The sequence below is a fragment of the Solanum stenotomum genome, chromosome 10 (genome assembly GCF_019186545.1).
Source record: "Solanum stenotomum isolate F172 chromosome 10, ASM1918654v1, whole genome shotgun sequence".
NCBI classification, from domain to species: Eukaryota; Viridiplantae; Streptophyta; class Magnoliopsida; order Solanales; family Solanaceae; genus Solanum; species Solanum stenotomum.
The window spans coordinates 32,738,939-32,811,027 of NC_064291.1; the positions used below are offsets into that span (position 1 = coordinate 32,738,939).

General features: G+C 33.9%; 3 protein-coding genes across 3 annotated transcripts; 2 read left to right on the plus strand and 1 right to left on the minus strand.

Moving 5' to 3' along the window:
• The first annotated feature begins 19,005 nt into the window (after positions 1–19,005).
• Positions 19,006–19,566, plus strand: LOC125842914 (uncharacterized). Its single transcript, XM_049522194.1, is given in 1 exon segment — positions 19,006–19,566. A coding segment is annotated over 1 exon segment (561 nt).
• A 15,544-nt stretch (positions 19,567–35,110) lies between these two features.
• Positions 35,111–38,945, plus strand: LOC125841191 (adenine nucleotide transporter BT1, chloroplastic/mitochondrial). Its single transcript, XM_049520265.1, has 3 exons — positions 35,111–36,031; positions 37,946–38,107; positions 38,207–38,945. Exons 1-3 carry the CDS (start codon positions 35,471–35,473, stop codon positions 38,678–38,680), a joined length of 1,197 nt encoding a protein of 398 aa, XP_049376222.1. The 5' UTR covers positions 35,111–35,470; the 3' UTR covers positions 38,681–38,945.
• Positions 38,946–41,245: 2,300 nt separating this feature from the next.
• Positions 41,246–49,486, minus strand: LOC125841185 (cellulose synthase A catalytic subunit 1 [UDP-forming]). Its single transcript, XM_049520255.1, has 14 exons — positions 49,260–49,486; positions 47,713–47,908; positions 47,429–47,607; positions 46,532–46,649; positions 46,245–46,434; positions 45,607–45,873; positions 45,117–45,462; positions 44,584–44,721; positions 44,372–44,497; positions 43,947–44,159; positions 43,576–43,843; positions 42,980–43,176; positions 42,513–42,863; positions 41,246–42,100 (listed from the first exon to the last, which is right to left on the minus strand). The coding sequence occupies exons 1-14, from the start codon at positions 49,338–49,340 to the stop codon at positions 41,513–41,515; spliced, it is 3,258 nt and encodes a 1,085-aa protein (XP_049376212.1). The 5' UTR covers positions 49,341–49,486; the 3' UTR covers positions 41,246–41,512.
• Between the last annotated feature and the right edge of the window lie 22,603 nt (positions 49,487–72,089).

The following is a 72,089-nucleotide window of genomic DNA, read 5'->3' on the forward strand; positions in this document are numbered from 1 at the left end:
GAATTATACACCCCTATCTACAATGATAGAAACGGAAACTCTATAAAGTTAGATTATCTTTTGAATGTATAATCTAGCATAATCTTCTGCTGAATTTGTAGTCTTTACTGGTAAGAAATGGGCTGATATAGTCATTCGATCTACAATCATTCAAATCGAATCTTGCTGCCTGCAAGATCGTGACAAGCCAGTAATGAAAACCATATAAATCATCCCCCACTTTCATTATGGAAGATCTATGTTCTGAGCCACACCACCGGGCCTTTGGTGCTCTACCTTACTTTGTTGGCAATTTGGGCACTTATCAACGAAGTCTGCAATGTACCTCTTCATGCTACTCCACCACTAGACTTCTCTAAATTCATGTTACATTTTTATGGAACCAGGATGGATCAAATATCTGGAACTATGAGCTTTTGCCATGATCCTCTCTTGGAGCTCATCCACCTTTGGTACACATAATTTACCTTGATATCGCAATACACAATCTCCCCCTTGTTTAAAATCCATCACCTTTTGCTTATAAACATTTGCCTTTAGTTCAAGTAAAAGAGGGTTTTTATCTTGTTTCTCCTTCACTTCTGACACTAGTAACAATTTAGCCCCATTCATCACCACAACTCCACCTTCATTGGAATTTAGCAACCGGACTCCAAAACAAGCAAGTATGTGCACTTCCTTAGCCAATTCTTTCTTTCCTTCTTCAACATGAGCAGTACTTCTCATGGACAAGCTGCTCAAAGCATCAGCAACAACATTAGTCTTACCTGGGTGATAGAGGATACTCATGTCATAATCCTTGAGTAACTCCAACCACCTCCTTTGCCTGAGATTAAGCTCCCTCTGGCTAAAACCATACTGGAGACTCTTATGGTCGGTGAACACATCCACATGAACACCATAGAGGTAGTGACGACATATTTTTAGAGCAAAAACCACCGCTTCCAACTTGAGATAATGAGTCGGGTAGTTCTTCTCGTGATAATTAAGTTGTCTGGAGGCATAAGTTATAACCTTACCATTCTGTATTAATGCGCAACCAAGTCTAATTGTGGATGCATCACAATAAACAACAAAGCCTTTTGTACCCTCTGGTAGGGTCAACACTAAAGCAGTAGTTAATCGAGTTTTCAATTCCCGAAAGTTTTTCTCACAAGCTTCAGACCATTTAAACTTAGTGGATTTCTGAGTCAACTTAGTCAACAGGGACGAATTCGATGAAAACCCCTCAACGAATCTTCTGTAGTAACCAGCCAACCCCAAGAAATTCCTTATATCAGTTGGAGAGATAGGTCTGGGCCAATTCTGCACTGCTTCAATATTTTGAGTGTCAACGCGAATCCCTTCGCCAGATACAATATGGCCTAAGAATGCCACAAATTCAAGACAAAAATCACACTTAGAAAATTTGGCATATAAGTCTCGATCCTTGAGAGTTTGGAGGACTATTCTGAGTTGACTAGCATGATCCTCCTCTTTCCTCGATTAAATTAGTATGTCATCAATAAATACAATAACAAACATGTCAAGATACGGCTTAAATATTCTGTTCATAAAATTCATGAACGCTGCTAAAAAATTGGTCAAGCCAAAAGACATCACAAGGAACTCATAATGACCATAATGGGTCCTGAATGTTGTCTTCGGGATGTCACTTTATCTCACTGCCAACTTATGATAGCTAGATATGAGGTCTATCTTAGAGAAGCAAGTGGCACCCTAAAGTTGGTCGAAAAGGTCATCAATTCTCGGAAAGGGATACTTATTCTTTATAGTGACCTTGTTCAACTGGTGGTAATTGATACACATCCTAAGCGAACCATCTTTCTTCCTCACAAATAAGACCGGAGCGCCCCAAGGTCAGACACTAGGTCAGATGAAACCCTTATCAAGAAGATCTCTCAACTGCTCTTTTAACTCAGCTAGAGCCATTTTATATGGCAGAATAGAGATAGGTTGAGTATTAGGAAGAATGTCTATTCCGAAGTCTATTTCTTTCTCAAGAGGGACTCTGAGAAGATCATCCAGAAAGACCTCTGGAAATTACTGACTCACAAATAGAACTGACTGAATAGGCGGTGTCTCAACACTAGAGTCATTAACTTAGACTAAGTGATAGATGCACCCCTTAAAGACTAACTTTATGGCCTTAAGGTATGAAATGAAACGACCCTTAGGCATTGTTGAACTACTCCTCCACTCTAAAATTAGCTCATTAGGGAACTAAAACTTCACTACTCGAGTCCTACAATCAACTGAGGCATAACAAACATGAAGTCAGTCCATACCTAGAATAGCATCAAAGTCCACCATGTCTAGCTAGACTAAGTCAGCCATGGTGTCCTTATGATTGATGGAGATGATATAATAACGATTAACTCTTTATGCTAGAATAAACTCACCAACAGGTGTGGAAACACTGATGGGCTCAAGAAGTTGTTCGGGGCAAATATTGAACCTCATGGCTAGAAAAGGAGTCACAAAAGATAGACTCACACCTGGATCAAGCAATTCATAAACATAAATTAAAGACTTTAAGCATACCTGTAAAAACATCTGGTGAGTTCTCCTGCTCGTGGAGACTAGTTATAGCAAACAAATGATTTGCTCTTTCGCCTGTTCCTGAAGTAGCTCCCCTCGGAGCAACTCTGTCAACCGGAGTCGCTGAAGAAGATTGGGCTCTATTTCCCCCATTACCCTACATGTTCTTAGGGTACTCTCTCATAAAGTGACCCGTCTGACCACACTTGAAGTAGACATTGGAGCCATCACGACACATTCCTTGGTAGTTTCTACACTTAGCACATTTGGGGTGCAAGTATCCCCTTGTGACACACTACCCTAAGACTGAGTAGGTCGAGCTCTAAAATTTTGGGAGTTCTGGTTATTGAAATCATTTATGTTCTTTGGTGTAGGTACACTAGCTGATGATGGAGCTGGCCCAGTTGACCTTTGATGAAAGGATGACCAATTTACATTTTCGGTCTTCTGCTGGTCGAACTCATGATTTGTTGTCTTATCCCTCTTCCTGCGAAACTCTTCCCTATCTTTGTTATCTTCCTCAACCTGTTGTGCATGGATCATAAGCCTAGCTATGTTCATGTCCCCTATCAGTATAGCTAACCAAAACCCATCACTATGAACAACGTGATGATACAACGTCTCGCCTACGCTCCCAGAACTGTCATATCTTGTTGGGATATAGGACACCTCAACTAAGTGGATCTACTAAAGCTCTTCACAAAAGTAATAAGGAGTTGCCTAAAAAGTACGACCCTTTAGCCATGTTGGCTACATGGTTTATGAGGAATGTGAGTTGTCCGAACTCATCCCCATATCGGTGTTCAATACTACTCCCAATAAATATATATACTCATGCTCAAGTAGAAATACTCTTTCCTTGTTTTCAGGTAATTACTAAAAAGATCCTTTTTAAGAGGTAGTGTCTCAGTTAACTCTAGAAACTCTTTTAACTCTTTATGAAAATCAAAGTTCTCTTTCTCAGTGTAAAATGATACATTTGGGAATCAACTAATTCCCTTATACTTTACTCAAAATCACTCTTTAAAATCTACTTGAAACTCGTCTTTACTTTCTCAAAAATCAATTTAAGATAGAAGAGTTTGGTTAAAAGATTCTCACTAATAACTCAAAAATATGGTTCATGCTGAAAAATAGACATGAACAATCAACACAAAATTCTCAATGCAAAATGTAGCAACTCAAAAATCAGGAATAGAATTCAGAACTCAACAACAAAACTCATCTCAAGAATTATTAAAACTCAGAATATAACCCTAGATTATTCTTTACTGATAGAAAGTAGATGTAAGGCCTGAGGACAAACTCAGTCTATCACTATGATAGCCTTACATACCTGAGAAGAACAACGTTCTTAGCAAAGTCGATGAAATTTGAAGAGCGCTAGAAAACCCTAGATTTTCTCCTCTTGAATATTTTCTCTAAGCCATTGAAGTGTTAAAGAACGTAAAAGAATGTTTTATCACTATTTAGACCCTTCATTGGGTGAAAAGGATCATGTTTTAGGCTTAGAAGGGGTGTGAAAAGACTAAACTACCCTTCTTAAAAACTGACGAAGAACCTTCTATGGGTACATCTACCGTTCGTGGTTTGTTCTACAAAACATAGATCTTATCCGTGGAATTTATATTGAATTTTAAGGCTAAAAATTTCATTCTATGGTCCAATCTACGACCCGTATAAGTTTGTACAGGCGGTAGATCCAATTCGTAGACTTTATACATTTTTTGTGCTCAAAAGTCCATTCTACGGTTCCAAACTACGGCCCGTAGAAGTTCCTATGGCCCGTAGAATGGATCTTTCAAAATTGGATCCCAAAATTCAGACTCTCTGAAGTTTTTAACGATTTGACAATACGGGTCGTATTTGAATCTACGGCCCGTAGAATGGATTTGTAGTTCACAGACTCAGAAAACTTTGATATGGTAGTCTCTGGTAAAATGACTAACCTTTTACTCCAAACGTGAAATGTGGGAAACTCGGTGGCCTTGGAAAGAGGGCTCAAAGTCCTTCAAGTTGATAGGTCATGCCCACCAAATTCTTTATGTGTTGGGAGATATGATTGTTTGAAGTTGACCTAAGTAGAATCTTATGTTAGAACTTAATCAGTAAAAAAGATTTCAACTCAACTTTGTGCTAGGAGGTTCTTGTGACCTTAAGTCATGTCCAAATCCATTCGAATACAAAATAATTGACCTTTACACATATGAGAAATTTAAGAATCACCAGATACGATCTTACGTGCAGTAAAGAATGGTTCAGGCCTTGACTTAGAAACTTTTGGGGTGTTACAATATCTCCCCCTTGGAATCATTCATCCTAGAATGATGGCTGAACTAAGCATGAAAAGGGTAGGTAAATGTTTAATAGCCCAATTTAGTGCAAAATACACATAAAACTCATAAATTCAAAACAGAGAAAGAGGGACTGAATTGAATGAGTACTCTAGGAAGAGTTAATACCTTGGATTGGAACTAAATCAGAGGAAAATAGATGAGGGTATATCTTCTTCATATCTTTCTTGACCTCCCATGTATCCTCCTCAAAAAATTGATTTTTCCACAAGACTTTGACTAATGCAACCTCTTTGGTTCTCAGCTTGCGAACTGACGATCAAGAATTTGGACGAGAATCTCATCATATGATAGGTTGTCCTTGATACCAATATTTTCGGTAGGCACAATAAGTGAAGGATCGCCCAAACGGTTCTTTAGCACAAAAATATGAAATATTGGATGGATTGTTGCTAACTCCGGAGGTAGCTCCAACTCATAAGCTACATTACCAATTCTCTTGGATATCCTGTAAGGACCAATGTATCGGAGATTGAGCTTTCCTTTCTTACCAAATCTCATAACACCCTTCATAGGTGAAAACTTTCGATATACCCAACCATCAACTTCAAACTCCAGATTTCTTCTTTTAACATCTGTATAGGATTTCTGACGGCTCTACGCTATTCTCAACCTCTCTTAAATTATTTTCACCTTCTCCATAGATTAATGAACTAAGTTTGGTCCTATCAACTCGGCTTCACCAACCTCAAACCAGTCAATAGAAGATCTACACCTTCGCCCATAAAGGGCCTTATAATGAGCTATCTAAATACTGGAGCGATAGTTGTTATTGTATGCAAACTCTATAAGAGGCAAGTGACATCCCAATTACCTTTGAAATCAAACACACATGCTCTTAACATATCTTGTAAGTTCCAAACAGTGTGATCTGCTTGATCATATGTCTAAGGATGAAAAGCAAAAGTAAGGTTACCTTCGAACCCAAACCTTTCTTGAATGACTTCCAAAACTGAGCAGTGAATTGTGCACCCCTATCTGAAATGATGGAAAACTGGACTCCATGAAGTATGACTATCTCATCTATGTATAAACTCACATAATCTTTTGCTCAATTGATAGTCTTTACCAACAGGAAATAGGTTGATTTAGACATCTGATCTACAATCACCCAAATCAAATCATGTTGCCTGCGAGATCGCGGCAATACAGTAATGAAGTACATATTAATCATCTCCCACTTCCATTTCGAAAGAGCTATATTATGAGCCACACCACATGGCCTTTGGTGTTCTACATTGACTTGTTAGCAATTTGGGCACTTAGCAACAAAATCTACAATACATTTCTCCATACTATTCCACCAAAAGACTTCTCTCAAGTCATGGTACATCTTTGTGGAACCAGATGGATCAAATATCTGGAACTATGAACTTATTCCATGATCCTCCCTTGGATCTCATCCACCTTTGGAACACACAATCTACTTTGATATCTCGACACACCATCTCCCCCTTGTTCAAAAGTCATCACTTTCTGCTTATTAACATTTGCCTTTAGTTCAAATAAGATGGAGTCTTTATCTTGTTTCTCCTTCACTTCTGATACTAATGATGATTCAACCCCGTTTATCACAACAAATCAACCTTCATTGGAATCTAACAAACAGAATCCCAAATGTGCAAGTCTGTAAATTTCCTCAGCCAATTATTTCTTACCTTCCTTAAAATAAGAAGTACTTCTAAGGAAAACATGTTCAAAGCATCAGCAACAACATTAGCCTTACATGAGTGGTAGAGGAAACTCATTTCATAATCTTTGAGCAACTCTAACCACCTCTTTTGCCGATATTAAGCTCCTTCTGACTGAAAATATATTGCAGACTCTTGTGGTCGGTGAACACATCCACATAAATATCATAGAGGTAGTGGCATCATATCTTGAAAGCAAAAACTATTGTTGCCAACTCGAGATCATCAGTAAGGTAGTTCATCTCGTGAATCTTAAGATGCCTGGAGGCATTATCTATAACCTTACCTTTCTACATCATCACACAACCAAGCCCCATTCTAGATGTTTCACAATAGATGACAAAAGGTACCCTCTAGTAGGGTCAACACTAGAAAAGTAGTTAATCGAGTTTTCAATTATTGAAAGCTTTGCTCACAAGTTTTAGATCATTGAAACTTAGTTGTATTTTGAGTCAACTTATTCAATGGAGATGAAATAGATGATATCCCCTCGACGAACCTTCTGCAGTACCCTGCCAGCACCAAGAAACACCTTATATCAGTTGGGAATGTGGGTTTAGGCCAATTCTGCACTGTCTCAATCTTCTGAGTGTCGACTCGAATTCCTTCACCATACACAATGTGTCCTAAGAATGCCACGGATTCAAGCCAGAACTAACACTTAGAAAACTTGTCATATAACTCTCGATCTTTGAGAGTTTTGAGGACTATGCTGAGATGACTAGCATGGTCCTCCTCATTCCTTGAATAAATCAATATGTCATCAATGAACACGATAATAAACATGTCCAAATATGGCTTAAATACCTTGTTCATAAGATCCATGAACACTACATGAGCGTTAGTCAAACATAATGACATAACAAGGAACTCATAATGACCGTAACGGGTCATGAAAGTTATCTTTGGATGTCACTTTCTCTCACTCTCAACTGATGATAATCATATATGAGGTCCATCTTAGAGAAATAAGTGGCACCCTGAAGCTGGTTGAAAAAGTTGTCAATTCTCAGAAGGGGATACTTATTCTTTATGATTAACATAGTCAACTAGCGATAATCGATACACATCCTAAGGGAATCATCTTTCTTTTTACAAATAAGACCGGAGCGCCCCAAGGAGAGGCACTTGGTCGGATGAAACCCTTATCAAGAAGATCTCTCAACTACTCGCTTAACTCTCTTAACTCAGTTTGAGCCATTCTATATGGATGAATAGAAATAGGTTGAGTATCAGTAAGAATATCTATTCCAAAGTCTATTTCTCTCTTAGGAGGGACTTCGGGAAAATTATCTGGAAAGACCTCAGGAAACTCACTCACAACTGGAACTAATTGAATAGGTGGTGTCTCAACACTAGAGTCATTCACTCGGACTAAGTGATATATTCACCCCTTAGAAACTAACTTTCTGGCCTTAATGTATGAAATGAAACGACCCTTACGCACTGTTGAACTACTCTTCCACTCTAAAACTGACTCATTAGAAAATTGAAACTTGACTAATCGAGTTCTACAATCAATTAAGGATTAACAAGCATGAAACCAGTTCATACCTAGAATGACATCAAAATCCACCATGTTTAGCTCAACTAAGTCAGTCATGATGTCTTTGTGATAGACAAAGATGGTACAATCACGATAGAATTTTTCTGCTAGAATAGACTCACCAATAGGTTATGAAACACTGAAGGGTTCAAGAAGTTCTTCAGGGGAAATGCCGAACCTCATAGCTACATAAGGAGTCACAAAAGACAAACTCACAGATGGATCAAGTAAGGCATAAACATCAATAAAAAAGACTTTAAGCATACTAGTGACAACATCTTGTGAGTTCTCCTGATCTTTGAGACTAGCCATAGCATACAGACGGTTTACTCCTCTACCTATCCTTGAAGTAGCTCCTCTCGGAGCAGCTCTATCTACTGGAGCCGCTAAAGAAGATTGGGCTCAGTTTTCCCATTACCTTGCATTGCATGTACTTAAGGCATTCTCTCATAAAATGACTTGTCTAACCATACTTGAAGCAGCCATTGGAGCCATCACGACATGCTCCTGGGTGATTCTTAGCACATGTGGGGGTCCAAGTTGCCTCTTGTGCCACACTACCCTGAGATTGAGTGGGTTGAGCTTTGAAATTCTAATTCTGGTGGTCATTCTTGTTCCTTGGTGGAGGTGCACTAGCTGATGATGAGCATGTCCAAATGATCTCTGCTGAAATAGTGATCGATTCCCATTACCGTTTGTTAGCTAGCCAGTTTCATAACTTGTTGTCTTGTCCCTCTTGTTGCGAAACTCTTCTCTGTCCTTTAACTTATTTTCATCAACCTGTTGTACATGAATCTTGAGCCTGGATATATCCATGTCCCCTATCAACATAGTTGTCTTACCTTTCTTACTCGTTAAGTGGGATAGCCTGAGCACGAACAAACTCATCATGCTCCTCATATCTACCACCGTCTCCGGAGCATAGCGGGATAGTTGAGTTGAGTAAACTTAAGGTTGTACTCTTTCACACTCATAGCTTCCTATTTCAGATTCAAAAACTCTCTCACCTTAGATTCTTTTAGCTCTCTGGGGAAATAAGCACCCCAAGTACGCATTCTAAAACACAACCCAACCCAAAAGTGGTGCCTCATCTGCCCCGTTCTTTGATCATACTATATCCTAGCAACACTTTTGAGCTGATATGAGGCTAACTTCACACGCTCTGCATCAACAACATGCATGACCTCAAACGCATTCTGAAAATCTTCCACAAAGTTCTTCGAATCCTCAATGATCTTCGACCCTATGAACTCAAGGGGATTCATCCTTAAAAACTCACAGATTCTAGATATATCAGTCGCATAATGACGACCTACTCCTTGTTGACCAGCATTATTTGCCATAACCTGAGTCAGAATCTGAATTACATTCCTAAACTCAACATTGGTAACATCCCCTGAGAGGGTTGCACTTCTGGTGCATTGGGAGCTTCTTGACCTTGAGGATTAACATTCCTCCTAGCAAAACGTCAAACAGCTCTTCGTGGAGGCATGATATGAAAAGACACGTGAAAGCACGAGTCAAAGGAAACTTTTATAGAGTTGAACTCTATTGCACGAACATAATTAAGAAGGAAGTGAAAGTTCCTAAATATCGTAGCTTCCTCATTACAGATGTGGCACGCTTGACGCCGATAAAAAAGACTCTACTATACACGACTTCATAGACACCCTAAGACTCATGAAATATGTGCTCTGATATCAAGTTTTCCACCCCCCGAACCTACACCCTGAACATGACCCACACTCGAGAACCATTACTTGTCCCAAGCAAACCCTTGGCTTGGCTGACTACTTAGCAGAAGACTAACTCAATCATTTAAAAGCTTAAACCAGAAGTAAATCATTAAAGTTGTAAAATTCTCAACTCATACGGTCTAAAAAATTACTTAATGCAATAATAATAGTTTGCAAAACATCTCAAAGGAAAACAAAGTACTGAGAGACTCCTCAACTCTATCTATGAAACCTTTATAGTTCAACATGAATGTCGGGACAAGATGCGTGAAATCCTAAAATGACTAAACTAAAAAGAAAAATGGAGTCCTTCGAAATGCAATGAGGCTCACGAAAAGCTAACTGGAGAGCAATGTGATCTGAATGAAGTACTTGTTGATAATCCCGAACACCTGTATCTGCATCATAAAAAGATGCATGTCAAATGACATCAGTACATTGAATGTACGAGTATGTAATAAAGCTAAATGAATCAATAACTAAACTGATAAGGCTGAAGTTACTCAGATCAACTCATCTCAACTCAATTCAAAGTATAGTAAAAGATCGAATGTTTAAAGCTTTACAACTAAAACAGGATAACTCAAGGATGTATTAGAAAATACAATAAGATACTCTTTAAACTATTAGGGAAATTTTCTAATTGACAATTATCACTATGAGCAACGTGATGATACATCATCTCACCCACACTACTAGAACTGTCTTATACCTTGTCGAAATATAGGACACTTCAATTAAGTGGATCCACTAAAGCTCTGCTCAAAAGTAATAAGGAGTCATCTAAAAAGTACATTTTTTAACCCATGGTGGCAACATGGTTTATGATGAATGTGAGTTGTCTGAACTCATCCTCATATCGATGTTCAATGCTACTCCTAATAAATATATATACTCATGCTCAAGTATAAATATTATTTTGCTGTTTTGAGGTAATTACTCAAAAGATTGTCTTTAAGAGGCAATGTCTCAATTATCTCTGGAAACTCTTTATGAAAATAAAAGTTCTTTTTCTCAATGTAAAATGATACATTTAGGAATCAATTAGTCCCATCATACTTAAATCATTCTTTAAACTCTACCCAAAACTTGTCTTTACTTTCTCAAATATCAATTTAAGACGGAAGAGTTTGGTTAAAAGATTCTCAATAATAACTCTAGGGTTCATGCTGAAAAATAGACATGAACAATCAACTCAAAATTCTCAATGCAAGATATAGCAACTCAAAAATCAGGAATAGAATTTAGAACTCAACAATGAAACTCATCTCAAGAAATATTAAAACTAAGGATATACCCTAGATTATTTTTTACTGATAGGAAGTAGATTTAGGGCATGAGGACGAACTCAGTCCATCACTATGATAGCCTTACATACTTCGGAAAAACAAAGTTCTTGGCAAAGTCGATGAAATTCGAAGAACACTAAAAAACCCTAGATTTTCTCCTCTTGAATCCTTGCACTGTGTCATTGAAGTTTTAAAGAATGTAAAATAATATTTTAACACTCTTTAGACCCTTAAGTATGTGAAAAAGGATCGTGGTTTAGGCTTAGAAGGGGTGGGAAAAGACTAAACTACCCTTCTTAAAAACTGATGAAAACCCTTTTGACGGGTCCATCTACGGTTTGAGGCTTGATCTACGAACTGTAGATCTTATTCATGGTATTTATATTGAATTTTAAGGCACAATTTCATTCTATGGGTCCAATCTATAACTCGTAGATGTTTGTACGAACCGTAGATCCAATCTGTACACTTTATACAATTGTTGGGCTCAAAAGTCCATTCTATGGGTCCAAACTACGGCCCGTAGAAGTTCCTACGACCCTTAGAATGGATCCATAGGAATTAGATCCCAAAATTTAGACTCTCTGAAGTTTTTGACAGTTTGATAGTACGGGTCATAGTTCAATATACACCCCGTAGAATGGATCCATAGTTCACAGACTCAAAATCATGGTAGTTTGTGGTATAATAGCCATAACTTCTTACTTTGAACTCAAAATGAGGAAAACTTAGTGGCATTGAAAAGAAGACTTAAAGACCTTCAACTTGATAGGTGATGGGTCACCTAGTTCATTATGTGGTGGGAGATATGATCATTTGAAGTTGATCTAAGTAGAATCTTATGTCAAAACTTAATCAGTAATGAAGCTTTCAACTCAACTTTTTGCTAGGAGGTTCTTGTGACCTTAAGTCATATCCAAATCCACTCAAACACTAAAGAAGTGACTTTTACACATATGAACAATTTAAGAATCACCCGATACGATTTTACATGCAAATATAAATTTTTGGGGTGTTATAGTTATATTTGAAATAAGGAAGGAGCTCCAGATAAACAAGCATAGGTGGTGGATGGAAAGATAGGGTGGTTAAGAATTTACAAGTTAAGTTTCAGTTTGTAATTTCGGGGAGGAATCCCTTGTTTCTTAGAACTATAAAGCATGATTTATATGTATGCTTGGATAGATAGATGTGGTGTGAAAAAGAAGAATGTGCTAAGAGATTATAATTAGATAGAGTGTAAAATAAGTTCTATTGTTTCATCATGGGGATTAGTGGACTCGTGATCCTCACTTTATTTTCTAGTTATTGTAATCCAGTCTAATACGTGAGGAGGTGTGTAGTAAACTTTAAGGTATAGTAGTTATGTTGCAAAGAAGGTGTGTTTAGGGCATAGTTACATGAAATTAGGAATTTATGTCGCTTTCCTTATCAAAATATTGATGGACTTATAGTATATGAAGGTTCCATTGTAGTCCATGATTTGTACTAGACACTAAGTTTGAACTCTAGATATTGATTGTGCTAAAAAAAATGATAATATCTTAAGGATGGTAGATCAGCCTTTGTGGAAATGGATCTATTAGGCTAGATGTGGTATGAGGAATAGTTTAAATTGGTATCTTTTGAGAATCTTTAATATGTGTGCATGATTTATGTGAGGACTAGTGTTAAAGAAGTGAATTGTGACTAAGTCTGTAGATGAAACCTTAAGTTTGTAACAATAAATAGTAGCCAAGGTATAATATTGTTAGATGAGATTTTTAATTTATAAATGTTATGTGTACCTAGTAGTATGCTGGATTTACTTCGTATGGAGGAGGCTAGGCGGTCAATATATAGTTCTCATTAGAGTTGAATTAGGGAATTATAGTTAGGCGATGTGAGCCCTTTGTAGTATTAAATCCCTTTGAATTGGAAGAATGTGAGACTCGAAGTTTAATACTAGTAGACTAAGGAGTAGGAAATAAGTTGCTAAGGGAATTAGTAATGCAGGGATTAACATGGGGATTAATAATGTTGGAATTGGTAACGCATGAGTTAGTAATACATGGATTATTTTTTATCAAATGTTTGGTTCATTGTATCCCACTTAGTCTTGTGTTTGATTTAAAACTCTACAACACCTAAAAAAATCTCAATTATAACCTTAAGAGAAAATGGTCTAAAGCCCCCCAAACTATACCTAAAATCCCAACTACACACTCCAACTTCACGGGTGTCCTATTACCTCTCTGAACTATTTAAAACTGATATAATTTACTCCCTAAATGCTTATGTGGCACATTGAGTGTATCTCACTCTCTCAAAGAGGGTGAGGACCAAAACAAATAATAAAACTTTATTTTTAAAATTTCTATTCATAAATATGTGTATTTTTAATTATTCTTTTTTCTTATTTATTTCCTTTCTTCTTCACAACAACATAAACCAAATCTCTCCACCACTCACCTTCTCTAAGCCGCCGTGACCATCACATTCATTGGATTCACCATGGAATTTCATTGTTCCTCTTGATTCTAGAATTTTGATTATTCAATTTGTGCATGAAATTAGGAAATTTTGAAAACCAACTCTTTATTAATTAATTTAAAATTGTTAATCATCATGCCTAACCACATGGACAAATGGGTTAGAAAATTCTTATCTTGATTTTTGGTGCCCTAGTTTAATAATTTAAATTCAAGTTCAGAAATAATTTTGGGTTGTCAACAAAACCCATATGTGATTATGAAAATAGAAATGAAAAGATCCATTGTTATGTATCCATTACTTCAATTTGAAGAATTCGACAAATTCATCCATGAAAATAACTTGAATATCAATCAAATAGTGGATGAAACGGTTAGGAATAAAATTCTCGCCAGGTTTTACCTTTCAAAATTGTTGTTGCGGTCATTGATGATGAAAACATGATGGAAAAAAAGATTAATCAATAGCAAAAAACGAAAGATTATCAAAGATTTGTAACTTTACCTTTCAATAATAAAACTTGAAATTTCATAACTACACATTTCATTACTGTAAGCTTAAAACTATCATAAAGAAAACTTGAAATTTTCTCTTCAATGGCAGAAAAAGTTTCATCAAACAAAGTCACGAAAAAAGAAAAAGAAAAGAAGAAAACAAATATAAAAGGAAAATAGAATAAAGAAAGAGATAATATTTTTTTATTAAAAAAATAATATATATATATATGACGTGGCAGGCGAGTGCATTCATTTTCTAACACAAATCTGGGTGTGACCTTTTAGGGGGCTATATATTCCATTTTAAAAATGTATAGGGGGGTAATAGGACCCCCGTGAAGTATAAGTGTGTAGTTGAAAATCCGGTAATAGATTAAGGGGGCATTTGACTATTTTCTTTAATCTTAATTAAGAAATTTTCTATTTCAGGTAAAATTCTACAAAAAGCTTCTTGTTCTTTTATATTTTTTTTAGAAAAGTGTATTAAGTACTTATACATTACCTTATTATAAGATTAAACAACGGCAGGAAGTGCAACAAAGAATTGATAATAATTTTTTAATAAAATAAAATGACTTTTTATCTTCTTTGTGACGATTTAATTTAGATGGCCTCACTTGTCTTCCATATAAAATTTCCAAAGCTTCTTATTTCCTTCATAAGTATCACATATAGTTGCCACATGTGACAAGAAATCTGATACAACAATTCATTCCCATTTGTATTGCTATCATCTCAAGGATTTAACGTATTATGGTTAGACATTTTCATTTTTATGTTATTTTTTATTGAGGAAAGACATAAAGTCACCACTAAAGTTATCCCGTATTTTCATAAAGACACATTAACTTTAAAAGTGTCCTATCACCCCCACAAAACATTTTAATATCTTTGTAAATGGGCCACTTTGACCCATTCCCTCGTCTGGGTTGTCGCGTGTGATGCTCACTCTTGTCAATCCGGTCAACCTGACCCGATTCTTTTCAAAAATAGAAAAGTCTTCTCTTTTCTTATGTTATTTCTCAACTTTCGTAAAATCACAAAAATAGAAAACTCTTCTCGTTTTCTCTTGGTGTTGAATGTTGATCATCTCCTTGTTGATGTTTGTTGGATGTTTCTTGGTCCATATTCTTGGAGGGACAAGGAATTGAAGGTCTAATGGATTAGGGCTCTACATTATATGATAAAGATCTTCCTTTTTTTTATTATTATAGTATAAAGACTATTGGAATCGACCTATTATAGTTGTTATTGTTAGGATTTTATAGTGTTTCGTTGTGTTATTGACTAATTGCTACTGTTAGGGTTTTGTGTTACTTAGTGTGACTGTTAGTGATTAGGATTTTGTGTTATCGACTTAGTGCGACTATTAGTGATTGTGTTTTAGGTTAGGATTTTATGTTATCCACTTAGTTCGAATCTTATTGATTGTCTCTTATACATTTGTAGACTTCAAATTTGTACATTATCAACTTGTTTACAAGTTTTTTGTTCTGTTAGTGATGGGGCTAAATGTTAGTGCTACTGCTACTGTTGTTTGATAGTGCTTCTGCTATTGTTGTTAGTTAGTGCTTCTGCTACTTTTGTTTATTAGTGATTATGTTTGTTGTGTACAGCTTGTTAGAATTTGTTCTTGAAATGTGTGTTTGAATTGTGTTTGTCTTTGTTACATGCATTTTCAGGATGGCTTTAATTATGATAACTTTAAGATGGTAGCACGGGGGGAGGGGGGGTTAATAGAATTTGGTCCCCACCTAAATATATTAGGGGGCAAGTGACAGAATTCCTAGATGTAAATGTTGATAGGATGTCTTACTTTGAGTTGAGAGACTACATAAAAGAACTAGGATATACAATAGATTATGAGTTTTTCATTAAGTGGGATGGTTTATTGGTCCTTGTTGATAATGATAAGGTTATATTTGACCTTTTCAACATGATAAATGACGGGGATACAGTTGAGGTGTATGTTTTTCATGGGGTTAGTGAAGCTAATTAGGCCCCACTTGAATTGGAGTTTGTCCCCAATGTGAGTGACAGTGGAGTAGGTGAGGAATCTTTTAATGAGGCTTCTAACCCTAATAATCATCCTCCTACTTCTACTTTTCCTTCCAACCCTACAACAGGTCCTTCTGAAACTTCCATCACTCCATTTGATAATCCTCCTACTACTGTGCCTCCACTATCTCCTTTTACTATGCCTCCCCCATCTCCTCCTACTGTGCCTACACCCTCTCCTTCTATTGTGCCTCCTCCTTCCTGTGTACCTTCATCTGATCCTATAGTAGATCATGATCCAAGTGATGGTGAAGTGGAAGAAGAATCATGATCTGAAGGGGATACTAATGAAGATAATAAGGTTGACAGTGATGTCCATCAAGAGTATACTGATATAAGGGCAAGAAAGAGGTATTTCAAAAGGTTACAAAGGAGAAGTAGAGGTACTATTTCAGATCAGATTAATGTTGATGAAAAGGGTCCTGATATAGGGTATGATGAGACAAATATTGGTATTAGGGAAAGCTTAGCTGGTAAGCTAGGAGGTGATGAACCTTACTATCTAAGTGATGAAGCTCCTAGCTTTGAAATAGATGATGAAACGGGTTGGGCAGATGGTGAAGAGGTTGACCAAGTAGTGCATAAACCAGTTAGAAGGAAGAAAACTCCAAATAGAGTTATGTTTGATGAAACTTCTGAAAAGATTGTTCGGGCATTAGGATTGGTTTTTGGAAGTGTTGATGAATTTAGAATGGCAGTGACAAGATATGCAGTCCAAGAAAAGATTCAAATTGAAAAATATGTGAATGAGCCTGATAGAGTTAGATGAGATGTTGCAAAGAGACTTGTCCTTGGTGGTTGTGTGCAAGTAGAGATCATGGGTGATCACATTGTGGAGTATGGTAAGATTTTTTTATTATAAAGATGAGATTTTAAGGAGTAATCCAGAAGACAGTACTTGTGTAGTGAAGGTTGGAAAAGAAGATGAAACTGGGCAGAAAATTTTTCAAGAATTTTATGTTTGCTTCCATGCTTTAAAGAAAGCATATTTTAGAGGTGCTAGGAGGTTGATTGGTTTTGATGGGTGTTTAGGTGTGTGTAAAGGCTAGTTATTAGTGGCAGTTTGTAGAAATGGAAACAACCAAATTCTGCCTATTACTTTGGTAGTTGTTGAGGCTGAGAATCAGTTTACCTAAATATGGTTTCTTGAACTAGTGAGGAATGATCTTGATCTTGGAGAAGTGCATCAATTATCTATCATTACTGATATGCAAAAGGTAAGACCTTTATCGTCTTACTATTTTATTTTGTTTTTTATGTTTTTTAGTTTTGTATTTTAATTATTATTTGTTTGTTATGTTGCTTTGTTAGGGACTATAAATTGTTGTTCAAGAGGTATTGCCACTTGAACACAGAAAATATGCAAGATATGTTCTTGCAAATTGGTGTAAAAGCTGGAAAGGAATTGAAAGAAGAAGAGTATTTTGGAGGATTCCTAAATCCACATTTGAAGTTGAGTTGAAGGATAGTATACAGGGAATGAAGAAATTAGGAAAAGCATGTTTGGATGATCTTTTATGGTGCAACTTGGGTACATGGTGCAAGAGATATTTTTAAGACTAGCAAATGTGATGTTGTGGACAACAATATGGCAGGAAGCTTTAATGTTTGGATATTGCCTGCAAGGTATTAAACAATCATCGCAATGCTTGAGGAGATAAGGGTGAAGATGATGAAAAGAATTGGTGATTTGAGAGAGTTCTCAAACACTTGGATCACTGATATATCTTCTATGTCTCTGAAGATTTTGTAAGAAAATATTGACAAGTTTATGCAATGTAACTTGACTTGAAATGGAGAAAGAGGTACTGAGATTAAGCACTATGAATTTACACATACTGTGGACATTGTTAGTAGGAGTTGTAGTTGCAGATCTTGGCATCTCAGGGGCATTTCTTGTCCTCATGGTGTTGTTGCCCTTCATTACAAGGAGTTGGAACCAATCAATTATGTGGCTAGTTGTTATAGCAAGGAGACCTACCACAGTACATATGCCCATTTTATTCAGTCAATGAATAACATGAAAATGTGGTCAACATCAAATAATCCAATTGTAAAGCCACCAAAGATAAAGATGCCTGGAAAACCAAGTAAGGTTAGAAGAAAGGAAGCAAATAAAAGCAGAAAAACTGGAAAGCTTAGAAAAGTGGTGTTGTTATGACTTGTAGCAAATGTGGTACAAGGACACAATAAAAGAGGATGTCCTACAAGAAACCAAGTTGGTCCAAGTCAATCAACTGAACCATCTTCTCAGGCAGAGGTATATTTTTAATTTTTACTTTCTATTGTTATATGTATATGTACTGAAATATCAATACACAGGCTACTATAGAGAAAGGGGCATAGCAAGAGGTACTAGTCCAAGTCAGTCAGCTCAAACATCTTCTCAGACACAAGTACTTTTATTTGTTACTTTCACATGTAAGTTATATGTACATATATATGTATTGCTATACAGGCTACTGAAAAAGAGCAAGAGGCAGATCAAGGGGTATTAGTTCAACTCAATCACCAGGAGCTTCTTCACAGGTATATATGTATTCATTTGTACAAGATTCTGTTGTAATTGCATGCACTAATATGTGAAAATCATGCCACCACAAATAATGAAAGTGGTAGAGGAAGAGTTTCAAGTTCTATAGGTGTTCCAACTCAATCACATGGGATTACTACAAACACAGAGGTAATATATCTAATTATTCTATCATTTATAGACAACATAGATATGCTCTAATATTTGAGTTTTAAAGTACAGATTGTAAATGATAGAGGTAGAGGTAAAGGTAGAGGTAGAGGAACATGAACAAGTAGAGGAAGAGGAATGCCTCAAGAAAGAAATGTGAATGAAGGACTAGGTAGAGGAAGAGGAATGCCTCAACATATTCAAACTAGTTCTGAAGCAACCTACAGTGGAAGAGGGAAGAGACAAGTAGAACATGAGGACACCAGTGGAGGACAAACAAGACCTTTTAAAAGGCCAAGAATAGTAGGTGTTGGCATATACCAAGCTGGAGATGGATTTACAACTCTCAATGTAAGTTTACAACTCAATGCAAGCCTAAATGTCTTTTGATTTGAATATGTATTTATTTGACTAAGCATTGGATTGTCAAGTAGAAGAGTCATCAATACTGATACAGGAGTGACAAAGAGGGTTGATGTTGTTACTGGTGATATTGGCTACACACCAGTACGTGGATTCAAATGGAAGGAGAAGACAACTATTACCAATAGTAACCTAGAAAGAATGGGGGCTGAAAAGGTTATCCAAACTAGGTCTGCAGCTACTGCTACTACTAATAGCCAAAGCCAAACAAGTTCAAGTAGGAAGACTCATATGCCATGGAAGTACGACATTTTGATGTTGTCTTGTTCATTTTGACAAACAAATTTTAATTATGTATATTTTGGTGTTGTTTTTGGTTGGAATCAAACTCAATTTTGCATGTAACCAAACAAAACAAGATCAACTTGATAGTTGTACTTCAAATTGAATGATTATGTTGGAATGAAGACCTCTTTTTAATCAGTTTTTTTTGTTGCTTATAGCTATATTCTTCGCATTTATTTGTAGTTGAACATATTTTTGAACTTTCTCAAATGGTTACCATAATAATATAGACACAACCAAATACATTAATAATTTGTTCAAATCATAACTATTTCGACAACAAAGACCAACAAAAACTTGAACATTCGACAAAGCAAGATCAACAACAAAAACTTGAAAGTAACTAAAGATGTCTATGGCAATTTTGGTTGCACACACCTACAACTTCCATCCTTCATATTCTTGGTTAGGCTTAAAAATAGAAAAAACACAATAACGATCAAGATAATTAGGTTCAAGTTACAACATTTGCTCTTCTTCTCCTTCATCACAACTTGGTTACTTTCAACACGACTTTCATAACATGACAATGCTTCTTCCAACTCCTTAAGTCTCTTTGCCAATCTCGAAATACCGTACTTGGATCGTATATCAACATCTTCACGATCCATCCATCTAAAGAAGTTGCACGCATCCTCCTAAAATACGCAAAAAAAAAAAAAATTAAAAAAATACATAAACAAAAGATCTTCGGAAAAGAATTAGGAAACATACATGATAGCGTGGACAAGATCAAAATCTTTGAGCTGGATTGTGCTCCGACCATGAAGTTTGCATTGAAAGTAAGTCACCATGTTTGCATCGCAATTTCACTCGTAACATCGGATCATTCTCATCATTACAAATACGATTCAACATTACATTTGACATTTTCGATCAAAACCTAATCACAAAATTAAGAAGAAATTAAACCATAGAAAACATTAAATTAACGCTTTCTACTGGAAATTGAAAGAGAAAACAAATTTCTACCTTATTGCGCTTGGGGAATATGATAAATTCGTCAAAGAGAGAGTAAAAAAAGATGAAATCATAGATTTAGAGCTACCAACGGCTCTTTTGAGTTTAAATTGGGGAAGATGATGTAGATTAATTAAATAATTAATAATAAAGAAATAAAGCAACACGTGGCACTTTTAAACTGGTTAATGGCAGTGAAAATATTGCATCACGCGCCTCATGTGCGTGGTCACAACCCAGACGAGGAAATGGGTCAAAATGGCCCATTTACAAAGATTTTAAAAAGCTTTGTGGGATGATAGGACACTTCCAAAGTTAAGGTAAATACGGGACAACTTCAGTGGTGACTTTATGTCTTTTCTCTTTTTTATTCTCGTTTTCATCTCTTACATATGCCCATCTATAATCTTTTCGATGTATAGCTACACATCTACATATTACATCCTTGTAACGAACTTCTTTAAGAAAGTGTTATTAGAAGAAGGATAATTAGTAGAGCAACTTACAAAAATGACTATAGTTATAGGGTTATTGAAGTTCAATAGCTATAAATATGTTATTTACTAAAAATGACTACACTTTATGTCAACTTCTAGCTGCATGTTTGTATTTTTTTTTTATTATTATTATTTATACAGTAATCTTACAATGTACTAAATAAGGTATGGTATGTTACCATAACTGCCAACCTTTTATTATGTCCCTAAATCACCCAAATTTCCATTATTAAATTACCAACTAATATTTACATATTGAATGCATATCCCGATTCATTCACATAATACAATAGTAAGTTGTATTTATATTCATAAATACAATATATTCACAAAATACTAATTATAAATGTATTCATAAAATTTTGAATATAAAAGAATATTTATGTCTTTTTCTCGCTGTATTTTTGTATATGTTTTTTATTTTTCTATTTATACACTAATACAGTTGTAATTACAATAACTAAATAAGAAAAATATATTACTTGTACAATTAGCATATGAATACTTTGAATTCAAATTGATGTTTCTATTTATAAAACTTAAAGTATTAATATATCAAGTATACAAGTATTTATAAAAACTTAATGTATTAATACATCAAACAAGGTAACGTAGTACAATTTTAGCATATGAACACAACAATTTGGAAAATGCATGGATACACTGTTGTTAAATAAAAAATGAATACACCAATACAGTATACATATGAATACACTGTTGTTAAATTAGAAAAATGGAAAAACAATAGAATGTGTAGGTATCAAAGTGTAAGTATTCGGTTGTATAAAAAATTGAAAAGCCAACAAAATGTCAATCTCTTTTTTATCAGGTTTTTCCTATAATACTTGAGGTTTGGTGTTAACTTAGGTATTTATTAATTTATAAAAATATAGTATTAATGTATCTAACTATACTTGTATTGCCTAATCAACCTTTCAAATTGGATATATTACTTATGTATCCAAATATACCTGTATTCACAAATCACTATTTCAATTTGTGTTAATATTACAATACAATTGTCTATGTATATAAGTATTATACTATATACAAATTTGACAAACAACAAAATTCCCTCTCTACACGCTCTGCTAACAACGGTAACATAATGGCTCCATTGAACTGTGGGTATCCCCATGCGCCATCTCATAGAGCCTCCAGGGGGTCTCTCATCGGCGTGCCAAGACAAGGAGATGGCTCTAGCAGTAGAGGTGACATTCATCGCAAGGAGATATGCAATTTCGCCATGGAAAGAAAAGTATAAAAGCAATATAATTTATGAAAAACAAATTCTTCAATCAAAACCCTATAAAAATAGATGAAAATAGATGTATACAAATAAAATTTTCATAAAAAGGAGGGGAAAAATCAATTAGAAAATACTTAATGAATTCAAATCACAAAAATCGCTCCTAGAATCATACAAAATGATCTTGAATTGGAAGAAATTTGGGGGAAATACAAAAAATCTTTGATATAGGGATATTGATGAAAGAGAAAGTATTGATGAGGACATAATTAATTATGAGTGTAATAATAACTTTCCTATTTAATATTTATTTATATTAAATATATATATAAGAAAAACTGATTATTGGTATATAATTAACTTTGCTATTTATTGTATAGTTATATCCATATAACATAATAAAAATAAACTATAGCTATTTATTTTAAATGTATATTGATGTTTGCCATATTCTGTAGTTTTTTCTAATTAGTAAGCTAATTTATTTAAAGAAGATTGAAAGGATTTGAAGGGTATTTTTGTCTTTATATATATTTATTCCATGGTATTAAATTTTATGTATTACTAATACCTTCAAATGGAAGGTATTAGTTATACACCCTATAATACCATGTAGGGTGTATAACTAATACATGGATTAGTTATACAAGCTTAAAATTTCTATCAAACATAGTATTAAATAATACCATTCTTAATACATGAAATATTTCTTCTAAAACACCCTACCAAACGACCCCTAAGTGTACACACTAGTATACACAACAAAATGGGCCAAACTCCATATAAATGGCAGCAGTTATGGGAGTGGGCCTCAAATCCAATTCGGTGGGCAGTGAGGATTTGGGCTAAGAAGAGCCTAAATTCATTATTTTCTTTAATTGTTTGATTATTTTGCTTGCAAATTGTTTGTTTTGAATTTTTGTATCGACTCTAACTTTAAATATTTTAATTCACTTAATCAATTCCCCAAAAGACAAATTAGTTTCTTTCGTGTTGATTTGGTTGATTAAATAAAATCTCTTTATCAAATCTTGTAGTCTCTCTTATTACTTAGTTCAAATAATTTTTTGGTTGAACCCTCACTTGTCTTTAATTGTCTAATTTTATTCAAATTAAATCCCATTTTCTTAAATATGAATGACCTATAATGATATTTTTACTAAATCATTTTTTATTCATTTTTAAATATTTCAAGTCAAGTTTTATTTCTCAAATGACCTTAAAACTGTTTTTATTTACTTGAGTATTTCCCAAAAGTTCGTCAACTATTCTAGTTAAATCATTGGATAATTATGTGTTAGCTGCTAGTTCAAGTGTTAATCTACATATATAATCTATCTATATATAATAGGAGAAGAAAAAGTGACACATGTCAGCACCACAAAAAAAGAATTTGTGAATTATTAAAATTAATTTAAAATATAAAAATCTAAAAATAAAAATTGCAATCACTAAAAAAACTGTCAGAATTTTTGAAAACAGATTTAATTTTTATAAAAATATAATTTATAAATTAGTAAAAAACTGATTTTTATAATATACCACTGATTCAATATTTAAAAAAAACATATTTATAAACTTTTTTTAAAATTAAAACGACAATTTCATATGTCCTCAATATATAACTTTTAAATTTATTTTTTTAAAACCATTTAATGTAGGAAATATTCAATATTTAAAAAAAAAAACAAATTTATAAACTTTGCCATATTTCGTTATTAATATTTTAAAACACAATAAGAATTTAAATGCAGTTTCAAAACTTCCTTTTACATTCCAACTTATATTCAAACTCTAAAAATTAATCAACAAAATATTAATAAGATATTTTTTTAAATCTGAAAATAAAAATAAAAATAAAAATTTTGATTGTCAATTTAATTTTGCCAGTTTCTTTTGAAAACTAAATAAAATTGTAAACATAATAGAACATGCATTTACATTTAAGCAGTAGCAAACCCAATTCATTTGATTTAAACCAATTTTAAAAAGTTTTTATTATAGATACATTATTTAATTTGTTCTCAAATCATGAAAAGAAAAAAACATTTTTGCGATTTTCTTTTTATGCCTATTTTTAAAAATAGTAACAAAAATTTTCACACACAGTTTTCAAATATAAAATAAAATAAAAATAAATTGAGAAGGAGTTATAAATATAAATAAATTATAAAAATTAATGTAGTTAATTTTAAATTTGAATTGAAACCGTTTGTGATTCTTATTTAATTGGACGTAGCAAAACAAATAAAAAGTAAAGCACACGATGCATACATGTCTAATTTTGAATTCAAATTTAAACTTGCAGTTATCAGATTATAAATTATTTTGAACTGATTTCTTAACTTAAAAAAAATAATTTATATCCCTAACGCCTAAACAAAGATCCGGAAACAAAATTAGTTAGGAAAAAAAACTGCCTAAAATAACTGTCATGTTGCGAAAAAAACAAAAATTACTGATTTTGTCCCTTACAAACTGCCACTTTATTCAGGTTAAATTTAGTTTGTGTGCTCACATTCAACAACAATATCATCAAAATTTCTCTGTAAGTATTTTCAAAAGATTCAAATTTGTTATCTATGCTTAAAATTGTCATCGAATTTGCTTTCTGATTCATATGTTTTTGTTTATGTTGCCATATGCAACAACGACATGATTCTCAAAAATCAATACAAATGTTGTCCCACAATATATGTAGAAGTTTCATATGGTGAGTATCCTATTTATTATTGTTATTATTATTGTAGTTATTTATTTTTATTGATTCCTCAATTAAAATTCTGGATGAAGTTGTTTTAGTAGATCTTTTTTTTTATTATTATAATGGGCTAAAGAATAAGAAAATCAAGTGCACACATCAATGGTATTTTAAAATCTTATCTATTGTAGCAACAAATTGATCTATCTATATATAATAGGAGAAGAAAAAGTGACACGTGTTAGCACCACAAAAAAAGAATTTGTGAACTATTAAAATTAATTTAAAATATAAAAATCTAAATCTAAAAGTAAAAATTGCAATCACTTAAAAAACTGTCAGAATTTTTGAAAACAGATTTAACTTTTATAAAAATAAAATTTATAAATTAGTAAAAAACTGATTTTTATAATATACCACTGATTCAATATTTTTAAAAAAAACATATTTATAAACTTTTTTTAAAATTAAAACGACAATTCCATATGTCCTCAATATATAACTTTTAAATTTATTTTTTTAAAACCATTTAATGTAGGAAATATTCAATATTTTTAAAAAAAAACCCAAATTTATAAACTTTGCCATATTTCTTTATTAATATTTTAAAACACAATAAGAATTTAAATGCAGTTTCAAAACTTCCTTTTACATTCCAACTGATATACAAACTCTAAAAATTAATCAACAAAATATTAATAAGATATTTTTTTAAATCTGAAAATCTGAAAATAAAAATAAAAATAAAAATTTTGATTGTCAATTTAATTTTGCCAGTTTCTTTTGAAAACTAAATAAAGCTGTAAACATAATAGAACATGCAACTCCCATCAGCTGAAAGTTGATAAACTCAATCCTATATCTCTCCATTGCTTCCCCCCCCCCCCCAATCNAATCTTATGGAACCTCTTGTGGCATTGAGTGACGAACTCATATGTGTCCTTAGACTCAGTACCATAGAAAACAAGAGATTTTATCTTAGTAAACCACCAAAACAGATCGTGCTTCTCCCTAGTCATCATTAGTCAAGTCACCGGCGACCTCAAAATATACTTGTCGAAGAAATCTCGTCCAATTAAGGATCCACAGTTGTAGTGTGTTGAGCTCTTGAATGCAAACCTATGGGAATAGTGGGAATTGTGGGAACCGAAGGCGTAGTCCCATCACTGGTTGATAACGCTCAAATTACTTTTAAAATAATTCAACGAATAAGCAATCATTAACAATAGAATAATCCAATGTATGAGGTCGGGTCGAATCCCTCAGGGAGTGGTATATGAAGAATTCAATTACAAAGTTAAATTATGATCTAATCCATTGTAGTGAGATGGTGGCAAGTGTGAAGAATTTCAAATATCAAATTAAGATGATTTAGTAATCAATTTTGACAAAGTAAACTAAATCGAGTGTTTTGCAAGCAAGCGGAGTGACAATCTAGGAGTGTGTGGACAAAGTAAACTAAAACGAGTGTTTTGCAAGCAAGCGGAGTGACAATCTAGGAGTGTGTGGAATGGGAATCGAATTCAAATAATGGATCCATGTGATTGCTCAATAACATTAGTTACCATGGACAAGCTAGATTAATCTCAAGCACACATTGCATTCCCATCACAACATGTTTATCATAGGAGCTCTTTTCAGGCCTCCTATGTAAAATCTACTAAACAATCCATTGTCTTAACGTAGATCTTCTCTCAAGCAAGTCTAGCATTTAGAAATGAAACCCCAAATTATTTTTCTCAAGTAAACAAGGAATACAAATCTAATATGCAAGCATCAAACCAATAACCCACTTCATGTAACATTTTTCAAGCAATACATGAAGATCTAGAGTAGAATCACGTTTGCAACCTTAAATCATATATTAACACATGACAATCAGTTTGAATCTATGGAAATTAATGTAAAACAGAGCAATACACAAAATTCCACTAAATTAATCAACACACAACTCTATTTGCACATCTCTAAAATCGGAGTTTTAGCTAATCAAGTAAAAATTAACACAAATTATACCAAAAACATTCTCAGTCATCTGAATTGTTGGTTTAAACTTCAAATCTAGAAACTCAACTCCAAATTCCACCAAAAGATGGATTACAAGCTTGTTTAACACACAAAATATTAGAATATTTTTTTGTACTCTAAGTTCAAAAAGTGTAAGATGTATTTTCTCTTTCCTCTCAGTTATTTATACTCACCAAAACATAGCCAAAATTTCAATACATGACTTAGTCGGCGAGGTTAGTCGAACTTGCCAATTCACTCGACGAGTCGGTGGGATAGTCGGGCTCGTCGATTCACTCGACGAGTTGGCAGGTTAGTCGGGCTCATCAATTCACTCGGTCAGTCGCCGACTTTTACTTCTTTTCGCCCTTTCTTTCTTGGCTTCAAGTGTTTGAACCACAATTGAAGAGCCCGATAGATCTCACCTTTCACATTCGGCGAGTCACCGACTATCACCTATGCTCACCTTTTTGGCCTTCATTTTAGCCCAATTGTTCTGTCAATTTCAGTAAGTTGAATTCATCTCGTCGATAGAGTTTGGTGGATTGTTGTTTGTTCCTTCATCTCGCCTACCTGCTTTAAGCTTTTCAGCAGAAAACTCTGTCATTTTTGGAGAGGTCTAACACTTTTGGCAAGTCGTCAAGTGCCTTCGGCGAGCATCAACTTCATATTTTTATTTTTTCTATGTTTTGGCCTCTTTTTGCATGAATTCGTTCTTCCCTTGTCCTTAAGCTTTCTTAGCTACAAAAAAACATTAACCATTAGATATGGACATATAAAGGCATTAAGGACACTATTTTTTGAACTAAAAGGCCTCAAATAAGTCAAATTTCTGACTTATCACCTGTCAAATTGCCCAATAATATTACCTAAGATATCATCTGTAGAAGTCGGAGCAGGTGGAACTGCCTCTCGGACCAATACATCTACCTCTTGAGTCACAACCTCAGGAGTCTCTTTAGGTGTAGGGACCCAACCCTCTCTCACACCTACTCAACACCTGGAGCTCTAAACCTAAATGGGACTGCAACTTTACATTTACCTCTAGCTCCACTTCTGGCCCATCTTATACTATGAGTCACAACAACAACAAATGGCGCAGGAGCATCGAATCTAACCTCACTTGATAATGTTCTCACCATCCACGATAGAAAAGAGTGAAAGAACATCATACACCAATTTGGATCACTAGATACCAATTTCACAAGACTCTAAAGAAGTAAGTTTTCCTAGTATCTGATAGCCTCTCGAAGAGCAGTACAAATGTCTTATTATCATTTCACAAGACTCTACTATACATGTTTCAGTACTATGAGACCGACTAATCTAGAGCTCTAATACAAACCTTGTCACGATTCAAACTATTGTGATTGGTACCCACGTTAACTCCGCAATGAGTGAACCAATTGGTACCCACGTTATTGACCTATTTTATACATTGATCTAACAGTTCTAGCCAAAATACGAAAACACTACAAAATAAAGGCTAAGTCTTAAATAAATTAATAATTATCTGAAAGTCTAACTATTACAATCTCAAAATCTAACCAACAAGTCTAAGAATAGTAATAACTAATAAATAAGAAATCTTAATGTTTAGAAGAAAAAACATTAGAAAATAATACAATATGCGATAGTTCGAACAAAAGTAATTCACTCACAGATCTGGAAGCAAATTCAATTAAATGTGGGGTCTGGTAACACATCTGGATCACACTATGCCCTTAAAGAAAATGTAGGAATAGCATCAATATAAACACCGTGTATTAGTAGAGATCATAGGCCGGACTAAAATTAGTAACAAATATATAATCACTGTAATTACACAAGCACATGAACATAGTTAACACATGAGAACATTCATCACAAAATCACAAGTTCTTAGCATATTCACAACCCAACCCACAGACTGGTCATGTATAAGATAGTCCACCCCACTTAGCATTTATTAGAGGATTTGATTTGCAAGTAACATGTACAATTATGAAGCACCGAACAAGACCATTTATCAATATAACTTATTTATATAAATCATCACATGTTTGTCAAAATGCAACAAGATAATTCAACACACTTGTTATAATGCAATAAGGTAATTCAACAAACTTTTCATAATGCAGCAATATAATTCAATACACTTTTCAAACTACAACATGTAAAATGGAATTCACATTCATCTTGGCCATGCAATTGCATAATCACTACATCTGCTAGGAATCACTAATATACCTCTCAAAATCATAAATCACTCTCATAGATAAACACATCCGAAAAGGTTCTTAATCTTACCTAGCTATTCATGACCTACAGGGTTTTATTGACGTCGCATTCCAATCGCGAGGGTCAAATCCCACAAACACGAAGACCAAGAAAATGATCTTCACAAATGCGACGCCAAGCGAGCAATCGTGAAAACCAATTATATTGGCCTCCGTGAACGCGGCTCCAAGTGTGTGAATGCGAAGAACAAAGTTGGGTGCACCAGCAAGGTCTGCACCATCTCAACTTAGAGTTGGCAAAATATCTTGATGGGGCTTGGAATTTGTTCGAAACCACATGCACACAAACAAAATATGCTACCTCACCAAATTTGATATTCCAAACTCAAGAGAAATGTCAAAACTTCCAGTGGTGGTGATCTTGATAAAAAGTGGGTCTCATATTCAAGGCTCTATTTTTTCATAAGCCATGGGGTTGCTCGAAATGAGTCTGAAAGTATCAGCACTTGAATCAAGGATCGACGAGACCAAAATTGACAATCCAGAGTTAATGGTACCATCAGAATTGTGTTCCCAAGTCGTTTACATGAAGTATTGACCGAAGTCAACCATTCAAACTTTAAAAACTCAAAAATAGAGAAATATGTATGAAAACCAAATGAACGACCCAATAACCGAATTGTCTACCTGAGCAAGTTATAAATAACTTGGGGTTGCTATAGGAAGGCTCTAAATGCCAAAAATACATGAAAACTGAGAAAAAGACCTAGAGGGTCATTACAAGTTAGGTGTCCAATTTTGTAAATAGTTAGAGGCTCGTGGCCATGATCATACCATCAACCCCGTGAATCAACAACTAAGATAAGTGACTTAACAAACAAAGAACTTAGACTTATACATGACTATGAGGTACAACTTGACCCCGAAATTCCTCTCTCATTGTTTATAACCCAATTACTTATGCTCTCTCTCAATTACTTTATGTTAGAAATAAACTTTCTTTTTGTTACAATTGCACACTTGAGGTTGTTATAGGAAGGCTCTAAATGCTAAAAATACATGAAAACGGAGAAAAAGACCTAGAGGGTCATTACAAGTTAGGTGTCCAATTTTGTAAATGGTTAGAGGCTCGTGGCCATGATCATACGATCAACCCCATGAATCAACAATTAAGATAAATGACTTAACCAACGAAGAACTTAGTGTTATACGTGACTGTGAGGTACAACTTGATCCCGAAATTCCTCTCATTGTTTATAACTCAATTACTTATGTTCTCTCTCAATTTACTTTATGTTAGAAAATAACTTTCTTTTGGTTACAATTGCACCTACACATCTTAATAGTTTAACTTGAGTTAGTTATTTACTAACCAATCTTGTCCTTGTGAATTTGACATCCAACTCCTAAAATGAGACTATATTACTTGTACGAACACGTACGCTTACGCGTGCTTTGGATGCAACAATTCTAAATTATGATCAATTCTGAACAAAAAAAACTAACTTAAAACACGAAATAAATTTTCCTAACATTCGCTATAGTGAAGTTAGGCAACTTCACCTTCTTTCACTATAGGAAAGGAGGCCTTCGCTATGGCGAAGCCTACCAGTTTTCTCCAACTTTTTTCATTCTTTGATTTTCGTCAATTCTCAACCCGCAGAGGTCTACACAAGAGTGCTATGATCTTATCATTGTTGTCTTGACCATAAGGCCACTAAAGCAATTGCTTGGGGTCCCAAATATTTAGGGTGTATATACACACACACATATGGAGAACATTGTAATAATTGAGAAATGAAATAGTGTTTAGTTAATTGTAACATTCTTTCTTACACTACTGCCTATTTTATTGACTTATTTATATCTTGACGATTATTATGAACCCACATTATTATTCTTACATTTATATATTTTATTTCCGTTTATATTTTTATATTCTCTCATTATTGAATATTATAAATTCCACCAAATGGTCAAACGTTTGCATTATGCAAAATATATTGTTATGTGTTTATAAAAAGATCAAATTTATTTTTTGGTGAATTCTTAAAATTTTAAGCACTTCAACAGATCAATACTATTTTAATAATAATTATATCAAATTCAACGCAACTATTTCAATATTATTATATAAACTTTTTAAATTCTTGAGGCATGTATTATTATTTTAACTTTATATTATATTTTTTCATTGAAGATTTTTATTGTTTACATTCTTACTTCATAAAATTTGCGTACATCATACCTTCTTGAGACTTCACTTGTAGGATTACATTGAATATATTATAGTCATTCAATTTACATATGACAACTAAAAAAATAAGACCTCTCTATGAAAGTTTGGCTTTAGGCGCCCTAAATTTGTTGAGATGGCCCTGGATCTTGTACAATTATAACGATGGGAAAGGTCATTACAAATAAAATTAAAAATTGATATTAAAATTTATAATTATTTTCTAAAAATTTGAAAATCAATTCGACGAAATTCAGATCAAACAATTTTTGAAGGAATATTGAAACCTTAATTGAAATCTATTGGATCTTTAAGTTTTTGAGATTGAACTAGGCCGAGAAATCTATTTAACACAATAACTAAGTGGGACCTCCAATATTAGATCCTCCCTTATATGCTCTTGAACAAACATACTTTGTTTAACTACTTATGAAATTAAGTTAGGTGAAAGGCATACATGGGTGGTAGGTGAAAGGGAGAAGATTAGTTTTAAACTCAATCCAAGTGAGACAATTAATTTGTACCGTAGCTTATCGTACTTGTGTGTTACAAGATATAAAAATTAAAATTTGTCAGTTGTATTAAATTAAAGTGTTATTAAAGGCTAATCATTTAGCATGGCTACTTTACAGATGGCATAGCACTAATCACTTAATTAATTAAATTAATGGAGGCTGCGCTTAGTAGGTCAATCAACTAAAAATCTTAATCTAATGAAAGAATCACCTTTATCGTAAGCATCAGCATAGTATTGGTCAAAGTAGTACTAATCCAGAAAAGGTCATTTGGTCAATTATATAAAAATAATATTGAACATGGTGTTTTAATAAGTATGGATTCATTATAATACGATTAGTTATGTTAAAACTATTTTCTATCCATTGTTTAATTTTACTAGTGTTTATCTATGCATTAATAATTGAGAAAATTGTATGAAATAACAAATTATTAATTCAAATTAAATGATATAGCCATAATTTATTTTATTTGTAATTCGCAGCAAACATCCCATTTTTTTGCCATCTAATTCGATATGCAATTAGCCATTTTCGGTATACAATTACCCATTCGGTATACAGATGTATAAAATGTATAAAATGTGTTTGTATTTGTACAAAGCGAGAGAAAAGTGTATATACAAATACAAATAAATATGTTTTCATCATATACAATTATAATTATATAAATACATATCTTATTATACAAATTACAATGTATAGATGAATTTATACAAAACTGAACAATTTGTATAAAATTAGATATATCTAGCGAATTATAAAAATCAAAAGCTCCATAACAAACATAAATTTGATATGGAGCGCAATTATGCAAACTATAGTTATAACATACAAATATGATTTTTATGTTTGCTATATGTGAAAGTTGCTCATAATAATTTATGTATTGCTAATGTCATGATTTATTGTATTAATTAATTATATATTATAATATTGAATAAGGTGTAGTTATACATATATTGGCTAAAAAATCTACCAAAGATTAAACAACAACATAACTAATACATTTATTAAATTCTTCTATTTTATTTTAATTATTCATTTTAACAAATCAAGAGAATTTTATTACTTTTTTTTCCATCTTACTCTTATTATAAATAACTACATAAAACAATAGAGTAATAATGAATTTTAAAGATCCAATATATCAATGATAAAACTAATTTAATAAAAATATCTCTTATTAAAATTTTCTTAAAAGATGCTTTGGGTCAACCGGAACCATAGTAATACGAAATGATAGGAGTACTATTAGGACAAAAGCATTTTTACTAAAAATTTAATTAGTGGTATTAGAACAATAATAAAAGATGCTTTGGGTCAAACTACGATCCTTTTTGGTATATAGATACATAAAAGGTACAAAATTGGCCATCCAAGAGAAATAACAAAACTTACAACTCAAGAATAAAAAAAATAGATATTTACATGAAATAAAGGCAAGTTAGAACAAAACATCAAATCAAAAGATCTAAATTCAATCAATAAAGTACTAACTAACTTGAAAAATGAAATTAATCAATGAAGAAAGAGCTAAAAGAATAAAAGTACTCATGACACAAAGGAGAAGCTGAAACGCATTATCACAACAAAATCAAAGTAATCTACTGGTCGAGTGACAAATATTCTTTCGTTTTTAATTTGAGGTTTTGGGTTTGAGTCCTTTGAAGACCCGAATACGTAGTCGTCTTTGTTAGAGAGTCTTTTAATATGAGACCTTCCAGCGAATTCAAATCTAATTGGGCTTCAAAGTGAATACCTATAATGAGCGGAAAAAAAACACATTTAACTAAAAAAAATCATGTTCGTATTTTCTCTACGAAAAAAATAGCTTAGTACAAAATTTGTTTACATATTATATTACTAAAATTAAGAGCAATTAAGGACCTGAATTTTCTGCTTTTGATTGATTTATTTATTTGTAATTTTTAAGTCTAGAAAATCAGTACAATAAATAAGAATTATTGAAATAAGTTTTAGCCTATCACAATAGCAAAAATAGAATTTTAATTTGGACAATATTTAAATGATGAAATTATATTGATCAACAATGAATAATAAAACTTTTAATATTAGTCTTTTAATAGGTCAAGCGGACATGTTAAAAGGATTTAAATGGGTGAATAGATTTAATTGAAAAAAAATATCACGTAAAAGAATTAGATGATAATATTGAATTTAACTAATAAGAAGTAAATATATAAACCTAAAATTTAATGTCAAGGGACAAAGATGAATATTTTTTTAAAACAGATAAATATATTTGTTTGTGAAAATGCATATACAAATCTGATTCTTTTCCGAAAAAAACATATTACCAGAATATTTAAAACAATCTCGTTACCATACACATTCTCCTATATTTCCGGTTTTACCAATTCTTTTCTATTTCTTTTGTAAATTCATTTCATAAACCATATGACATATCTAGTGATTTCAAACTCTTGTGGGGCATTGAATTCTTGATAAAAAAAATTGAGAAAAGTGTTGAAAACACCACTAAACTTGACGAGAATTTAAGGAGTGTATTTCACTCATATTACTAGATCGATGGTTATTTAAGTTTAGTAAATCAAGTAAATGATGTTTTTAAGACTGTCAATAGTTGAAAGATGAAATTAATAATTCGCGTCAAATTTAGAGTTATTTTCAATACTTCTCTCAAAAAAGATAATATAACTTACAAAAATCTCATACATTTGGGGGTTAATTACATCATATCCTAGAAATTTCCCCAATTACGATACCCCTGAAGTTTTCATTGTTTTTGGATATACTCCCGAGATGTCTGATACATTGCGAATGATACATTACTTGATGTGAATAAGAATGTATCCGAGAGGATGAAGATGTATCCGAGAGGAATATAGATTTATCCGACGAGGGATAGAGATGTATTTGAGAAAGATTTTTTTTAATTTTTTAAATGATAGAAAATTTAGAGATTATAATATCTTAAATGGTGTATTTATGAAAAAACCCACATTATTAAGCAACATATCCACACACTCAATCAATACCTTCAAACTATAGATTTATTTATTATTATAAATAAATATAAATAGTATGAATAAAATATATATATTTTACAAGTAGTAGAGGTGAAATAGGTGTAAAAAACCCTAAACCTATAGGAAAAAGAGGGGTTATATGTATAAGAGTGATTTCTACAAATCTTTTCCTCCTTTCGTTTTCTGGGGTTGGAAGGGAGAGGAACAGAGTCACCACCTGTTACTCATTTTTCATCCCAACAAACATAGCATATATCGCCTCCCTTCCCCCAAGATATTATCAAAATCTCTTCAAAAATTCAATCTTTACTCGTTAAGCTTACAACCCCTCTTCTCAAGAATGGGATTTTCATATACCCACTTAGTAAAAATCGATTCTTTGAATGTCCCAAATTGTCTGCTCACATAAAATCTGACTATTTTCTTGTGTTCTCAAGTTCTACATTGAGAAGGGGGGAAAGGGTATTTTTTGGTTTTTTGTGGGGAAGTCTAGATTGATGGCTAGAAGGGATATACAAGCGTTGGAGTGTAAAAAGGATGGGAGTATGTCTATTTCTCATTTGGGGCTCCAATGGAGTCTCCAAGATTCAAACTTTTGTCCTGGTGGATTGTTTGCATCAGTTGGTCAGATGGGAAGTATGGGTTTTGGTGTTTCATCACCTAATCCATCTGATTCCCGGGATGAAAATGGTGGATTCAAGCTACCTTATTCCGATTTGTGTATGAAATATTTATCATTCTCTGAGGGGTTTAAGATTGTAGGGAATGGGGAGGAAGAAGGGGTTGTGAAGGAGAAGAAGAAGAAAGGTGGGCTAAAGATTAAGCTTAAGGTTTCAAATCCTTCATTAAGGAGGTTAATAAGTGGTGCAATCGCAGGGGCGATATCTAGAACTGCTGTAGCTCCATTGGAGACGATAAGGACACATTTGATGGTGGGAAGTAGTGGACATTCTAGTACTGAGGTGTTCAATAGTATCATGAAGACTGAAGGATGGACTGGATTGTTTAGGGGTAACTTTGTTAATGTGATTCGAGTTGCCCCTAGCAAAGCTGTAGAGGTAAAAATTAATTGTATTTTGTAAAATTGAGTTTAGGCCCCTTTTATGCTACTAATGTTTGTCATTGATAAAAATGTTTTATCTCATTAGGAGTTGTTCTATTTTATTGTATGAATTCCTTGCTTAGCTGATTTGAAGTCTCGGAAAGTTTGAAATTTTATTTCAGACTTCAACCACAATAAAACTGACATAAGTTGTCATCATTCAGACAATGACTGTTCTCTTAAAATTCAAGAAATTGAAGTAGATTTATGTTCCTTGTTTCTCTATTAATGTTAGGTTGATGGAGAAGTTCCCTTATAACAGATCACCAATAATTTTGATGTTAATACTTTGTATTTGCTGCCACTCTTATAAGTGGCTGTGGCAGCGTTTACCTATTAGATGAGTATTCAACCTCATCGTTATTCTCTGTGCATATATGTTCCTTGTTTCTCTATTAATGTTAGGTTGATGGAGACATGCTTTTTGTTTTGAGGGGTTGTAGGATTAAACATCTGAGGATGCTACTTCCCTTTTTCTTTTTTTGATCTTTTGTTGCTATTGGTACTTTGGTCAGTGGATCAAGAATATAAGGAACAAGCTAGGATCTATCGACATTTTTCTTTAGTAATGAACTTTCTGGAAATCAAGCAAGTGTTTTGTGTCCCATTGTTTTCCCGACCTGATTGATTGATTTTCTTTTCATGTATGCAATAACTTCTTGTAAGGAATGTTAGCAAAGCATATTTTTTGAGAATTATATGCAATAATCCTCAATCAGTGCCTTTGACATTACTTGTTTAGCCTCATTTTTTTCTTTTTGTCTATTGGAGTTAACCTGCTATATTGGATTGCTGGGTCTAAATTGAGCAACATGGTTAATGAGAATTTCACATAGCCAACCCCAACTAGCTAGATATCAAGGCATAGTAATAGTAGTAGTTTAGTTGTTGTTGGAGTGAAACTGCTTGTTAACGGAGGCAATTTTAATTTTGATGGGTTGGTGGTTTAGGATAAACGGCATGGTGGCTCATTTTTTCCTTATATTTTGGTGCTACTGGTCCTTTGGGTAGTGAATCATCAATCAAGTCTGGTGATCACAACAAAATTAGTTGAAGCTCCTCTTTTGTAATGAGTTATTCTTCCATTTTGACTGATTAGCGTTGCATGAATATCTAGATGCAATTCCAAAATATTGGTTTAATCCTCTTATTGTTCCTCTGATGCAGTGTTCTACTTTTCTAGCCTGTGAAATTTTTCACAGTTTTTACGGTGCATGATATGTATGCATCAGAAAACTTGATTTTACTTCAGAGTAACTATTTTTGACTCCCTTAAGGGGAAATGAGAGGAAATGGAAATGAGAGATGAGAACTATTTTTGTTGAAATTGTTCTTCAACCTTAGAAGTTTAAATCAGTATGTAAGTGACTGTTGAATAGATTTTTAGGGGTGAAACCTGCTAATATTTACTCTGCTGCAGTGCTGCTTTCTTGTCTAACTAGTTTGACATACCCTTGCACTCTGTTTTACTTTATTTACGTAGCCAAATGAGATAGATGCAATGTTTACATAAATATCAATGTGTAGCTTGTTTCCTGGAGAAAGCTAGTGTTACTCAATTACTGAAGTTGACAAGTACTGTGGTGCAATTGTGTTGGTTGATTTAGAGTTCTGAAAGACCAGCTCCTGTAAGCTGAATGGTTTGTAGCAGGCTTCTTTCTATTACTTTGTCTGGATTTTATTGTAGATACAACTTGAATATGGTAATTCCATGTTGTGTTAAACATTCGTAACTTGTCATGTATGAATAAATTGTCAATTGCTGAGTTAACCTTTTGGGTCAGACAGTTCTGCTTCCAACTACGGATGGGAGAATGCTTCACTACTAAAAGTGGCTTGTCGTTGCTGATATCGTTTTTTCTTAATGCAGCTTTTTGTGTATGATACTGTTAATAAGAACTTGTCATCTAAACCCGGTGAGCAATCCAAAATTCCAATTCCTGCCTCATTAGTTGCAGGAGCGTGTGCCGGAGTCAGCTCTACCTTACTGACATATCCACTTGAGCTAGTGAAGACTCGGTTGACAATTCAGGTAAAAATGAAGTTCTTGTTGACAGTTTGAAGGTTTTCCTCTGAAACTTCTTCTAAAAACTGTACTTGTTTGATTGAATGCCAACCTTTTTATTTGCAGAGAGGAGTTTACAATGGTTTACTTGATGCATTTGTAAAAATATTGAAAGAGGGTGGGCCAGCTGAGCTCTATAGAGGTCTCACTCCAAGTGTTATAGGAGTCATTCCCTATGCCGCCACAAACTACTTTGCTTATGATTCATTGCGGAAAGCCTACAGAAAGATTTTCAAGGAAGAGAAGATTGGAAACATAGAGACTCTTCTGATTGGATCAGCAGCTGGTGCTATATCTAGCACTGCAACCTTTCCTCTGGAGGTGGCTCGTAAGCACATGCAGGTGGGTGCTGTTAGTGGAAGAGCAGTTTACAAGAATGTAATTCATGCTCTTGTGAGTATACTTGAACAGGATGGGATTCATGGTCTGTATAAAGGGCTTGGTCCCAGCTGCATGAAGTTAGTTCCTGCCGCAGGAATATCTTTCATGTGTTATGAAGCATGCAAGAGGATATTGATAGAGGCAGAAAATGAAGAGTAAAATGAGTTCCTTCAGAAATATGCTACGAGCAATTCAAGAATAGGCAAAGGGTAGGGAAAATTGAGTTTTATTTATCTTGCTCCTTCTTCCAGACGCTGGAAATTTTGTTTTGGATTGAGCCTGGTTTGTCAGGTGAGAATGCTGATACTGGTTTTGGTCTCTCTTTTTTCACTAAGATAATGAAATGCAGTTTGATGGCAAGATATTGCCAATCACCGTTTGACGTAAAACCTTAAAGCTTTGTGATTGTCAAAGCTGTTTCGTTGATTGCCCTGCTACTTTCCATATGCCAATTGCATACATGTCATACACTTGATTGGTAAATTTAATGATTTACGTTTAGTCGAATGTTTTGGTCGTGTCAGACTGATATGCAAGTAGAAAACAGTGTCATACTCAAGTATTGGGTGAAGAGTCTAATCAAATGGGGGTCCACAGAAGCTTATTTTTGCCAACCAAATAAGAAGTGGAAAAGTTGAATCAAAAGGATTCTGTTGAAAGTATGAATGGTTGTGCAAAGATGAAAAAACAGGCAAAACGTTGACGACTAGTATCAAGTATAGGTAAAAGTGAAAGATGCGATACTGACCGACACATGATGTACAAAAGCAGTCCACCATCCAAATCAATCACAAATAAACTATGTTACGAGAAAATAACACAAAATGTAATTGTTAAAGGCTCAAATAAGGAGTCAATTCCCTAAATGGTCACCCAAGTTTAGAGAATTGTCTTAGAATATCATTTATGTTTCATTTAGGACTAAAATATCACCCAACTATCACTATTTTCCTCCAAATATACTTGACACTCCAAAAGCCTCACTCTTTCCTAGTTGGCATGACATGTCATTAAAGTCTTTTTTTAATAGTAGACTAATTTAATTCATTTAACTAAAATAATGATCATATTATTTTTAAAAAAAGATATATTAGTTTATTAAGAATAAATTTTCATACTTAAGAATCTTTTATCATAATTATTTTTTTATTTTTTATGTGATGAAGAATAGTTTTTAAAAATTTACAATAATGTCATCAATTTTGAATAATTATAAACACATATATTCAAAAAGACATTGATATATAAATCACTTATGAATGTCAACTTACATCAATTAATCATATATTATATAATGGATCAATACTATTAAAGGTCAATTAACTATGAAAAAATAATTAATTGGGTGCTTTGAAATCCATATATACTTACAATATCTTTTTTTCTGAAAAGAAAATAGAAAGTGAATAATATTTATATTAGAAAATAAAATTTTGATCTTTATTTATCACTATATTAATCTCATATAATATGTATATTATTGAATTAAAATAGGCAATTAAATTAATTATTACTTGTATTTCATAAATTTGGGATGAGATAAGAATATATATTGGTGTTTAATTGTATGAGAAGTTAAAATATAATATAATATAGAAAAAAAGAATAAAAATAAAAAATTAAATTAAAAAAAAGTTAAATAATAATTTTCTCTTTCATACCAACTTTTTTGTCAACCTTACAAATTTATTTGAATACTTTTATGAAAAAAATTGCTTAAAATTTTCAAATAATTTACTTAGAAATTTTAAAAATTACCAGATAATAATTGCACACAAAAGTTTTTTCATTGAATTTTGTTTGGTAAAAATATATAAAGGAATTAGTTTTTTTTTATATATATAATCTTCATAAATTCTCATGTAATTTATATATTTGTTTTGTAGAGACATAAGTTTGGTGAATTAAATAGGTCTATTATTTTTTTAAATGATGATTTAATGACATGACGTATCAACTAGAATAGAAGGAGACTTTTGAGGTATTTAATATTGTTTTTTAGATAAAAAAAAATATAATATTATTCACTTTCTATTTTTTCAAAAAAATAAAAATTGTAAGTATGAATTTCAAAATACACAATTAATATTATTGTATTAGTTAATTTACCTTTAATATTATTGATTCATTATACAATTTATGATTAATTGATGTAAGTTAGCATTGTATATCAATATTCTTTTTGAATGTATGTGTTTATAAATATTCAAAATTAATAATATTATAGTACGTTTTAAAAACCTATTCTTCATAGCATAAAAAAATAAAAAGTTTAATTATGATAAAAGATTCTTAAGTATGAAAAATTATTCTTAATAAACTAATAAATCTTTTTAAAAAATAATATGATCATTATTTTAGTTAAATGAGTTTAATGAATTAAATTAGTCTATTATTAAAAAAAAAGACTTTAATGACATGCCATGCCAACTAAGAGAGAGTAGGGCTTTTGGAATGTAAAGTATATTTGGAGAAAAATAGTGATAGTTGAGTGATATTTTGATCCTAAATGAAACATAAATGATATTTCAAGGCAATTCTCTAAACTAAACTTGAGTGACCATATAGGGAATGGACTCCTCAAATAAGCAAGCGTTTCCCCAATTGCCTCTAAAAATAAAAAAAGTCTGTCAAGGTAAAACATATTAACAGCTCCAAACTCAATCACAAACATGTCATCTTTGAGGAAGTAGGTCGAATGATACTCTGCAACAACCAAACGACAAGATAACAAAATTAAATTAAAAATTCTTCACATCATAAGTTACAGTGCTTGCATGAACATCTGAGACATGTAAACGGTATACAACAAAAAGGCAAAAATCCATGTGAGTTTGATGTCTTTCATGCATCACCACTCCTTCCGACTTACAACATTGGTACAAAATGACTACAGGACTTAACCGCGCCGCCTTAGTTTTCTTATTTACAACATGTGACCATATGGATAAACAAACATCTTATCTTACCTTAAAATAAATAAACTTCTCACTAGCAGTTGATACCACATTGACCTCTTGCAGCAGTCTTTGATGCGTCTGATGTGAAAGGATCGATACGCACCCAAAGCAATGAGAATATGGATGCAAGGAGAACTGCCCAGACAATAACAATGGTAGGAGTACGATTCTGACGTCCCAACAAACCTTTGAGGAAAGGGTACAAGTGGACAATGACCCAAATGGCAAAGAACAACTTCCCAAATAGAGGACCCCATGATTGGTATCCACTGTTTATGGCATATGAAACACCCGCCACAATTCCTACCAGATTCATGATAAGGATTGCTGTGGGAGGAATAAGGAGAGTCGTCCATTTGAACACATAAAGCTCAGCAAAATCTCCATCCTCATCATTTGCCTTTGACGTGACTGTAAAGTTGGTATCAATCCCAGCAAGCACTTTCAGGAGACCTTGGAAAACTGCAAACAAGTGAGCTGATGTACCACCAATGACCCAGAACTGTTCATTTCTCCACCAGTCTTCAATACTCACACCACTCCACCTAAGCTCCAATATACCAGTTGCGAAAATGGAAAGAAAGAGTAGAATGAACCACATGCCAGCATAGTTGCTTATCTGCAGGTAATTGAGAATTATTCATAAATGTATATACAAGCTAAGGGGATCAAGACAATATTTACGGGCAAGCATGAGTATAAACATATCTCAAGGGTTGAACGAACAGTCCCATCCAAAGAAAAAGACTAAAATCAGAAAAGCAAAATAGTTCTCAGCATGAAGACACGGAACAGAATTTTGACAGGAAAATACAAGGTTAGAGGAAACAATTTGTAGTATTTACTTTCCTATTTTCAACTTGACTCCCTTCCCACAACACCAGGGGATCATTTCAGTGTGAGAAGTTAGTATACCCAGCCTTTTCTAATTGGACAAGTACGGCATGGAAATCATTCTGTTGGTATTCAATGTTTCAATCAACTATTTAAACTTAACAGCATAAAGCAATCTGAATGAAACTTTTACATACCTCAGGAATGATAAATTTCCCGGTCAGAAGACAGATGGCAGGAAGCGTACAGTAAGCAAGCAAAGGTAAAGATGTGAGAGGATAGACGATGGTATTAATATAGGCTAATCTCTCCAGAAGCATCAATCTGCCACTGTAGCCATACCAAATTGGGCAATGCCTACTCAACAGGATTTCAACAGAACCCAAGGCCCACCGGAGCACCTGGTTTAAACGATCAGAAAGATTGATAGGAGCAGACCCTTTAAACGCTGGTCGAGGAGGCATGCAATATAGGGAATACCATCCTCGTGCATGCATCTTAAACCCAGTCAAAATATCTTCAGTGACAGATCCATAGATCCACCCAATCTGATAGGAAACCACAAATACTTAATAATGGCTTTTGTGCCACAATAAGATCAATCAGCCAAGCAAAATGGACATCTAAAGTCATAACAGTATATAATTCAATATTGTTGTTGTACCTCTTTTCCCCATTCAGTCTTGTCCTCGTAGCCACAGCTAATAACATGAATTGCTTCTTTCAAAAGAGATGCAGGATTAGTGGATGCGGGAATGCCTCCTTGTTCCATAAAGGTGGCAGCAATAAACACTGGTGATTGACCAAACCGCTTCTCCAAGCTCCTCTGTGACATAAGCAGTGACTTCTCCTCATCATATCCTGCAAATCCAAAGAGAACAGTCAACAAACAACACTGTGATGAGGGTATTCATACATTTAGCAGCCTCAGCTATGAGACAGGTTGAGAAGTTGGGAGGACTGAACAAATTAAATTTGTCAAATAAACACAGAACAGTAGAAGAGTTGAGAGTTACAATAAACACATTCAGCTAAACTAACTTTTCAAATATCATAAAAAGGTTTTCTCACTTTGCTTCTGAACCCATCATATATCTGATAGAAAATAACCTTAAGAGTATGTCAAAACTATGATACTTCCCAAGTATATCTTAGTTGTAATCACTCAGAAGTTAGATGCTTTAAGACGATATTGACTTATCTAAGTAGAACACTTAATTTTACCATAGAGGATGGACCAAGATTTTCTAAGGACATTACCTTCTACGCCTTCTTCAATGTCTTCCATATTGAAAATTGGGATAGTGGATTCTGTTCTTTTTACAGCCCTCTTCTTATCAATGTATTTCTTGTTTCCACTCCTTCCCTTCTTCCTTGACCCACCACAACAGCTCTTCACAATGATGTTTGGCTCCAAATCTGCCTCAGTTAAGACAGGATCATACCCGTATAGAGCCTGCCTGTTAAAACAACACCCAGTTCCCACATACATAGGACCCTGAAGACCATCCAACCCTTTCAAGTTGATCTGTGAGACATGAACAAAATGAAATGAGCACTCCAACTTAAACATAACTGACATACCAAAGGTGGTTGATAAACAATCTGGGGAATGTGTATGTGACACTTACATCAAAGAACACAATGTTTCGGTTAGCATATCGATCGTGCAAGTCAATGCCATCAAATCGCTGAGGGAACTGAACATAGCATGTCTTCTTTCCAAGAACAGGATCCATGAGGAAACACATAGCTTCTTTAAGTGCTTTGCTGTTGTTAAAGTAGTGATCACAATCGACATTCAAAAGATATGCTCCATTGGTAAGAACTGCAGAAACACGAATCTGCAGAAAATTGAAGGTACAGCCTAAATAAATGGAACATCACACAAGATAATAATATCAGATAGCATAAGGAGAGCAATATTATCAAGTATGCTATGAGACATTCTCCATCATCACAACCATGAGGTGTTTATATAAAATAGAACTATTCAACTTTGATGGCATGCTCAATAAAATTGGAAGATCTCATATTGTAATTATCAGTGGCCTACCAAAGCATTCATAGCTCCAGCTTTCTTGTGGTGTTGGAAACCTGGTCGCTTCTCACGAGAAACATAAACCAGACGAGGAAGTTCATTTCCATCGGTATCAAGGCCCCCGCTATGCCCCAAAAAGACCTATCATCCAATCCAAAGTAATTAAAAACAGGACAAGATGTACAGTGAGTCAACTTTCACATAATTATTAGATACATAAAGAATACCTGGATCATTCCTGGATGATCCCTAGGGTTATTTCCAGGCCAAGCTGTTCCATCTTGCATTGTCCAACCTTCTTCAGGCATTTTTTGTGCTTTTGCAACAAGAGCATTGATACGTATTTTAAATTCTTCATATTCCCTCTGCAATGTCAAAATTGTCAGATTATTATAATTGCTTGATTGGTAAAAAGTTTATTACAGAGAAAAAGGAATTTGGCATATTATCGGCATAAATCCTAGCAACAGAGAGGCCTGAGCTTTCCCATCTCATAAACCACTCTGCAGCTAACCAACAAACTTTCAGGCAAAAGTTATCTCCACACCTACTTATCCTGTATACATTGATTCGTTAAGGGATCTTAGACATTCAAGCCTTTCACAATCCTATCAAAAATAATAGAGTTCAACTAATGGAGCATTTGGTGAATAAAACTCAACTACCATCAAACAGAAGTGTTATACTAAAACGTGATGCCTAGTCGCCTGCATACCAATAAGTCCCCATTAAATTCAGCGTATTAAAGTTTCATTTGTACCTTCATTGCCCTGCGCTCTTTCACAAAAGAAGGCTGAACCTTGTCCTTCAAATAATCTATCTTTTGAGCAAAATAAAATTCAGGGGCCCGAGGCTCAATGCTGAATTTCTTGCAGAAGGGAACCCATCTCCTTGCAAACTCTGCGGTCTCAGAAAGGGCTTCAAACGTTAGCATTGCTGAACCATCATCTGACACATAGCATGAGACCTTGTCCACAGGATAATCAACAGCAAGGATGGACAACACTGTGTTTGCAGTAATGAGAGGAGGTTCTTTCAAAGGATCCACTGTACTGACAAAGACGTCAACAGGTGCAAGCTGCGAAGGCTCCCCTTCTCTATCATGTCTGAGAAAGTGAGGAAAAAACTTTCTAGACTGAAAACTAGAACACGAGATTTGAAGCATAGTATTTATCCTAAAAGGAAGTGAAATATTTGAAACCTTCCACTACTCAAAACAATTTCTCCCTAAGAGCAGCATAGCAACTAACCTCAAAGCTAGCCTGTCAAGGAATGTCTCACGATTGACTGGTGACCATTTTGGAAACTGATCGAGAAGCCAGGACAAGGCAAACCAAACCTCACAAATAACTGATACTAGCCACAGAGGATATGCATCATTCACTGGATGAGTTAGACGGTATTGCATGAAAAAGCCCAAGATGATCAACCGCAAAATGATAACAACCCGATATGGGGTAAGATGGGATGAAGGAATAGGCACCACACGGCTCATAGGCTGGCGAGCATCGTCAGCCCTGTCAAAGAGAGAACCAATAAGTATCATAGTTTTGAATTATATTTTCTTGCAGTATTATAAAACCAAGAAAATTGACTAATAAACAGAGAAACAGTTCAAGGACAATAGAAAGGAAATTCATTTCCCAAACTAAGTACTACAAATTTTAGCAGGGATGGTGAAATGGACATCATAACAGTGTCAGGACATTAAAAAGGAATTTTCTTTCAACATTTCACTTCTCAAACCAAGTATTACAAGATTTTTGCAGTGAGAGAGATGGATATCACTGCTGGAGTTATTAAAGGAAGGAGCGAAAGTTTGATCCAGTCATCTATAATATATCGGATGTTCCCTAAATATTTTTCATTTATTCAATAAGATGCTTACATTTGTAGCTCTTCTCCATTCGACCCTGTCCCTTCAATGTCTCCGCCTTTCCCTTCGGCATATCTGTTTGTCGAATGCACCAGATTTTTCTCCTGTTTCAGTTTCCAACCCTCTACCCTCTCCTTCCAGTCAACACTTCCAAGCCCGTAAGAATTCAAGTCCTTTGAGGGGTCCACAATTCTTACAGGAACTGCAAAAGTATGAAATTATCAGAAGTTTAGAGAACGAATAAAGTGTTTTAACACACTATTTCAGCCAACTAAGAATATATTCAAGTAGGCCAGTACCAGGCTGTCTTGGATCAACATAAGACAGGGATGAATGCTTGTCTCCAGGGCCCAAGGGTCCTGACATACTTCTTACAGATTGTGTATCAGTTGTTGCACTAGGAAAATCACCAGATACCTAAGACAAGCAGAAAGACTTTTTTTAGAAAAAATCAATGTGCCAGGGACTATGCTCAGAAGAGTTCAGTACACTTGCCAGAAAAATACAAAAAGTAATATCATGCCAATAGATAAGGACTACACCAAAAATCCATCATTTTTGGTTAATAAATTATCAAATGAACATACTAGTTTGTTTTGGTTAATAAATTATCAAATGAACATACTAGTTTGTTCATTCACCATATATAACACCATTTGCTCCAAATCTGCTTTTCAAAGTCTAAGCATAAAAGCAGGTAAATCACCCAGTGGACAAAACTGGTATACAGAACGCAGCCAATCTAATTGAAACAGGGTCCGTTTCAATTTTCATCCATCAGCCGTAAACCCACAGTCAGATATCAGTAAGTTTTGATTTAGAAAAGAATCAGAAAGACGAGCAGGACAGTCAACTATCAAAATTTGTAGAGATTGTTGTAAAGTTTAGTGCAAGGAAGAGGACTTAAACAATGGTTAGTTTTTGCTTCATATGACACTCAATAATTAAGGACCCAAGACCATGGCTGATTGGCTAAATAAGTGATTATTTTAATAATACATTAAATCAATTCATTTGAAGCCACAATTTGTTATCAGCATTCAAAACTGAGTTTCCTGCAGAAAATCCATTCAACTACACTTCACTCACAAATAAGGGATGCAAATCAAGGACCTCCCAGGAGGTTCTACAACAGATTAATGAAACAAAAATACAGCCAAAGCACAAAATGACAACATAAGCATATTATCACTCACTGGCTGGCCATTTGTAAGAAGAGGGATCGGTTGCTGAGATTCGTGTCTAGAGGATGAAGAGAGACCAGCATCATCACCCTGCCATTGCTGTCTGGCCTTGCTGTTTCCTTGAGCATAATTGAACTCATTGTCGATATCATCATCTTCCTCGTCATCATCTCCATCCACTCGTGGACTCCCTAATACATTGACAAAGCAATGACTTAGTTTCAAAAGTTCAGTTTAGAAGCAAAAATGAAAGCGCAAGGAACCAAAAAAGTAACAGAAAAAGATATTGAACTCACCCTTGAACCTCTTGTATCTGGTCTTGCATTGAGGACATGATTGATTTCCATCTTTACGCTCGTACTCATAACAAGCCCGGCAAACAGGAAAGGCACACTCATTACAAGCAATGAATACATCACCAGTAGCAGTCAACCCAACAGTATCACCACAAATTTGGCATATTTGACTGTTGAGAGGCTTCAAGGGTTTCGGCTGCACCAAAATGTCCACTTAAATTAACAGGTATTTAGATTAACCAATAGATACACGCAAACCTACTCAAGCTTCAGTCTAATAAACTACTAGCAGAGGGGTCATTCACTCATTTGGATGGAGGGTACTGGAAACTAATAATTAGTAGATTCAACCATTTCAACAAGGCAGGCCTCTTAAAGTGAATGAACTCTAACAAGCCTGTTTAGACACGATTATCTTTTTGCTTTTGACATTGAAAAATTTCACCAACTTATATTTGTCCATAGAAGTGATTCTGAAGAAAATGCATCTCAGTTCATCCAAGAAGGAAATGAATGCTCGAAATGTGAAATGCGGGCTTTAAACCAAATATATAGACTTAAATTTTGATTGACATTCTTGTGCCAAACATACAAGGAAAAACCAAAGAAATATTCATGATCCATACTCCTGAACTAATATGCGGATCTAAAATGAAATCCTGAAATTGAACATGCCTATCTTTCTCCTAAAGCAGCCATCAGTTACTACATGAGGATAACACACGAGACAAAACTGCTCAAATTTGAAGTAGCAAAAAAGTACATTTTCGAAGAACTTCCCATCACGAATTAACATCAGGTATGTATATGTTGAAGAGTTAAAAAGTCACACATCGGTGATTAATGAGACGAATGGTCTCGTTATTAGGCTTAGACAATCCTCCTCCCTTTGATCTTAGCTTTGGGGGCGTAAGTTAAGCCCAAAGCCTATTTTCACATGGTATTATAGTAAGACCCATTTCACATGTTGGGCCCCACATTAAATTTGATCATGCATCAAATGTCCAACCACATGAGGTGGGAGGTGGGGTGTTGAAGAGTGAATGAAAGGGGAAAAAACAAAATGTCAATATTTATAGAGAGCTCAAATCTTGATACATCCAGTTCATTCCAAAATGTACTCAAATCCTGATATAGGAATCAAATCTTAAACAAGAATAACATCAATAAACTTCCAAATTCATGGGAAAAACCCAGTCTTGGGATAAGAATTCACTCTACTTCAACCACCAAATTACAAGCCCTAGTATGCTTAAAGAAGTAATAATAGAACACTTTTAAAGTCCAAATTGATTGATGAAAAGATAATCTCAAGAATCACCAGGTCAGATCTAAACCCCAACACTGAATCAAGAAGACAAATTCAAAAACCAAAATGCTCCAAATTGATGAAAAGATCAAAACTTTATTAGAAATCTGAGTCAACTTGAACACTTAAATCCAGATAAGATATAGGATTTGATCAAAAACCTCACAATCAGATCTAAAACATCTGTATTGAATCAAGAACAAAAAAAGTAATAAAGCAAAGAGTTTGAGAATGATACCCCACTATCAGAATCATGTCGAATCCTAACCAACTCATTGCGCTTGTGAGATCCAGCTACCATTCCAGCACCTGCCTCCATTTCTTCTCCTCAAAGAAACAGAGGGTACCTTAAAACACAGCTTAATCAATCTTGATTCACTTCTAGGGGTTATGCCAATGTGAAGAAACAGTGCATTTCCTCAACTGGACATCACTCCTCTAACTTCACCTTCCTTCTCTTCTCTGATAATGCTAGTGCTACTCTCTTTTTATCATTTCTTTGGCAGATTTAATTTTATTAATTATTAAATTAAATTACATTATTAGGAATTTTAACCGGCTTCACCGGTAACCAGGAATCGGCTCTGGGTTGGTTTAGACTTTTTAGAGATATACGATGCAGAGCTAGCTGCCTCAATTCTAACCCTCTTTTGTCTTTATACATACTCTTCTCTTTCAATTTAATTTATTTTTTAAACAAAAATAATTAAAAATATACTAAAATATTTCTTGATTTATAATGTTAAATACATCATTCAAAAAATTTAGAATTAAATGATTTTCAAAAAGAAAATATTCGAAACAAACTAAATTTAAGACTGATAAATTGTAACAGAACAAGAATAAATTTAATTAGACAAATAATTCAGAAAAGTTAAAAACTTTAACTTTAATTTTAAAATCTATTTATTGTTTTGAATATCAAAATTTATATAACTATAAGAACTTGTCGCTAAAATAGAGTAAAAAATTAAATTGTTTTTTTTTTTCTAAATTTAAAAATATATTTAAAATAATATTAGGGAAATTCAAATTATTTTTTTTGGTTTCTCAAACGGTGTCCGATATACCCATCCACATTGGAGTCCGACTAAATTTGGATTCGCTCCGGAAAGTCCCACATTTGGAGGGGACGCACTCACTTCGTACCCAAGGGGGTCCGAACCCGAGACCTTTTGATTAATGATGAAGAAATATTTACCACTCCACCATAATCCTTGTTGGTGGGAAATTCGAATTTAGATTAGAATGACATATAAGGTGAACTAATTCCTTAACATTTCTTTTTAATTTAAGCATAATAGAATTGGAAAATACAATTTACAAACATAGTCCACTCGATCTCAAATAAATGTCTTCTTTCACTATTAAAAAACAAAAAGGGTAAAAGTTTTATTTTGTTGTTTTATTCCGAAAATGATAGTTCTAAAATTGTAGTTCAGTATAGAATGTGTATGGAATAGAAATAATACAAGAATTATGGTGTACATAATTTTAAAATTAAATGTATATCAATAAAACTAATCTAAAGAATTATACTGTATCAAGATTATAATGTCTAATTCCACGAGTAAAACGATCCTTTAGAATCTATTTAAAATAACTTTTATACAAACACAGATGGCTAATTATTGTTAATGAGTATACATTGAAAACTTACTAAAGAAATGAATCATTTAACGTAGGGGTGTAAAAAAAACATGAAAATTTGATCGAATTCTTGAATCAAATCGATTTATATCATTTTAAAAATAAAATTATGGACTTTTATTTAAGTGTATAATGTCCCGAACAATTGGGATGATCTTTTTAATTTATGAAATAGCCAAAAAAAATGTTGAACCAAACCGAATAACCTTACGTGTATGTAAACATATTTTATATATTAGCAATATGTTAAATTTAATATATAAATATATTTTATAACATTTTCAAAATATAAATATAATCTAGGTCCTAGACCTCTGTTGATTAGACAAATTTGGTTCTTCATTCTTTAGTTAACCTTTAATTAATTATGTTTAAAATTAAATTATACTACAGTATAATACATACTCTATCAAACAATGTAACAAAATCTACGCAAGCACTCCTATTAATTGTTTAAGATCAAACAATACGACAACAAGCCTTTACATTCTTGATTTCTTGGTAAAGAATTGAAGTGTTATTCACGAACATATTTGCGAAAGAAAACTTTTAATAATAATATATTTTGAGGTGATATTTTAAAAATAAAATAAAAAAGAAAAATTAACCAAATTGTACCAAAGAGAAATCAATATAATTGAGATGATTTTAAAAAGTCAAATTTTGATTATACATACCAAAAAATTTAAAATAATATAATTTTAAAAAAATAACTAGCTGAACCGTGGTTAAAGTGAAATTAGTACCTGTATTAATTTATGAGGTGTGATAAAGGTATTTGTTTTTAATGGAGATTGACATTTTTGAGTATGTCCAATCAAACTGGCAAAGTTGTGTTAGCTATACAAGCAAAAGATTATGGAAGTGGTTGTGAACAGCCTGTACTTTGCTGTTCTTACCGGCTACTTCCGGTTTCTCTTCTCCGACAACCCAAACCAAGTTTCTGTCGGTGCACTGCTTTTTTATTTTTCCTTTTTCTTTTTTTCATTTAATATATGATCTTGTCTTTTTCTACTCAGTTTCCAAAAATATCACGTCATGTTTGTGCTAATTGTATATCCACCCTTCATCCTCACCGACGGCCTTATAATAATTAAACATGTTTAAATTTTTTTAAAAAATTATTATTATTATTATTTCTCTGTTTCAACTTGATGGTCTGTTTTGACGTAATACATAGTAAAAATAAATAAATAAGATTTTTGAATTTAGAATCATTTAAATTTGTAATATTAAAAATGTCTTGTAAAAAGTTGAAATATAAAAAGGAGAGAAATATTGAAAACACTTGTGAACTTGATGTAAATTATTAGTTTCGTTTTTAAATTATTGAGAATCTTTAAAACACTTATATACTTGACTAATTAAACTTAAAACACTCCAACACCCCCGATCTATCACATGACATAACAAACAGTCTCAAACTTTTGTAGGAGCATGAAAATCTTAATAAAAGTCTAGAGAAGTGTTGAAAACATTCCTAAATTTAATGAGAATTTAAGAGTGTATTTCAATCATGTTCCAAGATCAAGGGTGTATTTAAGTTCAGTTAGTCAAGTAAAAGAGTGTTTTTAAAGTTGTCAATAGTTCGAAAATGAAACAAATTATTCACGTCAAGTTTAGGGGTGTTTTTAATACTTCTCTCTTAAAAAAATAATTAAAAAATGAGAGATGTTTCTATAAAACAGAAGTAAGATAATTAAATTAAAATGATTATGTTTATATTATGTTATAAAGGAAAAAAAATGTTCTTGCTTTTCTTTAATTTAATAAAAAAAACAAATGTGATGTCTTAATTGATGTAAATCAGTATTCATACATTTATTGTCACGTACAGTTTCTAGTTCTCACTTGTTCATTTGTTATTAATTTTTCTTAACAATATTAGGTTACGTGAAAGTATTTGAATGTAAGAGTAGTTAAAAGATAATCGTAATTAAAAAGGTAGATTTAAAGACTGACTATAAAACTTGTACGTTAGGTCCTTTGTCAAATCTGTAGCCATTAAGATATTTTTCTAACTTCCCTCGTTTGATTAATTAAATCAGTAATAAGTAGATAGGGCATCACCATCACATTTAAAGAAAATATTTTATTTCTTCAGTTCACTTTTATTATTGATTTTGAATTTTGTACATCCTATAAATATATTAATTAATATTAGTATTTTATTATAATATATATATTTTCTTGATATGCTAAAAGTAACAAGTAATATGAATATTTGTTTTTAGTAATAATAACGAACGAGTAAAAATAAATAAAGAGAACATCTTAGACTTAATCACAAGAAATTGATTTATGATAGAACCATTTATTTCTAAGTCATAATTAGTTGGAATTTTGAATAGACTGATGATTAATTATTATAGTAGTTGGTTACTTTCATAGAAAACGTCAAAAATAACACAATAAATAGAAAATTTCAATTTTTAACGGGAACAAACAATGCCAAGGTATTTTATTTTCGTTTTTTTTTTAATTTTTTTGATAATTTTCTCAAATGTCAAGGTATAAAATAAAATTATGTATTTGACATACAAAAAATGAGGAGAGAAATGAAAACGATAATGGGAGAAAGCAAATTTTGCCTTGTTAAGTGAAACTGCAAAAATAGTTAAATGTATTTTCATTACACATAATTAATCCCAATGTTGAGAATATAATTAAATAATAAAAGTGTGTTTTCTCTAACAACTTAAACTTTTAGATGAGATGGTCACACATTTCAACATGATATCAGAGCAGAATGCTTGGCCCATGAAAAAAAAATTAGACCTGGACGTGAGGGGGCATGTTGAGAATATTATTAAATAATAAAAGTATGCTCTTTCTAACAACCTTTTTAAATGCGATGGACACACACTTCAACACCCAACAATGACAATGAATACTCAATTTAAATAAACCATTTAAAAAGAACTTTTCATTGATTTATCCTTTAATTGTTAGTGAAGGAACAATGAGCTCCCAATTCTGCTTTAGAAGTATAGTTTATGAAGATGGAATGTTCCTTCAATTGAAAGAAAGTAAAATGTCATTTTGTTCTCTTCTTGTTTTTGTCTTTGTGTCAGCAAGGGAGAGGAGAGATTCAACTAGACAATTATAACAATTCAAACTAATCCACTATAGTTCAACTTGTAACACACTTAAATAAATTGTGGAATTTTTTATTCCATGTTATATAGTTGGTACTATTTTAATTTCAAAATTACTAATCCTCAATTGTTTATGTATCACAATTCAAAACCAAGGCCATGACTAGAACATAAAGAGTCACTAACCCCAGACGTATCTTAATCTCTGCAATCATATTAAAAATGAAATAGAAAATTGGAAAGCAATGTCAAGAGTTGTGTTGAATATCTCTCAAAGTAAGAGTCTTTCCATTATATAGAGAGTATACACATTACAACCTTTAAGATTCGTCATTTATATCCCTAAAGATCAACTATTTTATCCCTCTAAATATGCTATGCAAATCCTCTAAATCTGTTATGATATCCCTCCAAATTTGTTATTCTATCACAATATTTATTCTATTTGATCACTAGAACAAATTTCTATAATTACATTTGTTTATAACACTATATAGTTACATTAATATATATACAATCATTCACTATTAATTCATGATTTGTGAGTTGTCCATCATGCTAACACCCCCCCCCCCCCCTCTCAAATTAATGTTAGCAAATCAAGAAGCATCATTTTGCCTACTAGAAACTAATGGTGTTGTCGTGCAATGTATTTTGTAAACTCATAAGCTATTTGAAGATCATTAGACACATACGAAAGAATAATGACTCATTTATCTACTCCTTCACATATATAATGACAATCTACTTCGATGTGTTTGGTCCTCGCATGATAAACCAGATAAGTAGAAAATTGATGTAACACCTCAAAATTTGGAAAAGGAAAAAGAGGCCAAAAGATGGCTACTGGTTCAAGTCCACGAGACCCGTACGGGTCATTGAACGGTCTCGTAGGAGAAATAAAATAAAAAATAAATTTGAAAATCAAGTCCCAGTAACTCACTCTACGATTAACTATAGGACGGTTCGTCAAATGGACTACGTATCATAGGAAGGTCCCGTAGAAAATTTCCAGACTTAGTGAAATTTTGGGTTAAAGTTGAGTTCTACTAATTGGGTCTACAAAGTGTAGGAAGTCCTACGAGCCGTAGAAGGTCTCGTCAAAGTTGGATAGATTTTAAGGTTTCAGTACTTTGGTCTATGGTTGACCAGTACGGTTCATGGAAAATCCACTGGGTCTGAAAATTATTTTTAAAAGGTATTTAGGTATTTTCCTATGTACTGAAAGCCTAAGCTTTGTCGTTTTGACCCTCATTCCTAGCCCTATATAAGGGTTTTAGGTCCTAAAACTACCCACCTTAAACTCATTTCCCTGATTCCCAAATTCATCCTCCCCAATTTCCCTCTCAAACTCAAGGAAGAAGAAGAAGGATTTTATGGCTCTTCAAGTTCAAATCACCTTTTCTCATCATTGCTTAGCGCTTCAAGATTAAGGTATGTAGGGTGTTCATCAATGTGTTTCATTCACCCATTGAATCCCTGAAGATCTTCAATTCCCTTCTTCAATTTTCCAAAATTGGTTAGGTTTTCATTCAATTTCTCATGGATTCTATTTGTATGAATTTAGATTGTTTGATTTAGATCATATTATGATTATTTAGATTCAATTTCATGATTTCCAATCAATTCAATTTGAACCCACACATTGATCATGATTTTTTACTATGAACCCTAATTTGCATGAATTTGAAGAATGACTATGAAGCTATGAATGATGTTTTCATGAACTTATGCATAATTTATGAAAATATATTATTTTATGGTCTAGGTTGCTTTAAGATAAGCATCGATTAATTGTGAAAGGATTTTCTTACGTATGCATGAATTGTGAAAGGTTTTCTTACATTATAAAATCATAAATGGTGCAAGGCTTTCTCACACATAGTTTAAGAAGCTACTCTATGATATTTTAGCTTGAATTAGTAATTTAATTGTGTTTTTCCATGAACAATGATAAGATTATGTTTATTACTATTCCGTGAGGATTTTTACTTAGCACCGAGAGGATATTGAGCTGGAGACTCTCTCGTTAGTAGAGGTCGAGTCTCTAGTAGAAATCTCCTTGTCCCTAACTACATGCCCTCGTAGGTTGTGTTAAGTGAAATATCTAGTGGATCCACCTAAGCTAGAAGTTTAAGATTGTTGCCTTGGCAAACAATGACATCTCTTTTCGGTATGAGATCAAAACAACGAATTCCACGTTATAGCTCACGTGGTCTATGTTGGTTAATAGTAAATATCCCACAAAACAAACTAAGTTACTTTCAAATGTTTTATGAAGCTCTCCTTATGATTTTAAGAATGCATTGACCATGTCATGATTTATGATGTTTCTTAAGAGCTTTTATGATGTTTAGCTTTTCAATTATCTCCCCTTATTGCCATGATTCATGTTTTATACATATCCCTCATACTTAGTACATTCCATGTACTAATCCATACTTGTGTCTACATTGTTTCACTAATGTAGAGCTTGACGATTTTCTCTCCCTCCGTTCATGGCTAGTTGATCACTTTAGAGACTGAAGATTTGGTGAGTCCTCATACTCCAAGGACGATGTCACCTTTATTGCTTTCTTATATCTTTTCTTTTGTATCGGATGTTGTACGTGGTGTACGAGTTACGTCCCGATCACTTTCTTTGATGTACTAGAAAGGAAAGGCTTGTCAAGACTATGTCAGACTTTCACTTCAAATGTCAAACTTTTTATTTCATATGAGATTTCCAACTTTTGTCTATTATATTGTGTATATGTATATCAAGTGGCTTGTGTGGAACTTCTTGGGGTCTTATACGTCATGTCACGTTTAGGGTATACTTTGGATCATGACATTTGAATAACACTTGTATTATCAGCATGGAGAGGAGTACGATTAAATTGAGGAAATCCAATCTCAGCAAGTAATCTACGAAGCCATACAACTTCGGAGCAGGCAGTCGACATGAATCTATATGCAACATCTGTTGAAGATTTTGACACATGATCTTTCTTATTACTCTTCCAAGATATCAATGATTCTACACGAAACACACATCAACCAATGACTGAATGACGAGTATCATGACATTCCATCCAATGAGAATCACTAAAAATATTAAAAAGAATAGGAGACCAACTATGAAAGAATAATTCAAGAGTAGATATGCCTAGAAGATACCTAATAATGAGTGAACAACCACCAAATGAAGATGATGAGGAGCTTGCAAAAATGGACTAACTTGTTGAATTGAAAAAGAGATGTCAACCTGAGTAATAGAATAATTTAGTCACCCAAATAATTTTTGAAATATAATTTGATCAGGAAGAGGATCGTCTTCTTCACGAAGATACTACACATTAAATTCCAATGGAGTATTTACAGAGGAGTAATCTTGAAGACCAACAAAAGAAATCAGATCCTAAGTGCATTTTTATTAGTTTAAAAACACACTTAAAGAATTATTATGAACTATCAAACCCAAGAAATATGAAAAGAATCTTTAAGATGTTGTTGGAAATTAGTAACTAATCAAGAATTTAATCATGTGATAATAATGTCATCTACATAGATCAAAAGAAGAACACAACCTGTAGATGTTTTTCGAATAAATAAAGATGAGTCATATTTGCTCTGCTCAAAAGAAATTGTAGCAAAGTAGACTGAAACTTATCAAATCAAACTCTAAGAGCTTATTTTGAATCCATACAAACACTAATAAAATAACAATGTTTAGGGACAGAATATAAAGACAAACTATATTTTATCGCTATGTGACGATGATTTAGCTACGGAATAGTCATTTGATCGTAAAATAATAAGTTGTGAGTTATTAAATAGCGATAGATTGGAGACAAAATATGTATTGTGTCGCTTAAAATAAGCGCAAAATATTGACACATTAAATTGTCCTACAAATTAACAACAAAAAAGGTCGTGATTATTTAATTAATACATGGCGACGAATGTAACAACAGAAAATTCGTCGCTATCTCTTTTGATAAATCTCTATGAAATTCATAATTTATAACGACAAAAAAATATGGCATTAGCTTTTATTCCAAATTAATTTTAGTTAAATTGTAGCACCGGAAATCTAAAGTGTTGCTAATTCGGTAGCTACACTCTTATTAATTACACAAAAAATTATCTCACTTTCAAAGAACTTTTTATTCTATGAGAACTCTACTCTGTGAGAATGCTTTCAATGAAGGAGAGAACTCCGATCAATCGATTTCGACACTTTGTTAACTTCGTTTCATAGGTATTTACTTGTTTTTGTAAGACTGAGCTTTTTTAGCTGTCGTTGCTTGTGTTTTTGTTGAGTTCCATGACTTCAAATCTTCTATGTCTCTGAACAAAATTCTTCTTCTCTCTTCTTACTTCTGAATCAACACTTCAGCCTAGAATGTTCAACCACATTTTATCTAATGTTCAATAAGATTGGATATTTTTTAGAGTTGTTTTGTAGTGGATACTAGTAGTAATGACGAATGATGATAGGAGTTTGAATTGTATTTTAGTTTGTTCGTTCGTATTTAATGTGTTTCCCCCTGGGTTATGTATTATTTACTGCTAGTTTGTATTTTTACTCTATTTCCTATTCAATTATGATTTCTTAAATGCATTAGTGTAGTTTTGATGTCTTTATAAATATATTTAAACATGTTTTTAAAATTCAATTTGCACTTTTAATTTTGACTTGTGATTTTAATATCTTGATCTGTCACGTTCTAAAGTACACCTTAGATGTGACATGGTGAATAGGACCTAGAGAGATCCTAAACAAGCCACTTGACATAAGCATGATGTAATAAATAAATGAAAAATATAAATAATATAAGTCTCAACTTATAAGATGACATAAAAAATATCAACATAGTACATAAGAGAATATGCGGAATACTTCTAAGTCTGACATAAGCCTTCTACTATCATATATGTGACTAGGACAAACCCCTAAGTCACAAATAAAATCTGAAAACTAAAATACATCAAAGCAATAAAGTAGTCCATGACCTTGCCCTCGATTCATGAGGACTCACCAATCGAATCTAAAGTAGAGCAATCTCGATCTAGCCACGTCCAGGAGGAGTAGAAGTGTCAGACCCTATATTATGAAATATTATAGGCATAATATGCAACAGTATTTTGAATATACTGAATATGCGGAAATGCATAAAATATAGACATGATAATATGATAAGCTTAATCATGATATGCATAACCAAAGTAAACATAGTAAAAGCCTTTCAAGAGAAATTGTAAATCATAAACAAGGTCATTGCATATTAAAAACCATAGAAAAATCTTTGAAAAGACTTTTGAAAAAAATATAGTTCATTTGACGGATATTTACCGTTAATCGATAGTAACACCACATGAGCTATAACATGAAATCTGGTGTAAGCCTCACATCGAAAAGAGAAAGTTTACTTGCCAAGGTAGAACTCTGAATCATTGATAATTGCTAAGGTGGATCCACTAGTAAAGTCATTTAAGACAATCCTACGGGGCACATAGTTTGGGTCAAGAGAATCGCTACTAAATATCAAACTCTTTCTAAAGGTAAGACCTTCTATTCTAAAGTCCTCTCAGTTCTAAGTAAATGCTAACGGAAAAGACATAATCATAATCATATCAAATACTTATTGAAAACTACCAATCCAATCATAAGTTATATTTGAATAGGTCCTTTCAGAACATGAATTCATATTTGGACACTTACCTTCCTAAGCATCTAAATCATGATTCCATTTAAATGTGAGAAAACCTTTCACAAATCATTGTCATTTTCTCATAAAAGCATCCCGTAGTCATAAATCATTACTTTCATAAAACATGCATTGATTCATAATCATAATTCACAAGTTCATAATCATAGTTCATATTTATAAAATAGACATAGGCATGGTTCTGTGGAAACAATTGAAAATCATATAATTGAGTTAAATCATGCATAATAAGATTGAATTTAGACAACTGAATCACAATGAATTGAACCCATGGAGAATAACATGAAAGCCTAAATTTTAGGTGAAGATTAAATTGGAGAATTGAGATTCTTTTGGAAACCAATGGATATTGATGAAGCTCCCACATACTGTAACGACTCGGAAAATGATAGAATGAACTTGAGCCTTGACGTTTGGGTTAGTGGGAGCTTAGGTTGATGATTATGCTGTTTTAGAACTTAAATGGAGCTAGGTAGCATCCTAGGGTGCAAGCAAGGGCCTAGGCTAGCGAGTTAGAGTGAAAGAAGCCTTGTCCTTGGAAGGACTGTTTGGCGATGGGGCTGTTAGATCGCCTAAGGGGTTGGCGAGTCGCCCTTATGCCCGTATGGTCGCCTAGTGGACTGCCCAGTTGACCAGCCTTTGAGTAATCCCACTGGAACAGACGGGCAAGGGGCATATTTTTAAAGTTACAACTTTTAGGGTCAACTTCAAATGATGATATCTTTTAGCTCAAAACGAATTAGGTGGACCATTACCTATCCAATTAAAGGTATATGAGTCCTCTTTCTAACGCTACTGAGTTTGTCTTTTTCCGATCTCGGAGTAAAAAGTTATGCCCAAAATAGTGAAGCACTGTAAAAAAGGACGAGCTTAGACGGGTTTAGTGAAAACTTTTAAGTTTAACTTTGTGGGTCCTTAATTCTTTTCCTAAGTTGAGTCCCTATTATTCTTTACCTTTCCTAGCAATTATAAAACCCTTTTAGACCAAAATTCTTCCATGTAAGTCACTCCAATTAGAATTAAAAAGAAACCCACCTCCTCTCAAATATTTCTCTCTCTATAATCCTCAATTTAAGAAGGTCAAGAACTTGGAGCTAGGGCTTGGATTGAAGGTGGTTTCTTCATCAATTTTCTTGGGGAATCTTAACAAAGGTATGGTGACCCTTGATCGTTGAATATCTTTCCTTCAAGGAGTCCATTAAAAAGGGTTTCAAAAGTCTTCAAAGAACAAAACTTCTATTTTCTATTCTAGGTATGGGTTCATGGGTAAAATGTTTTCAAAGTCTTTATATTGGTGAATTGAAGTTCTATTTATGAATTTAAGATGATTTTATATGAAACTTCTTCAAGAACCCATGTTTTCATTAAAAGCCTAGAATTTGCTTATGAAGTGGGTTTAATGCCTATGATTTAATGTTGATGAAATTGTGTTTAGATCGGATTGTATTGTTGATTTATATGGTTTTCTATATCTATTTATGATGAATTGTTGGTATATGGATGAATTGAGGATTGTGGCCTTATAGGCAAGTTATGGGTGAATCACATTGTGGTGATAGAATTGTTGGGAATTGAGTAATGGTGATTATGGCTTTGGAGGATGGTACGTTGACTTAATCTCATATTATTAGTAGAATTGTTCTTGATGTCGATCCACTTGAAAGGTGGAGGTGTTTATAGATTGGATTGTATTGTTGATTTATATGGTTTTCTATACCTATTTATGATGAATTGAGGATTGTGGCCTTATGGGCAAGTTATGGGTGAATCACCTTGTGGTGATAGAATTGTTGGGAATTGAGTAGTGGTGATTATGGCTTTGGAGGATGGTAAGTTGACTTAATCTCATATTATTAGTAGAATTGTTCTTAATGATGATCCACTTGAAAGGTGGAAGTGTTTACATATTTTGTACATTGTGACCATGGCCTTGAAGGCATAGTATGAGAAATTTAAGTGTTACATGACATTTTATGAATGGACATTCAATGGAGCTAATGTGATCATGTTATGAACGTAAATGTTTTATTATTGAAAGTCTTTTTCTCAATTTGACACTCATGAATGTTGATGATAGAATATGAAGGATTCTCCAATGTATTGCATATCTCGAATTGGAAGAGCTTGTGCATCATTTTCTTGTTTAAATGATTATATTGTTGGTTGTTGAATCCTCGAATCGGTAGGCTAGAGCACCCTTCCACTCATGATAATAATGAACCTTGGAATCGGTAGGCTAATGGCACCCTTCCATTAATGATAGTAATGAACCTTGGAATCGGTAGGCCTATGACACCTTTCCATGAAGGTTAATGATGAGACTTGAATCGGTAGACCCATGTCACCCTTTCAAGAGGAGTTAATGAGCTTTCCTAAATGAACCTTGAAACGGTAGGCTTAAAGCACCCTTTCACGTGTTAATGAATGTAATTTGGAGTTGGTAGGCCAATGGCACCTCTCATATGTGATAATGTCAAGGTAACGAACTATTCTATGGGAATGTAGGCTAAGCACCGAGTGGATTTGGTTAGATGAAAACTCCCCCAATAATTAGGCATGAGTTTCAATGATTGTCTACCTTATTCCATAAACTATGTGCCCGCATAGGTAGCTAGTGGATCCATTAAGCTATATATACCGGTCTTCCTTAGGCAAGTAGACCACCTCTTTACGGTGTGGGGACTTATGACACCGGATTCCATGACAAGCTCTCATGGTCTATGTCGGTTAAACGCTTATTTCCCATCATGTGAGATTTCATTATGGTTTCTTGATAGGTTCTACAAAGTGTAGGTAGTAGTATGGGATGCTACCTATACATTGCACGAGTAGGCTTGGAGAGGGTCATAGTGAGTTTCTCTAAATCCTAATGTTTGTGACATAAATGTGCCCTAAATGAGGTTATTAAAGAATGTTGGCTCTCAAATGCTTAATATGAGATGCATGCTATACTTGGGTTATATTATGACTTATTTTCCCTTGTCATGTCTTAATTAATGATATACCTCCTATGTATGAATATTGTGCAAATGTGAAAGAAAGGAATGATAAGTTACTTTAAGTGACCTAAATGTGGTGCCTTAGTATGGATGGTGGTATGGGATGCCATCCATACATTGCACGAGGTATAACATAATGGTTGCTTGAGGTGAAGGTCCAAGGTAAAGGTTTTCATGTTGATATTGTTTAAAGGTGATATTATGACTTACTTGATGTTTATGCTTGTCTTGTATGTCTTCTATGCAACTGTTCATGATATTTCAAAAAGTGGCATAATGCATGGTTTCTATCAAAAATGTCCCTTTTAAAGCATGTTTTGCATGGTCATCATTCTTAGTACATTTTGTGTATTAACCCATATTCTTCATGTTTTTACTATAAGTGTAGATTCTGGCAAGTGATCCCTCCTAGCTAGTTTGAAGTGTTGGATTGCTTTCCTCCAAGACTTGGTATGTCTTCATGGATTTGAGGATAAGACTTTTAAGTTCTTTTGTTCATGTAATAGACACTCTTAGTTTTGTTTCGATTGCAAAGGGTTGTGTCCCTACTTATGTTTTGTGATTGTGTCTAAGATGGCCATGTGAGACTTAGACTTCCGCTGTGTGTTTTTAAAGTTGTTTTAATGAAGTTTGAATGTACGGATGTAAATAAGTTTTTCATTCCGCACTATTATCATTATTGAATGCAATGAATGACTATGTGGTTTGTATAAGACACCTTCGGGGTCGAGTACGCCTTGTTACGACTTGGGGGTGCTCCCAGGTCGTGACACATACTTTGATTATCAAAGTCCTAAAAGCAGGAGAGAAAATCCTTGAAGCCCTTGAAACCCTAGTTTTTCACCTTGGAGTTTGAGAGAATTGAGAGTATGAACTTGGAAGGAATTAAGGATCTGAGTGAATGTGAGGGAATACACTAAGTTTTGATGAGTAAATTCATTTATATGGATTGCTATATGGTCAAAGACATAGTTATGGATTAAATAGGTAGGAAAAGACCAAAATACCCTTAATAAAAAATAGTTGGAAAGACCCCACGACCTCGACCTATGACCCATAAAAACTTCTACGGACCGTCCTGAACGGTCGTAGAACAAGTACTAGGACTTAACATTTTGCTATATTTCCACGAGACCCTTCTTGTTGGCCATGGAACTTTCTACGGTACGTACGTAGACCTCTTTCGTTGACCCAGTTTACCAAAAATCCTTCAAGTCCAAGACACCTTCCATAGAACCTTTCAACGGCCCGTAACCATTCCTATGACTCGTAGGTTTCTTTCGTAGATTCTTAGGTTTCAAAATCACAAACTCTGAACCATGCCACATACACTTTCTACGACCCATAGAAAACCTTACGACTCACCATGTTCATCTATAAATAATCATCAGAGACTTGGATTTTCCAAAATTCAACCCAAGTTCCACGAGATCCTATGACCCGTAGATAGGCTTTGTAGGAACCTTACCAACACACTTTTCTGCAACTTTCCCCTTTCAAACTTAAGTTTTAATTTCCAAGGTATTACATGATCTCTGGGCAATTTTAGACTTCTAGTTCTCCCTCTGTCCTGATTTATTTGATGACGTTTTCACACAGATTTTGTGATCTAAGTTATACACATGTATGACTATAAACAATAAGGAGTTTAAAGTTAATTTGTTTTGAGTATGACACATAAATTGAAACTAAGGAAGATAAAAAATTGTATATGTAATGACCCGTTCCGATCATTATGACTAGGCCAATGGGGAAATAATTTGGACCAGAAAACTTTTTGGATAGTGACTTAAAACTTTTAAGGTACGCCAACCTCAAATAGAATCTGGGCTAGGTGAGTTCTAGAGCCATATGATGAGTCCACAAATTGGACTCATTTAGGGCTATATTTTAATAGAAATTGTGTCCTCAAATGCCTATTTTATCTCAATACTGATGAAAACCTTTAAGTTTCAAGAATTTGAAGTTTGAAGGAAAGCATGGACACTACTTCGCAAAAAGGAACGAAAAAGCTAAAAAGAACAAGAAAATGAAGACCTGAGGATCGCCAAGTTCACTTGGCGAATCGCTGAAGGGTCTCACTTCGCCTTTAGTTCCAGTGTGCTGAGCCTTGAAGGAAAGGATCAAGTCGGCGGAAAAAGGGAGCAGTCGGCGCATCACCGAGGAGTTCCACGAAGCAGTACTATGTCGCCCAATAACCCAGAGCACGACGATGCCGAAGAATGGTGCAAGACGGCGATGAACTACACCAAAGGGCAAATTGCTGAGTTGATCGGCGATTCCGACTAGTGTCGCCGAATGATTCGCCGCAGCACAGATTTTTGAAAACTGTAAATACTCGTTGAGAGTTATAGCTTAGTATCAGTTTTCATAGTATTATTAAACAATATCAGATTCTTAATATAATTTTTAGTACTTTTTATTTTACTTTCAAGTTTGGAGAGGGTTTTGGAAACTTGAAGAAGAAGAGGGTTTCATCTCTTCCAATTTGGAAGTGGGTCTCTTGGATTCTTCTTTGTTTGCTTAAATCAAGACTTATTTCTCTATACCCATTTGATTGCAACATCATTGAAGGTATAAGTTTCTATTTCTTTATGTGTGGCTAAAAACCCCATTCTTGGGGTGTGATTTAGCAAATATGTGTTGATATTATTGTTGGGTCTTGCTTGCTGATAGGTTAGATGTAGTTAAATGGTGATTTCACCTAGTGGTTGTGGTTTAATTTAATGGGTTTGTAGTTGCAAATACAAAGCCACCCATGTGTTTTCGGCTTGCCCGAGAAGGAGGTCGTGAAACCAAGACCACTAGACTGATGGCCTAAGGAGTGGGTCGACATGAGTTTCAGCCCGAGAGGGTGAGCCCTAGTCCCATATCCTAACACTCAGCTCGAGAGAGTGAGGGGTAAGGCATAGGCTGGTCTTCATGCGACAAATGGGTGTCCGAGAAGAACGCATTTGAAATGGGGTAAGTTTCCCGAGAGGGAACTTATTTTCATCTAAAGCTTAGCCTAGTCATTATTATCTTGCAAATTTCCTATTAAAAGCATGTACCCAACTATTTATCTCAACTTGTATTGCGGTCACACCCCAAGAACTCTTCCCCATACTTGATTTTCTTGTTATATTTGTTGTTTTTGCTATACTTGTGACAAAACCCCCAAATTTGATATTTGACACTTTTGTGTCCCCCTTTAATTTACAATGTTTTTAATAGTTAATGTCTTTAGCTACGACTAGTTGGAACTAAATTTTATTTTTCTATTAATTCTCAAAACCCCTCCCTTGGGACATGACCCCAACCCTTGGTTGGGTTACTATACTATTGCACGATCGTAGACACTCGTACTGGAAGTTGTGTCGTTGATTACGCAAAACATCACTATCCAAGAATGGATATGGTGCAATGTTTAGGCTTGGTAGTTAATTTCTTGTATCTAAGAAATTAAGAAGCCCTTAGGGATTTACGGAATCAAATTCAAGTGGATAGAACTCCCAAAATTAATCTTGACGTGGAGGGAATAGTTTGGGATGTAAAGGGAAGAAGGTATTTTGTGGAAAAATGGGGGGTTTTGGAGATTTTTATTCTTTGAAGTTTATGTTATCCGCTACAGTAGGAGTGTGCATGTGCTATAGCGGGCTAGGCAACTATAGTTGGGTTAGTCAAGATTTTATACAGAAACAACCCCAAAACCTTCTATTTTCTACACTTTTAGTCTTGGAATTATGAGGGGCGATTAGGGTTGTTTACACTAAATTTCCATGGAATTCATTGGTAAAGGTAAGTTTGTTACTCCTCGATCTTGTAAATTGATTCTTAAGCTTTAGAATCTAAGATATTACTCTTAAGGGAGGGTTGTGACATGATTTCATGGTGAAAAAAGCCCTAAGTTGGGAAAGATGATCATGAATTGGAATGGAGTTAATATTTGGTTATAATAAGGTATTATTAGGCTAGTTTGATTGACTGTTGCATTTATTTATTGTTTTAGACCATGAACAAGCCAAGGAACTTCAAAAGGGGAAATCTTGTGTTCTTTAGAGTTTCCAAGAGGCTTGATTCGAGGTAGGTGATGGTTATATGTTATTTGGTTTATGTGTGTATGCATGTCTACTACTTTATAGTATCATTGATGCAATGCATGTTAGGGAATATATAGGAAAGCATATGAATTGACATCATGTTGATAATCTCATGAAATTGACCCGTTTATGTGACTTGTGGCTTTCAAGCGGTATTGTTCTTTGTGTTTGTAATTGTGCATGATTGTTTTTTATTGTTGGTTGGATAGAATTCCACACCGGTATAGTGCATGACCAAGTAAACACATATCAAATTTGATAAGCTAAATCAATAAATCAAGGAACAAGGTCAATGCAAAACTATAAAAATCATGCCAAAAGCTTAAACCATGTCATACCAGTGTGTGAGAGAAACTATTCATCGACATATAACCATGTCATCTAAATATGGAGTTTGATATATCACCCCATCAAAGAGGGCCCAATATATCTTTCCAGGACAAAAAGGTATCATCATTACATAACTCTGAGACTAGGTACTCACCATTAGTCCCCCTCAAGACCAAGAGCATTCAGAGATTGGGTACTCACATGTATTCTCCTTGAGATCATGAATTTTCGGTCTTATACCTACGGAAGCACATAGTTTATGGAACATGGGTAATCACCGCTAGTCCACTCAGTGCTAAGTTCAACTCCACACGGAAACAATACATATACTTAAGAGTAGCTCCTTAAAAAATCATGATGTCTAACACAATCATTGCATAAGATACACTTAATTGAAAACATCTAAATCATGATAATCTTTCATAATGAATACATCAATGGGAAGCAACCTAATTTCATAGGATCATATTGACACTTTATGAAAGTATCCTTGAATCATAATCTCTTCAATTCGTAATGCATGTGTATCATCAAAGCTTAATTTCATACGTAGAACGGTTTCATGAAAATATAATTGGAAACATGTAATTTAGATAAAATCATGATTAATAAGATCAAACATAGTGAATTAATTCATAAACAATTGAACTCATAAGTAATCATGCAAACCTTCGAAATTTGAGTTAGAATCTTAGAAGAGAAGTAGAGAAATCTCTGAGACTCAATGGATGGAAATGATTCATTAATGAACATTCCACATACCTTGATGAATCTTATCTTTGGAATTGGAGAAGGAGACTTAAAGGCTTGAAAAACCCTAATCCACTTGAGAGAATCCTTAGAGAGAATTTGGAGAGAAAACCTTGAGAGCTTTTGAAGGTTTGAGTGAATGAGAGGGAAATAGTTTTATTTCAAGAGTAAATTCAGTTATAGGACTTAGTTATAGGGTCAAAACGACATAGTTTAGGTGTAGAAAGGGTAGAAAAAGACCCAAATAATCCTAACTTAAAAATATATCGAAGGGCCTCTACGGACTGACCTTTGGTCCGTACAAGCCTCTATGGACTGTCTTGGTCATCCGTAGAACCAAGTACTGGATTTCAACCGTTGGTTAAATTCCACGGACCCATCCTATGGGTTGTCGAGCATTCTACGACCCGTAGAACCCTAGATCCTTAAATTCCTCTAAGTCATATACTTTCTTTAAGCCTTGGGCTATGGACCTCATGACCTTATATGGTGCATAGTCCCATCTGTATACCCAAAGTTTATCAAACTTTTCCTAAGTCTTGAACCCCCCTACGACCCTTCATATGGGCTGTACAAAGGTCTATGTACCATCCTTTTAGTTCGTAGGAACTTTATCTGGGACTTGAAAAGTTTCAAATTTCCAACTCAACTTCAACGACTTCCTACGTACGTCCCGTAGGTCCTTGTATGATCCGTATAAACTGGCACCAACAAACACTTTTGAATTATTTTTTTCAAACTCCACTTACCAATTTTTAAGGTTTTACAAGTTTGAGGAAAAATAGGTGATTTGGGCAATTCAAAGTCTTTTAACCACGATTCGAGGCCTTGGCGTATCTCCTCTTAGCCAGGGTTCGAGGACATGGCATACCTTTCTTAGCCATGATTTGAGGCCCTAACATACCACTTTTATCCATGGTTTAAGGCCCTGGTGTATATCCGTAGTCACATTTTAAGTTCCTAACACGTATCTATTAGGTGCGATTAAAGTTTGGGCATCACCTCTATTGGTCAGGTTCAAGTCCTGGCTTGGTAATTCTATTGGATTCTTTGGGGTGCCTTTACAACGGTTTAAGTCCATGGATGGCTATGGTAGTTCTTGAATTCTCTTAAACTTACCTAGTAGTTTCCTTAGCTGTAACCATCAGGCTTATAGGGGTCCGTTTGTGTTATTTACTTTCCATTGCTCACGAGTGTACCTTTTGGGCTTATGGGGAACGAGGTCAAATTAGGTTATATATAGCTATTTGTCTTACCATTTATTCTTTCCTAGACTCAAGTTTTTTGTAGTTAGGTTTTCCATTACCATTTCATTCTGTGACTTCTAGTTTTTTACCTTCTCACTTTTCATTAATGTTTTTACTTTCCAAGCTTAGTTGGTCTTGATATTTGTTGGTACCTGTTGTTTTGGTACTCATACTATACTTTGCATATATAATTTTTTATGTAGATTCAAGCACCAGTTGCCAACATTGAGTTTGGGCCAACTACGGAGTCTTCGAAGAATGAGGGGTGAGCTTATGGCGTCCTGGATCAACCTATCTCCTTCTGGTGGTTCACTTTTGAGACTTGTACTCTTTTGGTAAATTTGTAGTTGTGTCTACCAGGCAGTGGGATTGAATCCTTTCCTCCTAATTGTGTATGTGTATATATATATATATATATATATAGAAAGAGAGAGAGAGAGTTGTTCTTATTTTTTACTGCTTCTGTTTATATGTTGTTAAATTTTGATATCTACCTACTAGGTTTAATATTTGTCATTTCGAGTTGTGGGTTGACTCACCTAGAGGTGGGTGTTGGTAGGTGTTATCATGAGTCGAGTTTTCGGATCGTAAGAAAGGTAATTTCTTTTGTCCTAATGTTATGTTTCATTTTTAAGTTGCTACTTGGCTTAAGAAGACGTTATCTTTTTCTTCTTTTAGTTAAATATAGATAGATATAGATTTGATTTGCTTGATTCGTAATTTACTTTAAATTTGTTTTGTTTGATTTGTATATTTTCTAAAAAAATCTCAAAAAGTATTTCGTTCTTGATCTGTTCAGTTTCAGTTCCTCCTCCTTTGGGTGATTAATACTCGTCCTGTCCTTTCTTCAGCTATTGGTTAAGCTACAAGAAGTATGTCCACCACCTGGTACCTTCTTCCATCTTTTATTTCATGCGTTGTTGATTCCTCTTTTTCCTTCTTTGCAGTTGTGTTCTCTAGTGGATAGGGCGTGCGACTCTTTTTTGGTGTTATTCTGAGGGCCTCCGTCTTTTGGATCTGCTTTAGTACACTAGTAAGCTCCTAATTTCCCAATTTTTTTCCTTCTCATTCAAATTCTTCTCAGACTCGTTAATCTTCCGGGTGTAATGGGTATGTATATAACAGGATGCTAAGAACCACCAACACCGAAGAAAGAGAATTGAATTGCTCTCTATGTGTGAGTTTGTAAAGCAATTTGGTTTTGATATTTTATATCCCACTACCAATGTAAACCTTTCAGGTCTCTGGATGTTAAACACTATTCCTTGAGAGTAATCTCAATGCAGAATGGAGAATTCCATCGATGAAGATTTAACTATCTTCCTCCAGAAATGCTTTCCAAGCTACACCACATAGGTTCATGCAGCCTACAACCATGTCACTACTCAAGGTGTAGTATCCCTTGTACATTCTCACATGTACAAGAGTTACTACACTTAGACTAGTGGCATGATTGTTGGCTGCATGAACCTATTTGGTGTAGCTTGTAACACATTTCTGGATGAAGATAATTTACACTTCATCAATGTAATTCTCCATCTTCAGGTTGAGATTATTGTCATGAAATATTGTATTTAGCAGCCAGAGTTCTGGATGGTTTACATTGTTGTTACGACCCAAGAGTACCCCCTAGACGTAATACAACATACAAGACTCCAAAAAGGCTTATACAAGCCCTTAGCATATCATGAACATGAGATAATAGAAAAGTATGGAAAAATTTAAAACTTTTTACAATCGAAGTCATTTTCATAAAAACAAGCGGAAAACTTTCTATACTTTGTCTCAAACCAACTAATACAACTTTAGAATAAAACTCTTGGGACACAGCCCATACAATAGTCTTAACATGAAAATAAAATACATAAAGGAAAGGTGGGTTTTGTCCTCGAAGATATGAGGACTCACCAAGATTTTCAACTCCTTGCAACTTCTAGAAACCTATCTCGAAGAGTAGCACTCAATCTCCAAACCCTACATTTGATTAGAATGTAGGAAAAGTATGCATTAGTACAAAATGTACTAAATATGTTAGCTAGCATAATCATAAGAGCATGAGACAAGGGTTAGTCAATATAAAACACAATCCAAAATCATATGAAATACTTCATGAAACATCAATAATACGCATAAGAGACAATATCATCATAATAAGCTAAGTCTCCAACATAAGCATCATATAAACATTCTTTGACTCTTAGTCATCTATACCAATATAGAACTACTCTCAAGCAACCTAAAAGCATTCATGTGCAATGCATGAATAGCATCCCATAATACCACCCAAGCCAAGTATCCTTTTTTGGTCATCTTAATCGTAGTCTATATACACGGTCAAGTCCTTAAGCTTTTCTACCATAAGGGCACCATACTCCTAAGTAACCTCAAAGCACACTTGTGCAATACATGAAAGGCATCCCATACTACCTTTCACACTAAGCATAACTTTGAAGTCATCCTAGTCATACTTAACCTCCTTTGGTCTCATTGTTAGCTTACTTCATATAAACAAGGGAATCTCTCACCTTTAGTCACTACTAACAAGGAAGGCAACTATAGCACAATCCTATCTCAAGATACATCACTCACAAGAACACTTTCTTCAATAACCTTAAGTCATACTTGTGCAAGACATGAATAACATCCCATAATACTATACATTCTAAGTACCACTTTAGGTCCCCATGCTAATACTTCTTGGTTTAGAACCTAGTTCTTCTCTTTAACTTTAGAACAATATGAGGTACTTTCTTAAGCACATCTTAGTTCATTCTTAGCTTGAACCCTATGAGATACTTCTTTTAGCATGTCTAGGCTCATTATTAACATGGACCCTATGAGATATTATCTTAAGCATGTCTAAGTTCATTTATACTCTTGAACACTATGAGGTACTTCATTAAGTAGGTCTTAGTTTAAGTTTGCCTTAGAACACTATGAGATGCTTCTTCAAGCATGTCTTAGTTCAATTATGCTTTAGAACACTATGAGATGCTTCTTCAAGCATGTCTTAGTTCATTGGATATGGAGATTGCTACTAGAAACATTAACTCAACTATGTGAAGGCTTCCATCTCATGAGATCCAAATTTGGGAAAACCCACACTCTACTATATAAGAGTTTCCCCTTTAACTTGGATAGTCCTCACATCAACTAGGTGTGGTTCTCCTTTCTACTTGGAGCCCGGACCTTATCTTGTGT

What these genes read in the sequence shown, in the direction of transcription:
- LOC125841191 (XM_049520265.1), top strand. Translation starts at nt 35,471, where the DNA reads ATGGCTAGAAGGGATATACAAGCGTTGGAGTGTAAAAAGGATGGGAGT. An exon ending in CCCCTAGCAAAGCTGTAGAG is followed by an intron (nt 36,032 to 37,945) that starts GTAAAAATTAAT and finishes TTCTTAATGCAG; the next exon opens with CTTTTTGTGTATGATACTGT. An exon ending in AGACTCGGTTGACAATTCAG is followed by an intron (nt 38,108 to 38,206) that starts GTAAAAATGAAG and finishes TTTTATTTGCAG; the next exon opens with AGAGGAGTTTACAATGGTTT.
- LOC125841185 (XM_049520255.1), bottom strand. Translation starts at nt 49,340, where the DNA reads ATGGAGGCAGGTGCTGGAATGGTAGCTGGATCTCACAAGCGCAATGAG. An exon ending in CAGATACAAGAGGTTCAAGG is followed by an intron (nt 47,608 to 47,712) that starts GTGAGTTCAATA and finishes TCAATGTATTAG; the next exon opens with GGAGTCCACGAGTGGATGGA. An exon ending in AATGGAGAAGAGCTACAAAT is followed by an intron (nt 45,874 to 46,244) that starts GTAAGCATCTTA and finishes TCTCTTTGACAG; the next exon opens with GGCTGACGATGCTCGCCAGC.